This window comes from Amphiura filiformis, chromosome 20, assembly GCF_039555335.1.
Source record: "Amphiura filiformis chromosome 20, Afil_fr2py, whole genome shotgun sequence".
Lineage (NCBI taxonomy): Eukaryota > Metazoa > Echinodermata > Ophiuroidea > Amphilepidida > Amphiuridae > Amphiura > Amphiura filiformis.
The window spans coordinates 54392917-54465005 of NC_092647.1; the positions used below are offsets into that span (position 1 = coordinate 54392917).

The window sequence follows — 72089 nt, forward strand, 5'->3', positions numbered from 1 at the left end:
TTTTGCAAGTTAAAATGCATTTTTATAACTGGTTATCTTGATGTTTGGGTACACATTTGATGTTGTTTCAGTTATAATCTGTTAGCATTGCTCATAACACTTGCATATCAAGCTAATTATCTCGTAGGAGGGATACACACATATTTTCATGTAAATGTTGCACAATTTTGATTGTTTCCGGTGATCTAATCTTGTTTTAGTTCGAGGTCATCTACAAAAATCTGGAAAAGATACACATATTTTGCATTGAAAATCAGGTTGAGAACCTCTGGTCATGCTACTCCCAACCAAGCAACATCATCATAGCCCTTGGGGTTCTTAAGATAAGTTTTTCACAAGCTTTTAGCACAAGCATTCAGACGAACAAGCAGATCCCAAATAGTGACCACTAAGTCTCCCTCTGAACTTCAGTTCAGACGAGACAATAAAATGTGACACGATCAAGGGAAATGAGTCGGATGTCGCTAATATTGACTTTGAGATATTGGCAAAGAAAGTGTTCAGATTCTTTTGTTTTATATTGTTTTTAGCAATTGATAAATTGATGTAACTTCACAAAGAAAAGTCACATCAACTTGGGGTTTTCAGTTTCTGAAAGCTCTAAATGTCCTCTTTAGAAACATATGTAAAACTCATTTTCGACCAGGCTCAACATGTGACTCCTTCCCCTTGATCATGTCACAAATGACAATATAAATATTTTATGTTTATTGTAAAATTGGCTTACCATTTGGTCTTAAAATCTTTTAGATTTGTTTTAGAAACAAAGGTTTCTGTTGAAACGGCCAGCCTCAGGTTCCTGCACACTTGCTCGACTATACTTCCAAATGAAGCTCAATGCATGCCACAACTGCTAAATAGAGCGAAGGAAAAATTGTGTTACTACACTACTTGATGATGTTGCAAACAAATTATTCCTAGGTTTGCAAAGGTTAGTTACTCTACCTATATATCCTGTTCATTAGTATCAATCTGTATTTAGCAACATAAGATAAAATCTCTGACCTTAAGTGTAGATCAGCTTTTTGTGTTAATTGTATGACGTACAGATCAGATGTTTACACTGCTAGAGTTCATTACCAGCTATTATATTCTGTGTTTGCACAGCAGGGAGTGTCACGTTAGATATACAGAAGATAACAATGTCAACCTTTGAAACTATTGTATATAATTGAAGACCTAATTAAAAAGACTAGTTTGCGTATGACGTTCTGTCAACCAGACCAAAAATGCCGTACTGTGCAGGTCAGCAACCAATCACGCCACGCCTTTGCCCTGACGTCAGGCGCAAACTAGTCTTTTTAATTTGGTCTTCAATTATAGCAGCATATTTTTGCATTTTTATTTTCCTGCTTTTTATGGATAAGTTTTATACTGCAAATTTAAAAGCCTGTCAAAATATTTTGACCCATGGTCTTTAATGTGTAACTATTTGAAACCCTAAGAAATCCCAAACTATTCAGATAAAATCATTAAAGATGAATGCCGCTAAGGTGATATATATCACTTTGTATTTCAGGTAAATAACAATTTCATGGAAGAAGTTGATTTTTACATTAATTATTATTATTATTATTATATTATTTATTCATAATATTTCTTTATTGAGGGTTATACTGCTTCAGTGACAAGCACTGCTTTTCAAGCAGGCCCTCATTGATACATGTTATATAGCAACAAAATATATTATTATTATACACAATATTTACAAAGTATCATACAGTATTTACAATGTATTTACAATATATTATATATTGATAATTATAAATGTGAACTTCATATTACTTACCTCATTTTGATCGTGTAAAAGTTTAATCCAAACGTATATTATCGTACATAGTATGCTCAAATGCAACCAAAACTGTAATGTTCATGCACCTTTCGTCCAGCTTGTGTTTTCCAATTGGTAGTTTGACAGTGTTGCTCAAATTTGTTATCATGGTCCAAAGTTTGTTATGAGAGGGAACTCATGTTCAAGGCAATTCAGCTAGGCATGACATACTGAAGAATGTGTCCAATATTATGAATCTGAAAGGGCACCAAGGTCAATTGGGGTTCCAGATAAGATTGGTATCAATAAGATAACATTCTCCCAATTTTGAAATGTAGCCCAATAATTGGGCTACATTGGGGTCTTATCTATGGCATTGGCAAGACTGATTTCATAGCAGGGAAATTCCAATTGATGTCACAGTTCCAGATAAGATTGGTGTCAAGAAGATAACATTCTCCTAATTTTAAAATGTAGCCCAAAATCAACATGACTTCTTTGGGCTAATTGATTAACAGGGACAGATTTAAGTGGTCGCCCGGTGGCCCGGGGCCAGTGGATTTTGCGTCGGGCCAGTAAACTTCCAACAATGCTGGCCCGCCGGGCCACTAGATTTTTGAGCCTGATATAACACATTTGAGACAAATACATGTAGATATAATCAGTGAGGCTCTATCTTATGATGATAGCGATACCGCAAAAAAACCACATATTTGAACCTTTGTGAACTTTTGGAACTAAAAAAGGCAGGACTACTGACTGAATTTGTGTTAGTGACTACACTCTCTACATTGAGTACATTCAATACAAAACAAATTAAAATGTTTTAAAGGTTTGCTTGACTTTAAAGAGCTTGGATAGCAAAGTTTCCACATATTTTTTGTGGGAGAGCACATCAGACATATCGAATTGCATTTTGAAAACGAGGATGTCCTTCTGATATCATAAAAAAAATTTAAATTCGCGATATACACATTTCATGACAAATGATTAAAAATTCATATAGATTTTTTCCCAAAAACACCAAAAAAAAGGTATTTTTTTTTGCAGTAGAACATATTGAAAAAGCTGGGCCAGTAAATTTATTGCAGGGCCACTAGATTTGCTTTTTCATTGGCCCGGAGGGCGAGTTGAAAACCGAAACCTAAGTCTGTCCCTGTTGATTAATATGTGAAGCAGATAATTATATGTAAAAATGCTTATACTGAAGTTGTAGGCATGCAACTGTATGCCATGTCAAAACAAAACAAATATAACCATAGTACCTATAATATATATACCATAGCACTGAGACTAGTAAACAAACATTTTGGGTTACTAGTCTCAGCCATACAAATATTGCCTTTTACTTCATAAAAGAGATTTTAAAGCACCTTAACATATCTCAAAGTGCTGTACAGTCAACACCAAAACATTTCTATAGTACAGTTGATATTCAATGTATCTACTAAATATAGTGATTATGTGTACTATAAGTTAACACACTACTAGCAATCTACTGAAGATCAGGGTTGCCAAAACTTTTTAGCCCAAGTCGCGGGTATTAGCCGTGAAATGTTGCCCAAATAGCCAAAAAATCGCCCAAAATTTTAAAGTCGATTTAGGGGGGTTCTACACCCCCGTTTTATTTTGAAATTTTTGGAAAATGCTGAAATAAATTCTAAAAAAAAAAAAAAAAACTGAAAAAAAAAAAAAAAATAAAAAAAAAAAAGCGGAAGAAAAATTTAAAGTCGATTTGAGGGGGTTCTATACCCCCCTTTATTTTGGAATTTTTGGGAAAAGCTGAAATAAATTTAAAAAAAACTATAAAAAAATGAAAAAAGTTTTTAATAAATAACAGGGGGTTCAGGGGGTTCTACACCCCTTTCTTTCTATTTTTTTTAATGCTGAAATAAATTATCAAAAACTAACAAACACTGATTTTTTTGTTATAGGCCTAGGCCTACTGTAAGGAAAATTTATTTGTGAATTTTTGTGGAAATATTGAAATAAATTACAAACTAACAAAATTGAAAAAAAATGTTTAAACTGCAAATTGAAATAATGAAAAACTAACAAACATTTTCAAAAATTTAAGAAAAAACTTAAACTGCAAGGAAAATAAAATGTTGACTTTTGACGGGGTTCTGCACTATCTTTTTAATTTTTTGGAAATGCTGAAACAAATTAAAAATTATATAAAAAAAATGCCAGGAAAACAATCACATGTATTAATAGACATCACATGCCATTCATTGCAATATAGGGGGGGGGGGGTAGGCCTACAAAAATTTGCTTTCAGCTGAGTGATAACAACATGTGCATGTAATATTTTTAATCAAATTCAAAACGGCCAGTACTTTTGATCATCATGCCGTTTCAAAAGAATATGTGCGGTAGGTGTTTACACAGTTTTATTTCAAAAGAACCGCCAACGGGAAAAAACTTAATGTTGAAGTAGAAACTTAAACTTGGCACCCCGATGACACTAAGAAGCTACTTAAGTCGTCTTAAACCACTTGTGAGTATTTAGATCGGAATATTCTAAGGATAATCCTCCAGCTCAAGTGGTCTTTAGCAACAACATGTGATGCGATTAACCAGCCCCCTCCCTGTGCGTGCCATTGTCATGGGAAGCACACTGACCACAGAGTGTTTTGTAACTTTTGCTTATTGAATTAGTTGTTTGGTGCTTTTGTTGAATGACCATTGAAAGAATTGGCAATCATGATCAAAAAATAAGTTTTGAAGTCGGCTTTGTCACAAATCGCCCAACATTTAATACATTTCGCGGGTGAGATTTTTAAAGTAGCCCAAATGTCGCGAAATCGCGGGAGCACTTTCTTTGTCGCGGGACGGAAGTTGAAAATCGCCTAATTGGGCGACCAAATCGCGGGTTTGGCAACCCTGCTGAAGATATCAATGTAATATTCATTGATTTAAACACAATTTGCTGTCGAAGTGATGTAATAATCGGATTAAAAAGGATTAACTACCATAGCAATAAGTTCAAACAATTTTTGATTATATTGCGCTGCACTGGTTACGTTCACGTCGTACCTCTGCATTGAACCATAGATGTCGAAGAGCAGGGATAAAGACCTTGATTGTAATTCTATAGAATATTCATATCATGCTGACCACTTGCACCTGTAAGATTAGTACCATTCAAAAGAGCGGTATTGAATTCAATCTACACCAGGCACAAAAAAGAAACTCGTCAGTTATATTCATCCTTGCTGTTCAATAACTTGATAATTTTGGATTATTCTGAAATATACATTTTGTTAATTGGACTTTTTTTTTTCTCATTTGACACCCTGTTCGTGAACATTGAGCATGAATTGACCAAGATATGTGCCTCCAAACTCTCAAACCCCAAAATGAAAAGTTGCAATTTTAACGATTCAATTGTGCCTGTTACACTGTGTGCTTTATTGATTGGCCCGTGGTGCTTGTGTGCAATACAACGATGCGTTCCCATTGAAAATCGTTGAAAATGCAACTTTTGATTTTGGGGTTTGAGGCTTTGGATGCGCATATGTTAGTCAAATCTTGTTCGGTTTCCACGAACAGGATGTCAAATGAGAAAGCAAAGTCCAATTAACAAAATGTATATTTCAGAATAATCCAAAATTATCAAGTTATTGAACAGCACGTTTCTTTTTGTGCCTGGTGTATGATTGCAGACATGCACAGGTGATGAGTGCAACTTGGTTACTTGTAGTGCCATGCGATATAATCAAAAATAGTTTGAACCTATTGTGGTAGTTAATCTGATTATTACATCACTTCTGCAGCGAATATACACACCACTAGCAATCTGGTATGCTATCTACTGAAGATAGCAATGTGTTATGTATTGATTTGAACACAATATACGATATACACACTATTAGTAATCTGGTATGCTATCTACTGAAGACAGCAATGTATTGATTTGAACACAATATTAGAGATATGCATGAAGAAGTTCACACAACAATTAATTATAGAATAATTTCAGAGTACTTTTATTTTTGTCCACACATTGTGAGAAATATAAATAAGAATCTAATTACTTGCATGCAAAATCTATCAGCTAATAAAATGCAATAAAGACACTGCAATCATAGATCTTAATAAATACTTAAATGTACTGTTTTTATAAATTGTAAATTCTATGAAAATATTACTATAATTTAGCACCTCGAACTGTTAGTTATCAAATCATACCATTATTGCAGATAATTATAGGTGAGCTCTATCAGCATTATCCTAATGAATAATGGGTTTAAAAAATAAATTAAACCTCAAAAAAGCTTTAAAAAGTAGCTATTTACCTAAAATATTGTATTTTTTCAAATGTTAAATCTCATTTATAGCTAAGGTGCAAACTACAGGCAAAATATCTAATTCTCGATCATGAGAGGATGTACCTGCTGCATACTGTTGCATCAACGTACTTTTCGTAGAACAACACAATCAATTCTCAAAAGGTGCCATTAAGTGTGTGGCCATTGCCTAGTATGCTCAACGCACATATCTGTGTGTACCAAAGTTGGCCCCCATGATCGAGAATTAGATATTTAGCCTCGAGTATACAAAGGACATATTATTATTGCAAGTTATTCAAGGTTCCATGTGAAGATTCCTTATTCTGAAGGCACAATACTCTGAAAACATTAACTGCCATACAAGAATATAGTAGTGCCCCGGCCCCCAACTCAACACAAAAGTTGACAACCATGAGAGTTACCAAATCTTTCAAAGGCCCCCTTTGCAATGATTTTTCATCAAATTTACCCCCCTTTTTCATGCAAAACCGAGGACAAAATTTAGCCAAAAACAACCCCTTTTTTGTGGTTTTCAATGACCAGAATTTCAAACACCCCTTTTCAATGATTACAATTTCAAACACCCCTCATCATAAATATTGACATAAAACATCAGGATTTTCTGAAGTACCCCTATTATCCAAATTTCCCGGACAGTGCAAATTAAATACCCCTATTTTGCTGATTTCACTGTCAAATTTCACAGACAGTACAAATTAAATACCCCCTATTTTGCGAATTTCGCGGTCCTTGCTACTAATAAAAAAATAACCCCTTTTCCGCGCAATTTGGTAACTCTCGTGGTTGTCAACTTTTGTCTTCAATTGGGGGGGCAGGAGTAGTGCAACTTTTGGGATATCCTGTACTTGGTGCACAATTATTTTACTTCATACATACATATGTATATGAGTTGAAATTTGTGAAAAATATATTTGAATGAATTGAATAAAGTACTTACTAGGACTATTGCAACTAAGTTTCATAACTTATAGACTTGGTAATGAATAAGTTACCAATGTTTAAACTATTAATAATACTAATTTGTTCACTTTATAAATGGCAAAAATTATTCACTTTTGGTTACAGTGTGTTTCAATAAAGTCCAAACTTGCACTTGCATGCGTAAATTCACATAAGCGTGCACCAGTTACACATTACCCAACACACATCTAGTGTAGGTGCTGACCGTGCTGCGCCCAACTGTGTGAAAACCATTCAATATCCATCCACGATGTTATGATTCTTGCCATTAATAAATCAAACAAGGTATAGGGGTGCATTTCACTCAGCTTTTTATCCATCATCATTTTTAAATCATCATTCTTAAAAGTATCATTTTTGAATTACATGATAGCTGTGACCAACACATTAAAAAAATAAGTGACTGATAAAAAAAGAGTTGTTTTGTTCCATGATATTTTTACTACTTACAAAATATATCTAAAATCATGATAAATGCTATAGGTGTCCAAATTCAATATCACTAATGCTACAGTCAATGAGTGTCAGTGAATTAAAAGATGGTATTTTCATTTCCAAAATTATCAGCAAATAATAGTACTGCCACCAAATGATTTACTATCATTAGTCATGCATGTACTGATTGATTCATATTATAGTTTCACCTTTGCATAAGCGCCGTGATAGGCCCCTAATATTAACATCAGAAGGGACCAGTGGCATAGACCCCCTCACTCTTCAAAATCCACTCATAGTCTGTCGTAACAGGCCCCGGTATTTCATAATCAAAATGATCAGCAAATAGTAATACTGATCAGCAAATAATAACACTGCCAGCAAATTAATTACTATTATTATTATTCATCCGTGTATTGATCCATCCCCATTACCCATTATAGTTTCACCTTTATATGGATTCTGTGATAGGCCCCTGCCCTGATATTAACACTGTAAGGGACCAGTGGCGTAGCCCCTTCACTCTTCATCCTTCAAATGTAGTCTGCCGTAATAGGCCCCTAATATTAACATTGGAAGGGACCAGTGGTGTAGCCCCCTCACTCTTCAACCTCCACTCATAGCCTGCCATAATAGGCCCTTAATATTAACATCGGAAGTGAACCAGTGGTGTAGATCTTCTCACTCCTCAACCTCCACTCGTAGTCCTTCTTCATCCAATGTGACTGTGTGAATTGTTATATCTTCTGTTCCCTGTTTGTGTGAAAAAATGCAACAAACACTTAATATTTGATGTGGGTGTGGTTAAGATGTCAGCGGTTACCCTTACTTTCTGCTTGATTATGTCAACTCCCTGCTCATATCACTGGTACTAAATTAATCCAATTTTTGGCCATTCAAAATTGCAGCTGTTTAAATACCTTGAAATAGTCTGTATAGGAGTTTCCAAGTTTATTCATCCACTATAAACATGTAGCTCAAAATGCTATATTAGGTCCTTTTTTTGTGTGCCAAGCCAGGATATGTGTGGATTCTCACTAAGGTTATCAAATTCGACTGTAAAGGGGTAAAGGGTTGTTTTCAGAAGAAAATTATAGCTGGTGGTGGTCTTTGACAGATCATTCACCTGCAAGTGTACATTATTAACACTTTGTACAGCCCTTCAAAATTATGGGCTATTCCAGTTGAAACCCATACACCTTATATGGAAGACATGACCTTAATCTTCCACACAGGGAGTGTGAATTTCAAATGGGGCTACCTGAATGGATGACTCCATAAGGACATGTCTTCCATAGTGTATGTATGGATTTCAACTGGAATAGTCCAATGTCAATTTATATTCACCTCAACTCCTGCTAGTATCTCCTTGACGGTTTCCATGGCATTAGGTTCTTTTGTCAAAACATACATAAACCCACCACCTCCGGCACCTGCCAAAGCCTGGCCATACGCATGGGGACCGAGGACGCTCATCATGCGTTGGACGACAAGGGGCTCGCACCCGGGTGCCATGACTTTCTTTTGCCTCCAGTAAGTGTCCATACAAACTCCAACCTCCTCAAAATCACCTGAAGAAAATATCAAGAATAGAAGAAATAAAACCATAATGAATAGGCATGAGAAAAATACACTGTAGGCCTATCACCTTGAGTTTGGTGAGGGGTCCAATTGTAACATGTGATGTTTGCAATACTAAAATGCAGTAAACCTTTGACGAGCGCGTATTGTAAGGATACATCGCGTATTTACTGCGTTGCACGCACTTGTCTCTGATTGGCTGCTGAGGCGATCTGTTGTTGCCGAGTGGAAATTTATGAATGAACTGTGCGCCGTACGCGTTGTTAGCGCTGAATTTGCAACCTCACGGTAGTCGCGCTCGTCAAAGGTTTGCTGCATTTTAGTATACCTCACATTGAAGCCTATCAGCAAAACATTCAAGATTAAAACTCCAACAGTTTGGATTCTAGAAGCAAAAATATATCTTAAACACCTAGGAAAGTTCCTGCAGTCTTATTGGTCTATATTATTAGTCTATAACACACTTTAGCATGAGTGTGTCGACATGATACTCGTGCACGCACTATTTGAACAAATCGGAGGTACATAGCTACAATGGGGCTGATCGATTCTAAGCCCTAGGTAATTCCTTGTAAAATGTATGATTTCATTTGATTAAAATTTGGTATACTTATGATAAATACATTGATTTGAATTGAAGTGTTCAAGAATGAGAATAAAGTTATTGTTATAACATGCGACATCATTATTTTTGTACATGAAACAATGACATCCTCCATGTTATATGAGATGACAGTTGCACGACAGCGGTTAAAAACAATACCTTTATTCTCTATGCATCACAGTGGGTAACATAACAGTACACGCCTGTATCACCAAACTACACAATTTTTTACTCATACCACCTTTAAATAAAACATATTTCAGGCTTAAATTGAGCTATGAGAACAATATGAGCTTTCACCTGACATCAAAATCTCTTCATTTTTATTGGGTAAAGTTGGGGAGCCCCCCTTTAATTTGGCTAAACCTGAAGTTGAAGGAATTTCTTTACAGTAAAAAAGGTGCTTACCTGCTTTGAATGCATCTACACACCTCCATGCATTCTCAACAAGCTGGTTACAATTCTCTACAATATATGGAGCCTTGGCATGCCAGTTACGCAACACATCTTGCAGTAAGTTTCTGAAAATAATGAGAATGTAAAAAGTGACAACTGAATGGGGAGCATACAGCAATTTTTTTGTGATGCCAGTTGACCAATTATTTGTTTTGTCACAGTAAGTGAATTTGTTTCAAATGGAGATTTGACATCACAAGAAAATTGCAACTTCTGAAACAGTGAAATAATTTTTACAAGACCCTTTGAGGTGCAAGCACTTCCCATACAATATGAGCATGTGCAACATATGCACCACAAGTTGGGCAACGGTGACCTTCACAGACCATGTGTTGACATCAGCCTAATATGCTAATTGCCCAAGTCATTTATTGTAATTTTGAGAACAAAGTACAAAATATGGTTCAAGCATGCATTTAAACATATCTATTCACCAATCTTTGCACAGGAACAAATGAAACATATTAAAGGGAATAGTCCAAAATAATCAGGGTGATTATGTAACTGATGCATGCTTGAACCACATTTTGCACTTTGTTCTCAAAATTACAATAAATGACTCGGGAAATTGTTGTAGTAGGGTGACCATATATGACCTGTTCTCACAAAATGAGCGGAAAGTCATCAAGGAAGAAAATGAGGTATGCTTCATTGAACATGCCAAAAACAATAGAAAACAAAAGAATTATTCTTTGAAATTTTGACTTTTGAGCACTAAGTTTTCTTATAATTGGCCCCTTTTAGCCATTGATGGCATTTTGGCTTGGCTAACTCCAATCAGGCCAGAATTAGCGAAGTGGAAAACTGACGATTGTGTGGCCTGGCTTAAATTCCGGTCTGATAGGAGTTAGCCGAGTCAAACACCACCAATGGCTGGATGACGTCAATTATAAGAAAACTCTACATATCATTTTAAAGCTTATGATCCAGAGACAATGAATCTTACCATAGCTAAAAAAATAAAAATTTGCAAGTTTCCTGTCATTTTGTGGATACAGGTCACATATGGTTTCTACCTACCTTGCTAATCTTGTCTTCCCTGTATACACAAGCAGTAAATGGTCATTGAATTTCTTGACAGTGTCTTCACTGATCTCAACAGGATCCATGTCAACTTTGAGAGGCAGTCCTGCCTTGCAGTGACCAATGTTGATTTTAGCTGTCAACCCTGCAGGCAAAAATAAATCTAAGGCTTTATTTCTTATATTTTATGACATCTTTATATAAATCCAAGGCTTTATTTCTTATATTTTATGACATCTTTATAGAGGGCAGCCATTGATCAGTGTCAATTCATATGGGCTCATTTTGGATGTAATCCGGAGAAATTGGGACAGCCAAGGGTTTCACCAGCACCCTATTCTATTTTCAAAACTAACTGTGATATTTATGTATAGATGTATAGGTATGTCTCTTTATACACTGGACCGACAGCTTAAGGTGGTACTACACCCCCTGATAAATTTTGTGACTAATTTTGCATTTTTCTCAAAAAATAACTACACACTGGTAATAAAAGTTATGTATATTATTGGGGCAAGGAATCCAATTACTTCACTGAAATTTCAATAATTCAAGACAAGTGGTTCATTATATATGTTAAGAAATGAGGTACATTCTAGCGGTACCTCTTTTCTTATCATACATAATGTACCGCTTGTCTTGAGTCACTGAAATTCCAGTGTAGTAACTGGATTCCTTGCCCCTATAATAAACATAACTTCTGTGACCAGTGTGTTATTATTTTTTGAGTAAAATGCAAAAATAGTCACAAATTTATCAAGGGGTGTAGTACCACCTTAACAGCCCCTCCAAAGGACAAAAACCTCTTATGGTTCATTTACCCAATTCTATATGAACCACAGGGAAAGATGAAGTCTGAATTTAATCTACAAAAGTCAGACTTTTTCCCCATAAAGCCATAATGTAAGATCTTTTAAGATGAGCTGTCTGAGTATCTGGACGTTATAATAAGCAAATTGATGACTGGAATTTGAACTTGGGACATCTAGATCTGTAGACCAGCACTCTAATTTAGCTATCAAGAATTATAATTATCTTGAAGACAAGAAAAGAAGGAAAAGAAACCCAAATAACAGTGAGCATACAAACCTCCCACTTGATCCTGCCAGCCACCACCTGTTGTTAACATTTGCTCCAGATGTAAAACCTAAACACAAGCCATAACACAACATCAGTATTTGGAACAGATTGTGCAAAATTACTCACAATTAGTATATGCTCAAGAAATTTCCCATATGCTGCACACATTTTGCTTCTGGGAGGAATCTTACTGCATTTCAGTTTTTATTTGAGTAATTCTGATAATTTGATATTTTCAAGCAGAAAAATGACTGACAAAATTTGTCAATAAGATTTTGTTCTCATACATTTTGTTTTACAAGCAATTATGAAATAAATAAATTCCAGATAAAAATCAATCTATAATTAGTTTCCTAAAACTTTTAATTTACATATCTAATCTAATCTGCTATGATCTGACATTAAATATTGGTGATTTGAGACATAATGTTACCATAAATCATGACTATAAAAAACACATTTTGCATTTCGGTTCTCAGGCTACTTAAGGGAAACAAACATGTTTTAAAGCCACATCCTGAATTTTCATTTACACTGGCAGATGCCAAATCTAATGGGCTATTCCAGATGTATTCCGCACCCCCCTATGGAAGACACTTCCGAATTCTGGGCTAAATAATTGACAGCGAATTCACATGTCAGGAAAACCCCATGGAAGACCCTGCGGAATTGTGGTAATATGGCCAGCCGAATTCAAGTAAATGTAAATGTCTTCCATAGGGTTCCAGCTGGAATTAGAACATTTTTTTCAGTTTCCAGCCAGAATTCAAGTAAATTGTAAATGTCATTCATAGGTTAATCGAGATGGCGACCATAAGTGAAGATCCTGCCGGAATTGGAGCATTTTTGACCATTTTCCAGTCGGAATATTAAGAAATATGAATGTCTTCCACAGGCACATCATGGCCTTTCACAATCCCCACTCTTGTTTTTTCGTTTATTTTAGCAGCCGGAATTTCACCTAATCCCCATGTCTTCCATACCCTCCAGCCGAATCTGTGTTAAAATGACTGCTGGAATTCTAGACACATCTCAATTCCAGCTGGAATTGTATTTTTTTAAATGTCTTCCATAGGGGGTGCGGGATACATCTGAATAGCCCAATTCCATAAAATGTTACAACAAATTTTCCAAATAAATAATGTTTTCAAAGAACAACCATTTTGGTGTGCAAGTAGTGCACAATATGTGATGCATGCATAGTTCCATGGATTTATTCATTTTATACTACTTACAGCATGAATTAGTGATTGGTGATCATAACACTTGCCAGATGCTTTCCACAAAACAGCCAACACTGCACCGGCAAGAATACTACTTGTGCCCAGACCTACAAAACAAAAATTTTATACAAAAACAGGAGGTCAATCCATTGACTCCTTAACTCTACTTCTTCTAGTGATTGGATATCATACGACTTCCCAGATGAAAACCTTAAGACAGCCAGCCCAACACTAGCAAGTAAATTACTTGCAGCCATCACTACAAGCAGAAAACATGTATCACTGCAGGAGTCTAATAAATCCTTCAAATAACTCTACTATAGCATCAAATGTTATCCTGGTGTATTATAGTCCTACATTTATGTGCACCATTTTCACTTGCAACAAACACCATGTTTTCCATTCTTCAATGTGATTTTGGTGCTCCTGACTGCTTCCCTAGCAAGGTTCATCTGTTTTGCCTTTCTCCCCCAGTTGTAGATGTGGTAAATTGTTGGTGCAGCAGAAAACATTACTGCAAAATTACCACTGTGTTTGTTCAATGCCAAGGGAACAATCAAATCATCAAATGATACACTGGCATTAAGCCTATATGATTTCACTCTATACTTTGATCAGCTCGTAACCGGCGGGAATTGTTAGGTTTTTACCACCAGGCCGAAAAGTAGACCACCATTAAAAGTGATATAGTTGATGGAAAGGTCTATATTTTGCGTGTTTAAGAAAGTAGGTGAAGTATTATGACTTCAATGAATAACTTATGATGCTTCTGGCAAGATACCACAAGACAATCTTCAAAATAAACATATTGATACTTATCCGCCATGTTATAAGGCCCGGCGATTACGAGCTGATCAAAGTATAGCTGTTACAGTTAAGACCACAGTTAAGACTGAACCTGCAAGTATGTCAATTTTTTTAATAATCCATTAGCTTCATTAGGAGTTCCCTTAACCCTAACACTCCCTACAAAATACTACATGATATATCACCGGCCCATGCATGCATGCCATGTGATGTGATGGCGCAATAATTCTAAGTGATATATGCTCAAGGTTTTGTTGCCCATGCCAGCGAAACACCCGTGGCTACCAGTCTTTGGCACACGAGGGGTCTCGGGTTCGAATCCCCACCAAAACAAACAACCTCTTTGTTCATCTTCTCTCTTTATTCCTTCTTTCTTTCCTATCCATCCCCCCATAGCACTTGGGATGTTAGGATTAAAACTTAAAAGAAGAGTCATTGACCACTCATCTAGAAATGGTAGAGTTTTAATCCTCCACCATTATGTTGTCTGCAGTACAAAGTTGATGATAAGCTTACCTGACCCATGGGGCAGGTTGGACCATGTATGGAGTTCAAATCCTCCACCATATTTTTCCTGCAGTTGTTCTTGTAGAGTCTGATTAGATGAGAGATTGATGACTTCTGCACAGCAAAATGCTGCTTTAAGCAAGGCTCCTGGAGAAAACATACCAACAAATTAATTTGTTTACATTCACAGAATGAAATTAAATGGAAAAGACAGAGAACGTAATGATCTGAAAGTCTGCAACAGATCACAAATGATCTCATTGACATGCATTGGTTACCCATTAAGCAACAAGTTGATTTTAAAATCCTGGTCCTCGGTTACAAATCTTCTCACAAACAAACTCTGGATTATATTTCTGATATGCTTCATGAACAAACTGGTCGCAGATGACTTTTTTCTTATTTTTTTAGCAAATTTTTTTTTAATTAAAAAAAAAGAGAAAAAAGTTCCAAAGCCTTAATTATGTACGCGATTTGCAGCTTAAAATGTGTGTGTAAAAAAAATTGCCTACAGGCCTACCTACAGTAATTAATATCTTAATACATGTAGATTCAAATAACTGTCATGATTTGGATTTAATTGTATAGTCATTTAATCATTTATGACTCTTTTCCAGGCACTTCAGAAATCCATTAGAAGAAGATTCAAGGGTATCTTCGTGAACTTGTTGATGGATGACTCAAATGGCACATCTATAGATGCTCACGAGCTTGGAAATGGACACCCATTTGGTGAGGCAGTGTATCTCATTGCAGCAGTGCTTGATCCCATGTTTGAGCTGAAATGGATGGTAAATGTAACACCACTACCATGCTTCAAATCTGGAGAGAAACCTAGCAGCACAAGTAAGGACATCCTAGAAACAATGATCAAAGGTATGTGTTGTGGAAGTTAAGTATAAATGCCACAAACTATTCGTATCCCATTAACATCATGATTATAACATTTAGATTTGACCTTAAATGACCTTAACTTATATGTCAAAATTTGAAACATCTACTGTTTCATATGCTCTCTAAATATCAAGACTACACAACCCCTCCTTAATTTAAACGCAATTTCTTAGATTTCCATAAATTATGCAAATTAGCTACTTAACATGCATGGAAAGCTCTCAACCCTACATGTACATACAACATTTGGTTTACTAAGTGTCTCCTGCAATCCTTGCAGACACAAAAATTGCCTTGATCAAAAAAAAAATACATTAACTTATTAAGAGACCTTGTGTATAAAAATCAAAGATGTGGTGGCAGACTTCAAAAAATCGATTTTCTTTATACATTGCACATGGTTAGACATTGAGTCAACATGTATAAATTTGGTTAAAATTTTACCTCTTCATCTATGGTTACCATGGTAACGGCCAAAATATGAATTGACCCAATTTTCACTATTTTTATCCTTTTCACAACTGGAAAAATGCTTAAATATTAGGTCATATTTCTGTATGAAGAACGTGAATTAAAATAATCTTCTCCCATACAATGAAGTATCCATCCTTGTCCTTTCCAAAAATGAAGTAAACATAACAATTAATTATTTCAATATGGTAGATACCATTTTGTAAAATAGGGGTGTTTTTCATTAATTTAATTATGAAAAAAATGATCTTTTTAAAAATGACGTAACCTCCAAAGTGGTGCTTTTTTTAAATTATTTTTTGCAGGGTAGGTAGATAAGGTATTGGTTTACCTATCTATAGAAAAAAAAGTTCTGGTAATTGTTTTACTGGAGAGCAGTGTTGCCAGAAACTTTGAACTTTTTAGGATTATTGACATTATAAGGTAGTGTGGAAAAATAGAGATTTTGAGCATTTACTTCCACTGAAAATCCTGATTAGGGTTGATAATGTACCAAAAGAAATTGGCATCAATACACCGTAAAGTGAGACACGATTTGATAATATTTTAATGACAGTGTTGCCAGAAAAACGTCTCTCAGTGAAGCTGTTGCTCATCTTGTTATTACTAGCTATCATACAGCTATGCTGAAAACGGCCAAATAGACCAGGTTAAAAATGAGCTAGGTCCCACACATGAAAGGAGAAACTGAGGAACAAATGTATAAGGTAAAAATCCTGTAACCTGAAAACTTTCCTGTGAGGGCGCTTTTTTTCAAAATGGCTGCCAAAATCCAATGAAAAGCAATTATGCTCTTAAAATAGGCGGATAAAAGATAGAATTTGTTAGATTATGGATTTGTATTTATGAAAGTAATGTATAAATAAGTCGGTATATTAATAAGAAGGTACTAGGAGGTCACAGTTGGGGACGCTTTTCAAAATGGCTGCCAAAATTAAAAGAAAAGCATTATAAGGTTACCATAGTCAATTATGAGGTATAATTGACCAGATTTTGGTTTAAGTATTGATGACAGTAATTAAGATTTCAATAGGAAAGTACCAGGAGGTCACAGTTGAGGGCGCTTTTCAAAATGGCTGCCAAATCCAATGAAAAGCTTATATATATATATATATATATATGGTACACCGTCACTTAAGAGGCATAATTGATCTGAATTTGGATTAATATTTATCAAAGTACAGTATAATCAGCCACAAAGCCTCAGATAATGTTATTGAAAAAACATTTGAAACATTGAAATAGTTGTCTTTGATGTAATCGTAGTCTTCAATCATTGTCACCTCTAAGTTATCGTTTTGAGGGTGCAAAAGAACGAGTCACCAAGTCAAGATGACCACTAAAATGTCCACAGGAATTAATTTATTGTCCCTATGTGTTCACGAAGGGCAACATATTAACTAAATATACTGCGCCAATAAAGTATCCTTACCCCGGGGGGCCACTCAACTTTGGAAGCGACGGTATGTGTCTGTCAACCCTCTTTTGAAGTCTACTAATACCCGATGACCTCCTTTTTTTTAAAGTAATACCGGATGACCCACCTTTTTTTAAAGTCATACCCGATGACCACCTTTTTTTTTTAAATCATACCCGATGACCCCCCTTTTTTTAAAGTCATACCCAATGACCCCCTTTTTTTTAGTTGCGGCTACCCAATGACCCCCTTTTTTGGTTGCGGCTACCCGATGCCCCCCCCTTTTTTTTCTAGAAGAACATCATCAAAATGCAACAAGATAATGTCAAAACTTTCAAATTATGCTCCATTTTTTTCAAAATTTTGCGAAACTTTCATAATGTTGCTGCATTTTTTCAAAAATTTCTACCCGATGACCCATTTTTTGAAATCTTATACTCAATGACCCCCTTTTTCAAAATATTATACCCAATGACCCCTTTTTTTTATTTTGTTTGTACCCAATGACCCCTTTTTGTAAAATAACGCTTTGTTGCCGATAGGCCCTACTTCGCGACACCGGTAGGCACATACCGTCACTTCTAAAGTTGAGTGCCCCCGAATCCTTTTACACTTGGAAAAATAAGCACAATTTCAAACCATATTGGGGTAAAATCCTGCACATTATGACACCACATTGAATCCATTCCAATGTGACCTCAATAAGAAAAGTTACAAGCAATTGAATAGACGAAGGTCCAGTTTTAAAAGTGACAAATTGGCCTATACGATGTGCAAAAAGATTCCAACAAGTGCAACAAAGAGACTACACAATAATGACATCCAAAGTTATTGCCAGGTAATCACAGTTGCCTTGTGATTTCAACAGTTTCTTTACCAACATCGAGAACAAAGCAGTCTATTGGTGTCAAAGAAGGAAAAGGTTTTAGCAGACTCAAAGTGCAGCTATCTTCTTTTCAGAGAACGCAACGTTTTCACAAAGTAAGATATATATGACCTATATGCCGCTTTGGTTTCAGATAGGCTAGATAATGAAGAATAATTTTCTTAATGTAGTGATATCGATGTGAGTGATCTCGAAGATAAACATACAATAAAAGAATTCAGTGAAACCAAGAAGAGTAGGAAGTAAATATCCTGCCCTTTGTCAATACATAGGGACAATTCTAAGGTGGTCATTTTGGAGATTTGGTGATCATATTAGCCATCTTGACTCGCTATATAGCACTCTGTAGCTCGCTATAATTATAGCACTCTGAAACACTTGCTTAGAGGTGACAACGATCAAAGACAACTATTGAATGATTCATCAAAGACAACTATTACATTCTCTTATCAAAGACAACTTTCTTTCTTAACACATTTATCTGTGGCTTTGTGGCTGATATCATGCCGCTCTTTTTGGTGGCCATTTTGAAAGGCAACCTCAACTGTGACCCCCGGTATCTTCCTATTATTACATTGACTTAATTTACTGTACTGGGATCAATATTAATTCAAGATCTGGTCAATTATACCTCTTTTTAAGTGACTTTTTTTAAGTTTAACGGTGTACTATGTTGGTCCGACCTTTTGAAAAGTGCCCTCAGCTGTGACCTCCTGGCACCTTCCTATTAATATCTTGACGTATATTTACATTACTGCTATCAATGCTTAACCAAAATCTGGTCAATCATACAGTGGTGTAGCACCAGTTATCATATAGGAGGGGGCACCAACCAAAATGGGTGGCAGTCCGCTTTTTTTTTGGATTTTTAAAATTCAGATCGATTGGGGGCCATGTAACCCGTGCCCCTATGACGTTCACGCCACTGCAATCATACCTCAAAAGTGACTATTTTAACCATATGCTTTTCATTGGATTTTGGGCCATTTTGAAAAGCGTTCCCAACTGTGACCTGTTGGTACCATTCTATTAATACCTTGACATAGTTATACATTACTTTCATCAATACAATTCAAATCTAGTCACTTTTATCTTTTATGCGACCTTTTAAGCGATAGTAGCTTTTCATTAGATTTTGGCAGCCATTTTGAATAAAGCGCCCTCACAGGAAGTTCTCAGGATACACGGTTTTATTTTTACCTCATAAATTCTTGTTGCTCATGAAAAACTGGTACAGAAAAACTATGTGAGAATGTTTCCTTTCATGTGTGGTAACATTTTAACCTGGTCTAACTCTTATTTTATGGAAAAATACCTATCTTTATGGCAACACTGTTTGCCTATATTAAAATTACCAGAAACTTTTTTTTTTTTATTTGGGTACAGTACTATCTAGTCCAGCCACACTGAAAAATATAACATATAAAAAGCACCACTTTGGGGGTTACAGCTCATTGAATATTACTATATTTCAGAAAGTCAAAAATTAAGAAAAACACCCCTATTTGAAACAATGGAATATCCCAAGTAGGATAGACTGTTTGTTAAAACAACTGTAGTTGTAGAAAGCTTAGATGTTGCCAATTATGTCGTGCAACTCTCAAGGTTTACCTCTATTTTTCCTTTATATGGTGAATCCTGAAACTTGTTATTTTTTTAGCCTTGTAAAAGTGCCGAAATAGTCTAAAACCTGTCATTTTGATGTTTTGGCCGTTGCTATGGTAACGAAGGTGCAGTGATGAAATAATTTTGATTTTTGTAGACTTTGTCCAAAGGTGCATCCTGATATAAAGTAAGAAGAAATTCCATTTTTTGAAGTCTGCCAACTATTTTTGATTTTCTTTGACTGGTACGCAATACTACTCTTAACTTATTGTCTTTATGATTTCCCACTTTTCTAAATATTTTACTCTGCAGATCTTGTTGTACTTAAGGCAGAGGCTGTTGGTCCAGGTGATGAACAAGTTAGCGAGGACGAAGAGGTTGAGGCCCCAGAGAAAGTAATACGGCTGTACGACTCATATCGTCAACGTAGAGCATCTGGCAACAAATCTGAATTGTCTGAAGATTCAACATTGGTATTTTGGTCCAAAAATAAGGGACAATTCAGTAAGCTTGTCCCTCTATTCCAGAGAACCCTCAGTGTTATTGCCTCCAGCGCTCCAGTTGAACGAGTGTTCAGCCATGGTGGCATCATCTTGCGCCCACATAGAGCCAGACTGGGAGACTAGCTGTTTTCAACACTGATATTTCTGAAATGCAATATGCTGGCAGAAAAGTATTTAGGTACCAAGTAAAAGTAATAAAATGCACCAAACAACATTGCAACTTAGGTTTTCCTAAATGCAGTTAAAGGACAAGCTAGAAAAAAAAACAGCGTTACCATGATGATAGCTAAGGTTTCCGTCATCCTACCTATGCAGTTCGATAATGATTTTGTTTGGCATTTATGGCTTTTTGTACAAAGTATCAAATGTTCAAATTTGATAACCTCTGCTATCACCCGGGCTATATCACCATGGTAGGCCTAACTGTAGTTTTTGAGGCTCTTCCAAATTTTACAGAATACACTCTGAATTACCACTAGGCATGCTAGGTGTGTCAAAACAGCATGAAGGATTAACTTGTCCTTAATACACTATAATATTATATTGTGCTGTACGCCCATGAAATTTCTGATGTCATGATGTTTGATTGTACAGCATGGTGAAGTTGGCTCTCGAGATAAGAGATTAGACATTCGTTATTACGCTGAATATAATGTTTTTAAATGTTTTTCTGCATTGATCACATCACATGGAGCAATAGTTTGAGACTTTTTTTGGCCATTCAAAATTGTTGTCCAAAAATTCAAAGTTTATTGAACTTAGTAATTTTGACAAATTTTGACATTTAAACCACTTTTTATGTATCAAGCACATGTTCTAGAGTATTTGACACCATTTTTGGACATTTGAACATTTTGACCAAAATATTTCAAAGTTTATTGAACAACCGTTATTTGCGCGAATTACGACCTAAATCCATTTTTATATATCGGTCATGTGTTCTGAAGTATTTTGAAACCTTGTCTGATGTCAAAATTACTCTAGAACACTTGATCGATGCATAAAAGTGATGTTATAGGTCGAAATTTGGCCAACTTAAGGATCTAAAATGAGCATTTATTTGCGTTTCGACAGTATTTTTGTGGGACATGAGAGCACCTCAGACCTGTCGAATTGCATTCTGAATCTGAAGCATGTCTTTCTGATATCAAATAATTTTCATTTTTGAAAATCACAATATAATACAAATTTTATGACAAATTATAAAAATTTGATATTTTTCAAATTTTGATATATAACAGTCCTATCCTCGAAGTAAATTATATAAATCTAATGACATATTCTTAAAGTGTATGTAGCAGGGAGGAAAAGCCGACGGTCAATTGAAAATTTTGACCTTTCATATTGAAGATATGGATTTTTTTCCTAAAAAGACCTAATTTTTTTTGGTGTTTTGGGAAAAAAATCCATATCTTCAATACGAAAGGTCAAAATTTTCAATTGATCGTCAGCTTTTCATCCCACCTACATACACTTTAAGTATAAATCATCAGATTTATAAAGTTTACTTCAAGTACTGTTAAATATCAAAAATATCAATTTTTAATGATTTGCCATAAAATGTGTATTAAATTGCTAATTTCAAAAAATCAAAATTATTTGATATCAGAATGACATTCTTCGTATTCAGAATGCAATTCGATATGTCTGATGTGCTCTAATGTCCCACAATAAATACTGTCCAAACGTTCATACCCCAGCCCTTAACTAACCAAAAATTTTGAAATTTTTGTACCAAAATTTGTGAAAGTCCAAAAACGGTCTCAAATTACTCCAGTACCATTTGCTCGATGTATAAAAATGATTAAAAGTGTAATATTCAACGTATTTTAATGAATGTCTAGAATCTCTAATCTCGAGCCAACTTCACCATGCTGATTGTACAAATTGTACATAGATGTAGTCCTATGTCATAATATTACTAATGTATGGCACTACAGTTTAATGTTTTGCAAATACCGGTACTTCTAATTTATTTGTGTGTTAAATCTATACACAGTTATGCATGCACATGAAATGAGTGTTGTATTGTAGATTGGTTTCAAGTTTGGGTAATAAATTAATGGTATTAATTTTGGGTAGTTAAAATATATTTGGACCTGGAGTCATGGAGTGTAAACATAAACAAAATTCTTAGTCAGTGGGAGTGGTCTAGTTCGTAGACACATTTCTGATTGGACAATCGCATGATTTTGGGTGCCGTCTATCAGGCCGTAGAGCACCCCACGTCATCATGCGTCTTGATAATGCGTAACATGCGTGTAGAGGTGTGCGTATGTATCGCGCTGGATGCGTAGACTAGTGCGGAATACGCAGTGCGCAATACGCGCAACAGAATACGTGAAGTTGTAAACAAGTTTCGTTCATTTTATAATGAGGGGAGTTTTTATGACGGTAACTTAGTTTTTGCTTAAAAAATTTGTTAACAGTTATTAAAATAATATTTAACTGAATACGAATGAGAATAAGCGATAGGAATTTTTATTTTGCCTATCCTCTACCTATGATGAGCGACAGGCAGGTCCAATATTTTATCGTAGTGGATACCCGGCTGCACCGGCATCCACTACTCAAAATATTGGAGCTGCCTGTCGTCTATCACACGGTAGAGGATAGGCAAAATAAAAATTCCTATCGCTTATTCTCTAATTATACCACACTAGCATATGGACCATTGAAATATACAGAACTTGCAAACAAAATGTGATTTGCTAGAAAGTTTGGATGTAAGCTTAACGGTATTATTAGGGAGAACTTTTGATCATGAAAATTATTAAACAAATACCCATTTAAGACTCATTTTACAATGTAGGTGGTGAAAACTAGTTTGTAAATAGTAAGACTTATATTTAAGCATTAGTTTTCATATGCTGTACTAGTATCTTTGGATACTTCCAAGGTACATACCTTTAGATAAGGAGATCTCAAATAAACTGATTACAAAGGGTACAAGTTTACCCTTTTGTGTTATCAAGTGTCTTGTATTGACTATATAGTGTCTTCTATTTATAAAACTAAAAATGAACATTATATGTATGTGTGTACAATGTACATGTATGATTGCCTGTCGATCTGGCTAAAGGATCTAGCCGATCTACCATGGTTACGAATGGTTAAGCCTACATGCTTCAAACTTGGCACAGTGGAAAAGTCTGTTGTCCACCATTGCTAATTTTACCGAGTTCCATATTGAATGCACTGGATGGAGCACATAGATTCATAAATTAATATTATGTAGTATGTACTCTCACTGGGATTTTAATTTCAAAGTACATGTAGTACACATTCATGCAAATTGGGCTATCAAGTTGACCGCTGGTATCATGAGCATATAAATGTGAAGTGACTCGAAAAAAGACTCAACAAAATATATTTGACTCGACTCGACAGAAAGGACTGACTCGACTCGACTCGACTGACAACTTCAAATGACTCGACTCGACCTCGAAGGCTTCATGACTCGACTCGACTCGAGACCTCAATGACTTGACTCGACTCGGACTCGACTTTCAGTGACTCGACTACAAGTCTGCTCCACAACATCATCAACACCACTATTCATTGAACAAAGAACTCAACATTCAACATTCACGGACAGGTCTTTCTCCTGCTATGGACCCCGCATCTGGAACAAACTGCCAAAACACATCAGAAATGCAGAATCCATTGTCACTTTTAAGAAACTTGTTATACATCACCTGTTTGGAATTGCGTATAAGCATTAACTTTCTTTGTAATTGTGTATATTTTGAATTGATATCATGTATGTATTTTTCATTTGTTTGCATATGATTGCTCTGTGTATGTGTCTCCAGCGCCTTTGTGCAAATTTTCTTGGTTTTAGGCGCTATACAAGTTTCAGGGATTTAACAGACCCTACTCTGTACTGGAAAAGTCATCCCTGGTCCTGGAGAATTGATTTGATGGTCATTTATGAGTTCTCTATCAAACTGAAATAAGATTTAGCAGGAAGTTTTTGAAAATTTTGATTTGATAGACAGACAGATCTTTCTTTAAATGTCACTGGTAAAGAGTGAATTTGGTCACCATGAAGTCATCGTTGTGTTATACATTACCTGGTGCCTTGGGATTACAATAATCAGCCAGATCTGATAACTCGTTACACGTCACCTGCACACTATGAGTTTGATCACTGTCGAGTACTAGAATGAGTTGTAGTCTGAAAAATAACAAAAGAAATTACAGAGTGAGAACCCAATGTGTGGTGCTACAAGAAATTAATTGCCTCTCAAGGAAAACAAACGTCAAGTTAATTTGAATTTCTATATACGCATTGGATAAATGAACCATGAAAGCACTCTTTCCTTTGGCTGTGAAATGTAGCCATTGGTTCCATGTACAGAGAGACACAACAGTACAAGTCCCTGTGGCTCACACTCTGTTTCAAGAAAGTAGGGTTAACTTAACTTTAGTGTGTCTGGTCTCAAGTTGGTGCCATGTTGGATTTTTGCGCTAATTTAAACCTGTGAGCGTATGCTTAGAAGGACAATTTGTCTGTACGCTGTCGACGCAACAGTGAAGTTCTATGTGGCATTACTCTGAACTTGAGATGAGACACCCAACATGATCTGTGTGTATGTGAGTTTGGGGGTGGGTGTATGCACAGGGATGCATGGAGCTGAGTAACAATGTATTCATAGTACCTTTCTTGCAGAGTAAAAGCAAGGCATGGTAGCTTGTTTGCAAAAAGGGGAGGAGCTTTTGACTTACTTCCAGTTATGTGACCCAAGAGGGGACAAATCGCAAAACACGGCGAATGATAACATTGGTTTTACAAGGTAAAAAGCAACTTTCCTAGGCATTGATGACATAGGGCCTTCATAAAGAAAGATTCCTATTATTAAAACTTAACTTTGATATGAGACAGTTTGTTTTCATTCATTCATTCATATTTTATTCTGTATGTTTGAAGGTAAAAACAAAAAACCATTGGGCAAGCTGTTTTTTCACCACATTCTGAAATATTAATCATCACAACAAATCATAAAAAAAACCTACTTGAGGGTGATGCCAGGGGCTAGCAAAGCTTATTAAGTATGCAAATTCGAAGTGGCATGCCCAGACTGATGTTGGGGTCAAAAAGGTCAAAGGTCCTTCCCTTTGGAATTTTGAGACTATAAAATACAATAATCTTTTCACTTATTATACAATCAAAATACCCAAAGCGATGTGTCAAATTTGTTTAATTTTTCACCTCTTGGGTGTCTTATGGGTTATACAGAAAAAAACCTTTTACAGGCTTCATAATTTCAGGGACCTTCAACCCTGCTGCTACAAAGCATTACATAATTCATGCATTTCATAAGAGTACTTACTCAGGAATCCTCTTGACCTTTGCCCCAATTGGTCTCTTGCCATCCACTTGAATAGCAGCATCAATGACAGCGCCCCCACGCTCATATGTAATAGAGGGCGTATCAGTCCAACCTCCTGAGATGTCTATCCTGGCAGGACAAGTCCCTGTCACCCATTTATCCATTGCGGTTGGTTCACTTGGAGTTACAGTCACAAACTATTGTGAATGGAAACCATTTATAATTCAATCTTTGAATAAATTCATTTGGATGTTATAATTAAATCTTTGAATAAATTAATTTAATGTTAATTTCAACAGATAATTTTGTTCTTTTTGAACTATTCCACAGAAAAAGGACTCAAAAGTCATTGACCGTGATGCCGCAAAGACTACAAGGTGTATCAAAGAAGCCATTTGGATCCGCAGAAAAGGACATGACACTAAACAAGGACAAGGGGCCTACACACTTAACAACATATTATCAGTAATTGTTCTACATGTCTATAATGTCATAATTACAGCTCTGATATAAGGTGTCCAGGTATAACCAATCAGTTTCTTTGTTTTACCTTCTTTGATAGCATAACAGCTTGACATATCAGGATTTGTTCTACGCCTTCATAATGCCTTACTGTTCTGATTGGGTATCTAGGCTTAACCAATCAGTTTCTTTGTTTTACCTTCTTTGATAGCATAACAGCTTGACATATCAGGATTTGTTCTACGCCTTCATAATGCCTTACTGTTTTGATTGGGTGTTCAGGCTTAACCAATCAGTTTCTTTGTCTTACCTGCTTTGATAGCATAACAGCTTGACATATCAGGATTTGTTCTGCACCTTCATAATGCCTTACTGCTTTGATTGGGTGTTCAGGCTTAACCAATCAGTTTCTTTGTCTTACCTGCTTTGATAGCATAACAGCTTGACATATCAGGATTTGTTCTGCACCTTCATAATGCCTTACTGCTTTGATTGGGTGTTCAGGCTTAACCAATCAGTTTCTTTGTCTTACCTGCTTTGATAGCATAACAGCTTGACATATCAGGATTTGTTCTGCACCTTCATAATGCCTTACTGCTTTGATTGGGTGTCCAGGTTTAACCAATCAGTTTCTTTGTCTTACCTGCTTTGATAGCATAACAGCTTGACATATCAGGATTTGTTCTACGCCTTCATAATGCCTTACTGCTTTGATTGGGTATCTAGGCTTAACCAATCAGTTTATTTGTCTTACCTGCTTTGATAGCATAACAGCTTGACATATCAGGATTTGTTCTGCACCTTCATAATGCCTTACTGCTTTGATTGGGTGTTCAGGCTTAACCAATCAGTTTCTTTGTTTTACCTTCTTTGATAGCATAACAGCTTGACATATCAGGATTTGTTCTACGCCTTCATAATGCCTTACTGCTCTGATTGGGTATCTAGGCTTAACCAATCAGTTTATTTGTCTTACCTGCTTTGATAGCATAACAGCTTGGCATATCAGGATTTGTTCTGCACCTTCATAATGCCTTACTGCTTTGATTGGGTGTTCAGGCTTAACCAATTAGTTTCTTTGTCTTACCTGCTTTGATAGCATAACAGCTTGACATATCAGGATTTGTTCTACACCTTCATAATGCCTTACTGCTTTGATTGGGTGTTCAGGCTTAACCAATCAGTTTCTTTGTCTTACCTGCTTTGATAGCATCACAGCTTGACATATCAGGATTTGTTCTGCACCTTCATAATGCCTTACTGCTTTCATTGGGTGTTCAGGCTTAACCAATCAGTTTCTTTGTCTTACCTGCTTTGATAGCATAACAGCTTGACATATCAGGATTTGTTCTACACCTTCATAATGCCTTACTGCTTTGATTGGGTGTTCAGGCTTAACCAATCAGTTTCTTTGTCTTACCTGCTTTGATAGCATCACAGCTTGACATATCAGGATTTGTTCTGCACCTTCATAATACCTTACTGCTTTCATTGGGTGTCCAGGCTTGACCAATCAGTTTCTTTGTCTTACCTGCTTTGATAGCATCACAGCTTGACATATCAGGATTTGTTCTGCGCCTTCATAATGCCTTACTGCTCTGATTGGGTGTCCAGGCTTAACCAATCAGTTTATTTGTCTTACCTGCTTTGATAGCATAACAGCTTGACATATCAGGATTTGTTCTGCACCTTCATAATACCTTACTGCTTTCATTGGGTGTCCAGGCTTAACCAATCAGTTTCTTTGTCTTACCTGCTTTGATAGCATCACAGCTTGACATATCAGGATTTGTTCTGCGCCTTCATAATGCCTTACTGCTCTGATTGGGTGTCCAGGCTTAACCAATCAGTTTATTTGTCTTACCTGCTTTGATAGCATAACAGCTTGACATATCAGGATTTGTTCTGCACCTTCATAATGCCTTACTGCTTTGATTGGGTGTTCAGGCTTAACCAATCAGTTTCTTTGTCTTACCTGCTTTGATAGCATAACAGCTTGACATATCAGGATTTGTTCTACACCTTCATAATGCCTTACTGCTTTCATTGGGTGTCCAGGCTTGACCAATCAGTTTCTTTGTCTTACCTGCTTTGATAGCATCACAGCTTGACATATCAGGATTTGTTCTGCGCCTTCATAATGCCTTACTGCTCTGATTGGGTGTCCAGGCTTAACCAATCAGTTTCTTTGTCTTACCTGCTTTGATAGCATCACAGCTTGACATATCAGGATTTGTTCTACACCTTCATAATGCCTTACTGCTTTCATTGGGTGTCCAGGCTTGACCAATCAGTTTCTTTGTCTTACCTGCTTTGATAGCATCACAGCTTGACATATCAGGATTTGTTCTATGCCTTTATAATGCCTTACTGCTCTGATTGGGTGTCCAGGCTTAACCAATCAGTTTCTTTGTCTTACCTGCTTTGATAGCATAACAGCTTGACATATCAGGATTTGTTCTATGGCTTTATAATGCCTTACTGCTCTGATTGGGTGTCCAGGCTTAACCAATCAGTTTATTTGTCTTACCTGCTTTGATAGCATAACAGCTTGACATATCAGGATTTGTTCTACACCTTCATAATGCCTTACTGCTTTGATTGGGTGTTCAGGCTTAACCAATCAGTTTCTTTGTCTTACCTGCTTTGATAGCATAACAGCTTGACATATTAGGATTTGTTCTACACCTTCATAATACCTTACTGCTCTGATTGGGTATCTAGGCTTAACCAATCAGTTTATTTGTCTTACCTGCTTTGATAGCATAACAGCTTGACATATCAGGATTTGTTCTGCACCTTCATAATGCCTTACTGCTTTGATTGGGTGTTCAGGCTTAACCAATCAGTTTATTTGTCTTACCTGCTTTGATAGCATAACAGCTTGACATATCAGGATTTGTTCTACACCTTCATAATGCCTTACTGCTTTGATTGGGTGTTCAGGCTTAACCAATCAGTTTCTTTGTCTTACCTGCTTTGATAGCATAACAGCTTGACATATCAGGATTTGTTCTGCACCTTCATAATGCCTTACTGCTTTCATTGGGTGTTCAGGCTTAACCAATCAGTTTCTTTGTCTTACCTGCTTTAATAGCATCACAGCTTGACATATCAGGATTTGTTCTACACCTTCATAATGCCTTACTGCTTTGATTGGGTGTTCAGGCTTAACCAATCAGTTTCTTTGTCTTACCTGCTTTGATAGCATAACAGCTTGACATATCAGGATTTGTTCTGCACCTTCATAATACCTTACTGCTTTCATTGGGTGTCCAGGCTTAACCAATCAGTTTCTTTGTCTTACCTGCTTTGATAGCATAACAGCTTGACATATCAGGATTTGTTCTATGCCTTCATAATGCCTTACTGCTCTGATTGGGTATCTAGGCTTAACCAATCAGTTTATTTGTCTTACCTGCTTTGATAGCATAACAGCTTGACATATCAGGATTTGTTCTGCACCTTCATAATGCCTTACTGCTTTGATTGGGTATCTAGGCTTAACCAATCAGTTTCTTTGTCTTACCTGCTTTGATAGCATAACAGCTTGACATATCAGGATTTGTTCTACGCCTTCATAATGCCTTACTGCTTTGATTGGGTGTTCAGGCTTAACCAATCAGTTTCTTTGTCTTACCTGCTTTGATAGCATCACAGCTTGACATATCAGGATTTGTTCTGCACCTTCATAATGTCTTGCTGCCCTGATTGGGTATCTAGGCTTAACCACTCAGTTTCTTTGTCTTACCTGCTTTGATAACATAACAGCTTGACATATCAGGATTTGTTCTGCACCTTCATAATGCCTTACTGTTTTGATTGGGTGTTCAGGCTTAACCAATCAGTTTATTTGTCTTACCTGCTTTGATAGCATAACAGCTTGACATATCAGGATTTGTTCTGCACCTTCATAATGCCTTACTGCTTTGATTGGGTGTTCAGGCTTAACCAATCAGTTTCTTTGTCTTACCTGCTTTGATAGCATAACAGCTTGACATATCAGGATTTGTTCTGCACCTTCATAATGCCTTACTGCTTTGATTGGGTGTTCAGGCTTAACCAATCAGTTTCTTTGTCTTACCTGCTTTGATAACATAACAGCTTGACATATCAGGATTTGTTCTGCGCCTTTATAATGCCTTACTGCTTTGATTGGGTGTTCAGGCTTAACCAATCAGTTTCTTTGTCTTACCTGCTTTGATAACATAACAGCTTGACATATCAGGATTTGTTCTGCGCCTTCATAATGCCTTACTGCTTTGATTGGGTGTTCAGGCTTAACCAATCAGTTTCTTTGTCTTACCTGCTTTGATAACATAACAGCTTGACATATCAGGATTTGTTCTACGCCTTCATAATGCCTTACTGCTTTGATTGGGTGTTCAGGCTTAACCAATCAGTTTCTTTGTCTTACCTGCTTTGATAGCATCACAGCTTGACATATCAGGATTTGTTCTGCACCTTCATAATGTCTTGCTGCCCTGATTGGGTATCTAGGCTTAACCACTCAGTTTCTTTGTCTTACCTGCTTTGATAACATAACAGCTTGACATATCAGGATTTGTTCTATGCCTTCATAATACCTTACTGCTCTGATTGGGTATCTAGGCTTAACCAATCAGTTTCTTTGTCTTACCTGCTTTGATAACATAACAGCTTGACATATCAGGATTTGTTCTGCGCCTTCATAATGCCTTACTGCTTTGATTGGGTGTTCAGGCTTAACCAATCAGTTTCTTTGTCTTACCTGCTTTGATAACATAACAGCTTGACATATCAGGATTTGTTCTATGCCTTCATAATACCTTACTGCTCTGATTGGGTATCTAGGCTCAACCAATCAGTTTCTTTGTCTTACCTGCTTTGATAGCATAACAGCTTGACATATCAGGATTTGTTCTGCGCCTTCATAATACCTTACTGCTCTGATTGGGTGTTCAGGCTTAACCAATCAGTTTCTTTGTCTTACCTGCTTTGATAACATAACAGCTTGACATATCAGGATTTGTTCTGCGCCTTCATAATGCCTTACTGCTTTGATTGGGTGTTCAGGCTTAACCAATCAGTTTCTTTGTCTTACCTGCTTTGATAACATAACAGCTTGACATATCAGGATTTGTTCTATGCCTTCAGAATGTCTTACTGCTCTGATTGTGTGTCCAGGCTTAACCAATCAGTTTCTTTGTCTTACCTGCTTTGATAGCATAACGGCTTGACATATCAGGATTTGTTCTGCGCCTTCATAATGTCTTGCTGCCCTCATCAATAGTTCAGGTCTATCCAACCAATTACTCCTCTCCTTTGCAAGAGCTTGAATTCCATTTGAGATTTGTCCATTCTGAAAAGAAATTGATATGAAGACAAAACAGAAATACCTAACAGATGCTGCCATGATTTGGGTTTACGTTGAAAGTACAGAAAGGACAGAGGAAGTATCAGCCTAATACTGTCCATGTACATAGCATAATTAGATAAAATCAACAGTGAACCAAATAAAATAATTCCTCCGTCAAACTTCATACACTAGTCATGTACTTACAAAGGGTCACCTTGACACTGTGAGTTTGACCTGTGGTGTTTATCCAGTCAATTTTTGTCATTAATGCCACTTTGTCAATAATAGACCATATTTTAAATACCTTGTTTAAAGCATGACTGGACAGATTCATCAGGATCGGTATAGTAAACTGGTTAACAAAGTTCTTTGTACATGGATCAGATACAAAAAGAACTTTGTTAACTTGTTTAAAGCATGTTTCTAAAAGGTCATCATCATCCTTAGCAATCGTCCACCCACTGCAGGGTGAAGGCCTCTTTAAGGTGATGCTACTCTGATTTATCCCACATTTTTTTCATCCAGGTCACATCAAGAAATTTTCATCCCTCCATCTAACTTTCTGTCGTCCTGGGTGCCTAAAAGGTAATAAATGATTTTGTGTGTTACCATGATGCAAAGGCATTCAAACTTGTGTGAGAAGATGGGAGTATGTAGTACACAGGAGTGCATAAATGGATATTGGGAAAAAGGTATATTAATACTGAATGCTTTAATACCTGCATGGTCAAGATAAAGTGTGTCTCTCTCAAGTTGAGTCACGCCATGTTAGATTTTGCAGTGGCAGATTTGAATCACACCCAATAACCAAATGCCGCAGGGTGTATATGTAAGTATACACACATAGACAGACGATTTGTCCGTAGGCTAGTTCTGCCAGTTTTTTCTGTCCCCTTTTTAGTGACGCAACCAGGCACATACTAGTTAAAATCTCCCACTGCGAAATCCAACATGGCATTACTCTCAACTTGAGACAAGACACATTAAAGTAAAATGTGGACTTACTCTGAGAAGCTGAAATGCATCTTGAAATGCTTGGTTGGCTGCAGGTCCACTTCTTAGACCACCTTTGTCACCTGCCATAGCTCCTAGGACATCAGCAATACAGGCAAGACATCTGGCTGCTACACCAGGAGAATCTGTTGTCATGGCAACTATTAAAATATATAAACATATGAATAAATAAATAAATATAAAGAAGCAAATAAATCAAAACAAACAATATCAATCAATCATTCAATCAAATCGATTAATCAATCAATAAAAAAGGAAATTGGACCCAAGAAAATGTGTCAATTTCAAATGTTGTTCCCAGAAATGCCTTAAAAACAAACAAACAAACAAACATGATAAAGAACCTGCATGAGCTTCTGACATCATATTACAACAGACATGTCTATCTTACAACTGTGGAATATCTTTAACCAGACATTTATAGATTCTACACACTATCTCTGATTTGAACGACTGCCCAACTTTTTATCATCAGTCAACATTTGAATTTTCATGGATTTTGCTCAACTTCTATTGGATATCTTTGTAAATAAAATATATGATATTGATATCCATAAAGCACAATTGGAAAGAATATCAAAAACAGGGTTCATACACATCAAACCCCACACATTATGGAGGAAACCACTGGAACTGTAGAAGGCCACAAAGGTAGACTTACCTTGATATAATGTATATAATAAACATATTTGTGGCAATCTAATCTGGAATCTCTTGTAAATTTTTCTCTTGAAGACAACTTGCAAAGCAACTTTGAACAGTGGTAAACACCCCAACCATAATCCTACCCTGACTCTAATCCTTTAATCCTAACCCTAACCCTAACCATAATCTTAGCCCTAACAGCTTACCTGATCATAAGGCCAAAAACAATTGTTTGCTTGTCCTCCACCGACTGACCGTAATCGGTTACTGTACAAATGAATACCGACCCTAATTTTAGAAATTCCAGAAGTTTTTTCTTCTTTCAACATTTTTGACATCCTGAAAAGTTTTTTTTACAGTTTTTACACACTTCTAAACTGTTTTAAAAACATAAATGAAGTGGTATAAAGTAGAGAAATATCCAAATTCACAACCATTTGTGCTATTTATTAAGCTAAGTAAAGGTATGCAGTCATGTTTTGGCTATGACCTTTTAAAAAAATATTTTTAAAAAAAATCCCGACTGACTGACCCAATTCTGAAAAAAGACAAGGAGGACAAGCGAACAATCTTTTTTTTTGCCTAACCTACAGCCAACCCCTATTGTAAAGACTTACCCAAATTGCTTGAGAGTACATTACCTTGGTCAAGTTTGCTTAGTGTCTGCTCTGCATACCCTTCTACCGCTGCCGTCTTGAAGAATGGTAGCAGACTTACATTCTTGTTGTTCTTTAGTACATTCTCCACTTTACACAAACCAACTGTAGAAAAGAGAGCCCTATGGATAAAATAGAAATGAATAATACAGCATATGATTACGAGAATGACCAAGACTAAAATGCTGGAATTGATGATCAAAATATCCATATTTCTCAATCATTTTTTACATAAGTACTTATTACAGCTTACTTTACAAGTTGACCACAAACAAACTTTGCACTCTGTATATGACTTACAAGACCACCAATACATGAAGGTTCCCATAGTGCAGCTATGACCTAAGTTTGGTTGCAATAGGATTTGAACTATTGAGGAGACAAATTTTAACTAAGAGACTTACTTAATTGTTGACTGGCTAACACATGGACTGACTGATACAAAGACACACAACTCAAGATGCCATACAGTTTTTTCATTCAGAAAACCGAAAAAGGCCTACCTTCTGTAACTCAATTCACCAGGTACATCAATACAGGACAGGATTTCTTGAAGTGATAATCTCCATGATGTCCTCCATCTCTGCAACATGACTTCATCCTGTTCCCCTCCTTCTAACCACAGTATCTCCTTGATACCAACTGTCTCGGAGGCATTCCATATGGGAAAGAGTTTAGCATTGAATAAGGTACGGTCATAATCAGTCTGAAAGACAAAATATAAAAATGAATGAATCTCTCTTTGTTTTCACTGTCTGTCTTTCTGTCTGTTTGTCCTTCGCTCTCAAAATCTTGTTTCAATTTCTCATTCAATCACTCTCTTTCAGTCTGTCTGTCTGTCTGTCTGTCTTCACATATCCCTTTTGGTCTACACTCACCTGGTGGACAGGCCATAAATCTTCCTTGTCGATACCAGTCCTTGTTAAGAACACAACCCATGGTGAATTGCAGAATGTACTGGTACCTTTTACATATGCTGTCTGCAATTTAAACAAAAAAGGTTTACCGTCTCTTATTTTTTCTTGTTTCTTGGTTATTTTGGAATTCACACGGCATTAAAAGTTCTTCATAGAGGTTCAAATAAATCAATTTCTGTTTTACTGCAAGTTAAATTTTCTGTTTCATAAACAAGTGTTGCTTTTGTACAATTTCAAATACAGACAAATCAGATTTGTACATGATGGCATAAATCTTGTTGTGACATTAATTCATAACCATGTCGATGTCTCAAAATGATTCCATAAATCAATCAAATTAAATGCAATACCTTGAGCCAACTTGAGCATGTGCTTGATTCAACATAAGCTGCAGACATTTATGTACCCTGTAAAAATTTAGTGGACAAGCTGTAATCATGAATGAATGCCCTGAGTGGCTACCGGTCGCCAACCTAGTGCTTGGCATGTGAGGGGTCTCAGGTTTGTATCTCTAAAAAAGCTAACAACTTCTTTGTTTGTTTCCTCTCTTTTTTCCTTCATTTTTTCCTTTCTACTCACCAAGAAGCCCTTGGACGTTACGGGTAGAAAACCCAAATCAGTCGAATATGATTGAATACAAGAATATCAAGCCAATTGCACAGCAAATATCTGTGCACCATATTTCAGCTTGACTCAATTCAGACTTGACTTCAGTTGATGGGTCAACAACATTTAACTTGAGACTTATCTCCACTTATGAATCATACTGAATACCATTTCATCATACAGTGGAAACTCATTAACACAAAGTTGTGCGGAATTCAAATTTTACTTCTTGTTAAGTTATCAGGAGTTTGTGTTATCCAGTTCTAATAACATGTGAAATGTATGCTTGGGAATGTAAAACATACTTCTTGTTATCAGGAACTTCATGTTAAAAGGGTTCATGTTAACGAGTTGCCACTGTACTTTATATTAATGTCTTATAACTATAAAATGACCTACCTGAAGTGAATCAAACTTGCCCATGACTGTGTATGCTTTACATAGATGCTTTGTATTGCCTCCAAGTTGCAGCTGAAACCCTTGAAGTAAAATACCTGATGAAAGCTTATGTTGGTCAAGATCCTGCAACAAAGAATGAAACACTAAAACTTTTTATCAAGGCAACATGGGTTTTATTTAGATGCTAAAGAGATACCAGTGCATACCAGTGCGAACACTACTGTGCCCAGTATAGCGCTCCACCAGGAGATTTCATTCACAATCATTAATTAAACTTCAACCAACAAAAGATTGCTACAAGTATTCATTTATTCCAAGAACGGTCATAGACTGGAACAATCTACCGCAAGAAATAATCAATATCCAAGAACCCAAAGCATTAAAAAACCAGCGCAAAGATCATTTCATCATTTAAAGAAGAACTAGCACACACCATACCCGATTTGTCTTTCCCCACCAGGGGTGTCGAGTCGTAACCAACTAGAACTAGAACAAGATATAGACTAATCACCAACAGGCAAAGTCCAGCATCACCTGTTAATAATTGCCAATCATTCCATGAAGTGCAAGAGACAAAACTGCTTCACACATTCCAAATATTTTACGGTCTTTCACATAAATCTGAAGACACAAAATGCGCTATCACATAAAGCGAATGCACACAGTGCTGGGGTGATTTGTCAAACATGCATGATCGACCCTCATGAATATGCATGAATTCACAGCATACAAAGCACATGGACTTCGTCTGTTGGTGAATGTTCTGTATATTTTTCGTTTATGTGCTATCTAATATAACCTGCCAAAGGTGACAAATGTGATATTGAGATACAGTCAAACATAAGGAAATTAGTAATATGAAATAAATGTAGGCATTTATATTGTGCTCCAGATCCATATCAGAGAACTTTACATTTAATTTATTCTGTTGCCACTAGGAATTCTTGTGTATTTTTACCTGTACAATGTATATAATTCAACATTTGGCTGCGAAATGCATTTTTCTAATAAACCTTGAATACACACACCATTTGGCAGCCAACAATAACGGTGTCGGTATAACTTACAACTGGGTAGAGTGTCACAAGCGAGATTAAGTGTCTTGCCCAAGAATATAAAACATTGTTTGTGATCCCCAATATAATGCATTATGTTATTTCCTTTCTCTTTGCACTATGCACATAATTTTGTAAACACCCATTCTGCAAGTTGCAAAATATCAATCAATTTCAATTTGCCAAAAATGCATCCAGAATAATGCTGTTTCGGTCCCTACGAGTGACTATCAAACATGGCAGGTTCCAATAGCCTTACACACAGGGATCTCAAAATTACAAAACTGTTCATCTTTGGAGCATAATACTTTCCAATGACAGTAAACTTACCTGTGATGCGTCTATATCAATGTTGGATATAAGCGAGTCTTTGCCTATCTGAATTGCACCCTGCAAATGGAAAAGAAAGTGGAGTCAAATATAACAGGGACTAATGCAAATATAAAATAGCAATTCATTATCTTTTACTTTTCCTTGCTTTTTATACACCTGGATTTGTGCCATCGAATTGATTTTTAAAACATTTCAATGTTATAACAAATTTTAAAATTAAAAATACCACTGTCACTTGTGTTAGGGAGTGAGTACTAGTATCGATATCGGTTCCAAACAATGGTATGAACCCTTCTTTGTAAATAGGGTCTGCAACTTTTTACATGCTACTGATGAACTTGTTTGATATATCAAGATATAAGCACATTCAACACAAGATTAACCTACAAATTAATTAGAAAATGTTCAGAAGTTTAAAACCTCATCCACAATGTATCACCTGGACATTTCGCAGATCAGTCCTTTAAAAAATATTGATCAAGTGGTTTTTTTTGGGGGGGCTATTGACAGCCAAGACCATCAATGCAGACATAAATGATCCAGTTACACAGTTTGTTGTTATGTACCACCAGCAAACATGATGAAAAAGATTACACTAAACGAATAGTTTCCAAATGGCATCAACATGTTTATTTTGATACTTTATCACTTTGTCATTCATCGAAAAAGCTTCAAATTATATAATGATAATGGATGGCTTATTTTTATGTGATACAAGATTATACTGCATTCATAATGAAAATACCGAACTTGTCTTCGGCTCGGTTTGTATTTTCATGACTTATGTGGTATATTCTCATATCGCACTCATAGCCATCCAATATTATATAAATTATGCACAACTTGTGCAATTTCAATGTCCATATCAACTAAAAAAATTGTGGATATCTATTGAACCAGAAAAAAATGCAGGTTTGCACATATTTCTGATCTTCAACTTATGTGCTATTCCAGTTGAAATCTATACATCCTGTATGGAAGACATGACCTTAATCTTTCGCATAGGGAGTGTGAATTTCAAATGGGGCAACCTGAATGGGCGACTCCATTTGACAACTTCACCCCCTGTATGGGAGATTACGGTCATATTTTCCATAGAGGGAGTGTGGGTTTTAAATGGAATAGTTCAATACAGTTTTACAGAGTCAAGTTTACCTTGAGATGACAGTGTGAGATGACTGTCTTTGGTCCTACTTGAATAGCACCCTCTAGAGCCGAGTTGATTACAATGCTAGTGTCTTCTACGCTACAACCATCCTGTTTAGAGAAAATATGAAATTTGGATATGATCAGTCACCTTTTAAGTACACCCACATACATACCACACACACCTACATATAAACACCTGCAACTGAGGAAGTTAAAATAAGAAATAAATAAATGTTGGCATTTATACAGTGCCTTTCACATTTATCAAAGCGCTTAACATTTATTCCGCTGTAGTAAGAATATGTCAGCTGCCATACAATGCCCAAGGCATGTTCATACTTTTGGGCAGCGCTCAATGGACAATATTCCTAACAGCTCCCCATTTCACCCCTGGGTAGAGAGAGGCAAGTGTGTAAAGCACCTTGTCTAAGGGCACAACATGATGGCACCACAAGGGCTCAAACTCGCAACCAGAGCCTGTACCAGTGTGACACTAGCCTGTTGACCTTCTCTATTGAGTGTTTACTCTCCAACTGCTGATCAACACACATATTAGTGGATTTCTGTTTTTGCCTTACCATGGACATGGTTAAGTTTTCACCATCCAAATGTCAAGTTGCTTACACCAGTAAATGGGGTCATATGGATATAATACATCCATAGGGGTTTGTATGCCGTTTTGGATCTAGAAGCACCGTCCAGGAACTATGAACAACTACAGCGCATCTACAATTACACAATAGATTTCTCATGTGTATCCTTGTTTACTGTTGTTTACAAACACACCCCAACTCTTATGTCACAAATCAATTCATATGTGAGTTTTGAAGAAGTAAAATTTCAAGAATATCTCCCACATCAGAGTGATAGCTAGCCACCCATCCACATGTCATTTTGAACGGGCAGTTTGCTCCTAAGATAGGCAAAAATGATGCCTGTGACATATGCTAAATTAAAAAAATAATGCTTGAAAAAATTCCAGACAAGTAAATCAAGGTTATAGCAATAACTATTTGAACTGACTGAACCCTCAGAAGGTGCAGAGGTCTGGTTTATGATTTTTGGGTCCAAATTAGACAAGCAGTTTTGGTAAAACTGATGGGCATTTGTCAAATCCTAGCTAAGACCCTGACCCACATACCTCTACATAAGCATGATTAAACTGGGACCATAGTAAATGCTCATCAGTTTTCACTTCTAACGGACACTTGATCAAGTTTTTCATGTGATCTGCTCCTGATGTGGTCATGTAGCTATAGCTGCTATCTTTCATAATGACTGTAAAGAAAACAAAATAATGAGCACTGTCAGAATAATTTTGGCAGTATTTGAACATTGATACTAGTTGTTTCATATGACGCATGAGTTGTTAAATCATTCTAATACATAAAAGTTTTGCTAATTAATGCTAATTAGTTATCAAATATGCAATGTTTCTCTAATGCTGGTTTTATACTTTCCTGCCACTTACCGGTCTAAAAACGAATTTGTTTCACTGCGAAATTGCCTCAGAAATGGTAACAATGACCAGCGGTAAGCCAATACACCGATCACTCCACCACTTTGTCCAAAGTGGCAAATTGCTATGAGTTGAAATGGGGTCAATTCGGGAATAGTGTCGCTCTGACATATGAGAAATTGAGACAATTTTTGCATGGCCATTGTGCACAGAGTGGAGCTGAGCTGCAACATCTGCTGCTCAGCGGTGTGCCACTCCGCTTGCAGAAAAGTTCAAGCGGCATGAAGAAGTGGCATGCTGCTCAGCGGCAGAAAGTATGAAACCAACATAAGACAAAAAAAGGGCAAAACTTTTATGCATTGTTTTTAGCAACATAATGGCAAAATTACATGTTCCAGACTAATTTCAGACCTTTTAATTCTTACAACTTTGACTACATTGATTATTGGTAAAAACATTAACATACATTAAAACTGAAATGGATATATTACAAGCAGTTTGTCCAATTATACTTGCTTAAAACATCCAAGTATACAGATAAGTACAACCTACAGGCTCAAAGCATTTCAAATTTCAAGACACAACCTGTGGCTTTGATAACCATGTATGCTACATACCAGCCTTCATCCCTATTCCTCTTAGATGTTTCCATAGCAACGACCGTGCACTTTTCATCGCCATGACCTCTGACCCTTCAATCAGCCACTTTCTGTTGATCTTGTCATAATCTCTACTCAGTTCACCAGATACAAATGTTTCCTCTGTCACATCATTTCCCATGCACAGAAGGATATCAAAGAATAATGAGAGCTGAAAACAATGAACAGAAATACATAAATTCTTATAGAGTTGATCAAGGTGATGGTGCACTGAGATAAGTACTAATATATTAACATTAACAGATTAACAGATAAGAAGCACTACTGTAATCTTTTTTCAGCATTGTATCATTATTAGGCATTTTCGAGGGATATCGAGGCATGAACAGCTAAAATCTGGACGATAACATTGACAAAACTTCGGCCAGGCATAAGTGACCTGATGAAGGTGTGTCGCCATAGGTAGCTGGTCGAGGCATTTTTACAGGACAGACAAGTGTAGCCGACAATCGGGCGTATTACACTGAATGGAACCTACTGCAACAAGCTCTTTTATCATACGTCATCTGCCCCGTCTTTTCCAAATGAGCCACAAGAAGAGTGGATTGAATTTTGTTTGGTCCTGCAGAAATTTGAACCTAGGACTCTTGCATCAAAATCAGAGACCTTAACCAGTGTGCCACTGTGACTTCTCTCTAGTCCGAAGGGTCGCTAGTCCGAAGGTTCTCTAGCCTGAAGGGTCGCTAATCCAAAGGTTCTCTAGTCCGAATATAGAATAAGGGTTAGGGTTAGGGTTAGGGTTAGTGTTAGAGTTAGAGTTAGGGTTAGGGTTAGTGTTAGCGAGCATTATTCTATATTAGGACTAGAGAACCATATTTATTATTCGGTCTAGCGAACCTTCGGACTAGAGAACCCGATATTCCGATATTCCGACTAGCAAACCTTTTTCAGAATTCGGACTAGCGAATGGTTTGGACTAGTGAACCTTCGGACTAAGGAGCCTTAGGACTAGGGAACCTTCGGACTAGAGAGTTGTCACCTGTGCCAAGCTGCTCCCTAAAGTGATTACCAAAAGTATTGTACCAAGTGATATACATCAATCTGCACAGGATTGAAAGAACAAAAATGGGTCACCATTCTGCTATTTCAGTTTTGATGCACATGATATTTTTGTGTGTATGACGTATTAATTTTATAAAATGTGAAACAGACCATCACTGTGCAACTTACATGAATAGGTTTAACACCGCTGTCCAATCCTACATAGGTACAAGCATCAAGTACAGGAACAACATGTAAGGATAGTAACCTCTCTGCAGCCCTGTAATAAAATAAACAATGTTTATTAAGAATAGAGGTGTCATAGGAAAATCAACCTGGAAGTCCACGGAATAGGGAGACCCCCCTTATCACTGACATCAATGTGTTGAGGCAGCTGTTTTACAAGTGTATGCATGCAGCATTTTTAAACGCATGCATATGTAGTCCAGCGCTTAGAGCAAACATTTGCACTTTGAAGTTGCGCCCAATGAAATGCGCACTGATGTCACTAATTCACCAAAAGTAAAAATACTAAAACCTTACTGGTCAGGTTCATGCATTAAATGTGCACCTGCTGCCTGACATGTGAGACAAGCCCATGACCATATAACGAGCACAGTTAGCTGAATAGATAAGTTGCTAGACTCTAGTGTGTGACGGTACCAGTTTGAGCCCCCACTCTATCATCATTATCCTGTTATATGAGCTTGAATTTGCTCTGGATAAAACACTTACTGTTGTCCCTGCATATCTACTCTAAGGAAACCTCATTGCAGGAAGCTGATCCTGGTTGCAATTCTATATGTAAGCTGATTAGGGTTCTGCACCTATATAGAGCTGGGTCACTGAATTTTGCTAAATGGTTTATGAATGTGTCTTCGGCCACAGTGGTCAGTGGCTTTCTATAAAGTGCAATGATCTTATGTATAAATTGTGCTATAGATATAGATTGGTGGCTTTATATTCTTCAGCCTTGTGCAGCAGTTTCAGTTCCTTTCCACTGACCAGCCAATTTTCACGAAAGATAGGTGCCATAAAACCAGCCTTTGAAATAATAGTTTTACCTTGGGCTGCACTTTTGCACCCCCTTTTGAAAGTTGTGGTACAATTTCATCTGATGCAGAGCAACTTGAAGTGCAGTCTCCGACAATCAACACACAAAGTCAGTATAATGTGGTATCGCAATTTTGCACCAACTTCTAAAGTTGCATCGCAACAGGCAAATTTTGGGGTGCAAATTGCACTGTGATAGGGCTTATTTTGAATGCTGCATAAAACATCTCTTACTGTGACTCCTTTACTTTTTGTTTTCTATCCAAAGTTTAGTTTTGTAAACATTTATCTATGACAAATTGATTTCCAAGTCATACCTTGCAGAGAAGAACACAAGTCCTGATACAAGTGGCACAGCTTTGGCTAGAGGGTCTTGTGGATCAGGTATAGAACACATCTTCATTGCAGTAGCACCACCATGATACATTAAATCTTGAACTACATTGCTCTATAGAAAGGAAAGAATAAAGGTATTGAACAATGTTGGGAGAAAGAGCAAAGAAGATGGGGATAGAGAATGGTTAACCTAATATTTGTGCAAGAAAGGCCCAACTCCATCGAGTTGGACCTTGAAGTTGGGCCTTTCTTGCATGAAAACCATAATTAAATGAACTTGGAAGACAATTTAGAGAGTGGATTTGGGCTCTTTTTTCACACACAAGGAAGAACAGTATACTGGCAATAAAATGCTGGGTCTAACTCATTTGTAAAAAGAGTTGGGCCCTTCTTCCACTCAGGTATTCAATTTCATAATACTATAACTTACGAACTCAATATCTTCGCTTAGGAATGTCCGGTTTCATTGTGGAAAACGGTACTGTGGAGCAAAATGTCTCTATATTTAAGATATTTAAAAACCTCAAAATTGATAACCTGCCCAAAAGTGTCTGATTTTGACATGGGACGTCACATATATTGGTTAATGTTTGTACGCTAAGGAACAAAACGATGTGAATCAAATTGGTGACACACCCATGTGGGCTGCTAGCAGGGTGCTGCCAGCAAGGGTCACCAGCACCCCATATACATGGTCAGCATATAGCATACTACACAATCAGCTTTGCATACAGTAAGCTTTTCAATGACTGTGCAATCTTCCGCTACTGATACATCAAATACACTAAATCCTAATTAATAATCTAATCTTTCTGTGCCCTGTTGTGCTTGATACATGGCATAGTCTACAACTGTTACATCACACTGCCAGTCAGTATACATACCTCTTTCTGTAGCCTATACATGCCATGATTCTTGGCATAGTCTTCGGCAGCTGGTACAGCAAACACACACACTCCTGATTGGTGTTCTTGCCAATCTATTTCCATTGGTGTAGATACACATAGAAGCATATCAGTACTACACACCCATACACCTGCTGGGGAACCAATACTGATCTATAAAATAGAAACAGAAGCACCTGCTAAGAGTAATACAGTTTAAGCTATTAGCTGCAATAATTATTTATCACCCATATACAAGAACCTCCTTTGAGTATCATTTATTCATTAGGCATTACAAAAAATATACAGCAAAATTAGACCAGCAAGCAAAGGCTGCCAGGGCCCAGCAAAAGTGGCAAATTAAGCACTGACATCTAAGAGATGAGTGGACCCACCCTTGCAAGCTGGTCATGAAAATAAACAAAAGTATTGCACTCTAAATACACATAAAAATTACAAAGATTATTAACACATTAAAAGTACAAACAGTTTTAAAAACAGTACTATATTGAAAGCAAGAAGCCCCAAGATACAAGAGACACAATATATTGCACTTAGTCAACCAGGATGGAAATGCCTCAATAGGTTAAGGTCTGGTGTAGGAAGATGTAAAGTTAACCTCAGCAAATGGGGATATCAAAAGAATACAGATGTAACCTGCGATTCTGGAACAGAACCACAAATAATGGATCACTTACTGTGTTGCCCTCAACTGGAGCAAACATGCACAACTGCTGACTTAGCAGTTTACAATGAGAATGCTGAAAAATGTGTGCAGCACTGGCTGAAACACATTTAATCTTGTGCCGTGAACACGCTAAGAAGAAGAACCAGGATAAAACACACCAGGATAAAAACACCACAACATATTGAAATAATGCCCCTCCTTTCCTATCTCCATGACAAAACACAGATGGCACCAAGGATTACATTTCTTGAATGGACTGAAAGTAGTCTCTCAAGTGGGTTTTGAAGCAGTTAAAACTATTGCGCAAATAAATATATGTGATGTGACGGGGGAGGTCAGACCATTTTTTAGGGAGGCGTTGGATGGAGTGGTAAAGAAAAGCATCAGGTTTGGGTGAAGTGGTGGGTATGCAAAATATGTACCTACCTACGTCAATCACGCATTCTAATTTCTTTTCATTCTATGCTTGTCACTTTCTTTTGCTGTCTTTCTCATTTAATCTCTTGCAGTGCTAGCTACTAGTGCTACTTGTTTTAACCTTGCAAAAGGGATGTTTTTATGCTCCCGAAACATCGGTTGTTTTGTCTTTTTAACCCTAAATTTTGGATGTTGTTGTACATATTAAACAGTTTTTAACATTTATTTTCCTTGGTTATGTACACTACTTGAATCTTTTTAAGATCCATTCAAAGTTTCCCTGCTGGTCAGTTGGTACTGTTTTAGTTTGCTTTTTTGCTCTACCTTAAATAGTATCGCCACTCGCCAAATCAATCTTTCACCTCGTGATTATATTTCGACCATCACACTCATAGACAGTTAATATTTGTATACTATTATATAATACCTTGTAAGTGATGGTATGTAGGAGGCAATCAAGGTTGGTAATGAGACTATCATATCCTACAGCAGCACTCTCCGCTGGCTGGACTGGTAGGGTAGTCCATGCACGGCCACAAGAATCATATGGAAACTCACGACTCTGAAGCAAAAACAATGATACATCTTGCAAGTTATTCATGCAATGCAATAATTATACTGTTATATAGCCTTAATTTATACTCAATCACTTTGGCTGAAAAGCAAATTGCACTCATGCTCTGTGTTTACTTCCATTTTCTGAGCATCAAGCCAATTGATTGAATCCCAGTGCAACGCTTTTACTGTCCGAAAATTGAAATAGCAGATTCTGAACTCTGCTCTTCTAACCTTTTTTTTGGTACAAATTTATATAAATTATATATTGTTAGTTAGGAACCAATATAATTCCATGTGGATAGATAGACTATTTTTTTCATCATAAATATATTTAACAGATCTCCCTCTTTATAAACTGCACTTACCACATGCAATATTAGAATCCTTGCATCAAAAAGAACATCAGATGTCACCACCTGTCATATAGAATTAATAAAGTTGGATCAATGTTGAACAAAACACTTGCTTACTTCATTCATACCATATTGTGCTTCAATCAGTGTTGCCAGATTGAAATGTTTAACCACTTGACAAAAGGGGGAAATAGATTCCATTCACAAACAGTTCTGCCGACTGATTTTCTAATAGTGCATGGAACACCATCCAGCTTAAATGACAATGACACATCGGTCCTAAAAATCAAGAGTTACTGACCTCCAGTGTTCCCCGCTAAGATCTTACTAGCAGTTGTATCGTGCAATTTAAAAATCGCTAGTGACACGGCCAGCGATATAAAGTTGCCTTCAAGTCAACTGCTTGCGACTTGATGCTAGGTCATGTTAGCGACTTATCGATAAAATATCGGCAATCCCTTTTGATAAACGACATAAAAACTGCTATGCTCCTTGCGATTGTCTGTTATGATTTGCCCTTAAATCAAGCATGGTATTGCTAAATTGGTCCAAGCTTGAAATTCTCAGCAGGAACACTACTGACATCCCAGTTTTCTGTTTGCCTGTGTTACTGATGACTGCTGTATGCAATTTTATCCCTAGAGACACATTTTATCACAACTTAGACGCTTCAGTGCAGAGTCCAGTTGAATGCACGCACTTAATGAACTGTAATACTACATTATAGATAAAGAAGGTTTGTCATACATACTGTGTGGCCCTTCCTTTGACTCAAATATTCAGCAACAACCAGCAGTGCATTGAGTGTTGCACCTCCACTTCCAGTTCTTGCCTGAGGGTCTTCCACAGTAAGCAGAAGAGCATCTTTGTGTATCTGTCCTTTCCTTTGTCTATATTCAAGCTCTGAAAACAAAAAAGCCACAGATTTATAATAAATAGTGTAGTGACGACCTAATCTGTATCCTAAATCCTTCAGGGTTGACATATACGGTCCACAACTGATGAATGAATGAATGAATGAATGAATGAATAAGTTCCCCCCTAATACTTTTTATAATAAGTCAAAAAATATATTACGAAATGTAAAAATGTAAAAAGATATGTATAGCCCTATTTGTTTTACACATGTGGACCAATTTATAGCGTCACATGTCATTGCGTTCAGTCACAATGGTTAATTGTGTAAGAAAAAAGGCTGTTTTAAAAGTTGCACCTGAGTCCATAGCAATCAGGTTTTCTTTAACAAAGACATGAATAGACCTGGCCTACTGTATTGTTTGAGAGCTGATTCTTATGGACTCAGATGCATATATTATTTAAAAAAGTATTTAGGGGGAACTTATAAGTTGTGGACCCTATATTATGTATGGGTGAATTTTAGAGAGGTTTGGCATTTTTTAGGTTAGCAATCAGGCGACAAAATTTACACCGCACAATGAGAATTTTCAGCACCAAGCTTGTAAAAACCTGGCTCAGATTTCAGATTTAAAAGCACAGCAACATCGCATCACGCTGCGTTGTGGAGTCTGAATTGGACTTAAAGTGTGGAGATGAATCTGACAATTGGGCCACACACCTTCAATGTTTGCACACCATACCATACCTTTTTGCACTGCCTGTGCAGTTTGTATATCCTGGCAAGTCAGAGCTATAGCTGTCCATTTTGTTGCACCTGCATCTCCCATCACTAATCCAATACTTGCCACAATAGGAAACTAATAATGTTACCAAATCTACCTGAAGAATTATCTGTAAATGATGAAAAATATGATAATTGAAAAACTTTTGTGAAACATGTTTATTTTTTTTATTTGGCCTCAAAGTACATACAAATTTAAAAAGCTTAATTCCTCAAAAGAAACAATGTCTAGAATGTCAATTTGACTGTTTAGGCGTAACGTTATTTAAAATATGCCGCATAAAAATTGCCCCCCCCATGTTGACCTGCAACAAATTGCTTGCTTCCCCCTCCCCTTTTTGGCTTACCATCAATCCCCCCACCCATCGAATGTGTATCATCGAATGTGTGTAGGAACTATGGATTCGATTCATGTACCTCCCCCCATTTAACCAGAGCTCATAATTATTGCACAGCCCCATAAATCTACATGTACCCAGACATGTACCCATCACTCACTATACTATTCAGCAAATTACTTCAGTGGTGTCCGTCTGATTACCGCGTAAAAAGAAGTAGGTCACACGATACTAGCCTACGCAGCTTGGCCAGTAGTCCGAGGTGCTCTGACGATAACACTCCGATCGCCATGCAATCTACAGACGATGTGTAGTAGGCCAGTGGGACAACGGAATCGCTACGTGAACAAGCTACTTGACCAGTGAATGAGGACCCCCCCCCCAATTATAGAATGAAATCGTTCAAATTGGGCGCTTTCGTTGATGACGTCAGCACAGGGTTCACATTACTTCCGGGTTTGATTGTAAACACAATGTCCATGCATCACTGTGGCATGCATCGGGCCAAGAATGCACAAACTCACTCATTAGGCTCGTCACAATTGATTCTTAGTTTCCTGTTTCATGGTTGAAAACAAGGGATGAGGTGACTTTTAATTATTAATTATTAAAGGAGTATTTTGTGATCCTAGCATCCTCTTTTTATGACATTTTTCAGTAGATATCCACAAAAAAAGCTTATTCCCAATATTTCAGTTGATTCGATTTTTGCGTTTGCGAGTTATGCATGATTATGTGTATTACACTGCTCCATAGACAATGTGTTGTAATTTCGTTCTGGTATACCAGAACGAAATTCAAATTTCACGATATCTTTGCAAAACGAATTAATCTGCAAGAAATATTTTGTACATGAACATTATGTAGCCAGAGGTTTCCAGTGATATAAAAATCTCAACTTTTTTTGAGAAAAGTGGGGGGATGATACCAGGGTCTTAGCTAGAAATTGAGGGTTGCCCGTCATTTGAATAAATTTGCCTATCCCAATTTGACCTTTAAAATATTTACCAGACATCTATAGCCCATTGGGGTTTAAAGAGTTCAAATATGTGCTGATATGGCCTTGTTCTACAAATTGGGTCTACTAAAAAGGGCAATTTAGCTTTTCAAAACATACAATTTATGATATAGCATCTGTCAAAGGCATTAATTTGGGTCTACTAAAAAGGGCAATTAGCTTTTCAAAACATACAATTTATGATATAGCATCTGTCAAAGGCATTAATTTTGCCCGTCCCAGGAGCAAACTGGCCGTCTAAAATGACGGCCAGACGGGTGGCTAGCTAAGCCCCTGGATGATGCTGTGGATCACGAAATGCCCTTTTTTTAAATTATTAATTAAAATTATCTATTATTTTTTTATTTTTAAAAAAGTGGTTGCAACCTACATCAACCCGTTTTGACAAGGAACATGCATTTAACTATTTTACAACTAAAGTTTAACACAGTGCAACAAGTTAAACTCAATTTACCCTTGCTGAGAAATGGACCAATCCATGTTATTGTTTACCGGGTCAGATGTCAATCATTGTCATGCAGATAAATTTGTATTGTTTGGCTCGACCGGGAACCAATGGGATTTGCCATTCATGGGTTTCCCTGGGCGTGATTAGGTGGTTTTATTCACTGTTGGTTTTGTATTGGACACGACAAAAAAAAAAATCTTCCCACCCACCGCGCCCTGTGTGGACATGTGAGAAGGAAGTAAAATATAATTATGTGTGACAGTAATGAGATAATGACCTGTATAAATACAGATATATTTTATCTACTACATGGTAGTGTGTTAAATAATAGCTAATTAAAGCATTTAACTGTCTGTAAGTTTAAAAGAAAAATCAAGATTTATGCTCCCTGTAGATAAGGAGGGAGGAATAAAGAGTTGACGCCGATCATTAAAATTACATGTGACTTGCAATTAATTTCCCTTTCTCAGATCTTCATATTTACAATGTACACTGTTTAATTAGATCATGTGTTCAATATGTTGCTACATAAAATTTATATAATTGTTCTGTATCAAACTTGTTAGAATGATAGTTCAAGAGGGAAAGTAAGTCGTCAAAACTATATATATGTACAGGAATTGACAATCGTATTGTTACATGCAGGCACAGGTCCGGTGTCATCAAAAACAGTAAAGTAGTCTTTTATAAGGTCAAAGACTTCACACAGTAAGCAAAAGAAAATAATGCTGGGTTTTGAATTATCTTTTCTGTATTTATTTATTATGATATATGTATATGTCATAGAATGCTAACATTAAGACTTGATCCCTTGTAACTTCAGGTAGACCACCTGTTGAAGAGTCTCAGGAATTCCACTTGGGAGCGTGGGATCTGTATGCACCAGTACCATAATTTATTGTTGAGTTTCCAGCCATGATATTTGATGAATAATCCACGGGTTCGGGGTCAAACGCTCAGAATTTAGCCTCGGGTGGCGGCCACCAGAGTGCAAGTTTGGATCACATTTGGTTTTTCTAAAACGAGATTTTCTGCGCCTTTGGTCGTTGTTTCGCTAGAGTCATGGGTTGGGTAATTCGCTCGATTAGAGAATCTCCTATTATATATTTGGCAATTATACGGCTGAGATTTTCTGCGCCTTTGGTCGTTGTTTCGCTAGAGTCTTGGGTTGGGTAATTCGCTTCGATTAGAGAATCTCCTATTATATATTTGGCAATTATACGGCTGAGAATTTGTTTGTTTGTTTGTTTGTTTATTTGTTGTAGGTACTGGTGCGGGTCTTAAACAAAAGTCAATAAATGGTTGTCGTGTCTGATTGCCAACATGCATGCAAATTTTGCGTCCGAGTGTTTTCAATTTCTCTGTCTTGGGGTAATATGTTTGATTTTATACATAAGTAATGGTACAGTTTATTTTCTTTGTTTATTCATCATTATAGTTGATATGATCAAAGTCAGAAAGTAGCAAATGGGAGTCATTAAAAGTTATTTTAAAAGAGAAAATCCAAAATATAAATTAAATAATTCAATATTTTGCAATTCTCTAGTTTGGACGCGGGCGGGAAACAGGAAACTAAGAATCAATTGTAAAGGGCCTTATCATCTTACTTAAACATGAAAAATATCTTTAATAAAATAAGAATAACATGAAGGAAACATTATGATCAAATCAAGAATGAAGTTCCTGAATAAAGTGTATGGATTTAAAAATGGGAAACCTAAATGCTGGGGTGATTTGTGATGCATTGCGATAGCATAGAAATCGCGGAGCCCGTAAATGTAGGCTATTTCAGATCGTCACACCAAGTTGAGATGAGCTTATCACAATAAGAAAATGAAGAAATAGAATAAGGTACATGTACAGAATTTTTCTTGACATTACAGCTGGTCGGTGAACCGGTGTATAGCTGACCATCATGCATGCATGATACCTGCGTGATGATCTCGGTAGTCGTGTGTTGACACTTGCTGAATCAGCGACTTGTACCGTACTTGCAGACAAATTATGATATATATTAGATATTCCTATTCTGATATTTCCAACTTATTGCTACTTCATCAGCAAAATTTATTCCTGTAAATGTTCCAAATATCAAGGAACGATTGATCAAATCAGCTGAAATACCATGTATGTACGTCATCCACCAGTGGAGCTCCTGCGCCCCTCCGCAGAACTTCCGGTAGTGGATGTTCTGCGCTCGGGCGCAGAGAATCCACTGTCGGAGTTGCTGCGCTCGGAAGCAAAATAATAGATTTTCTTATTATAATAACGGTGGATCATTGCTGCGCCGGGCGCATAACATCCACTGTCGGAGTTGATGCGCTCGGGCGCAGTCCCTTTTATGTAACGGTGGATCATTGCTGCGCTCGGGCGCAGAACATCCACTATTGGAGTAACTGCGCTCGGAAGTAAAATAATACGCCAGTATTATAATAACGGTGGATCATTTCTGCGCCGGGCGCAGAACATCCACTGTCGGAGTTGATGCGCCCGGGGGCGCAGTGCCTTATATGGAACGGTGGATCATTGCTGCGCGCCGGGCGCAGAACATCCACTGTTGGAGTAACTGCGCTCGGAACCAATAATACATTTTCTTATTATAATACTGGTGGATCATTTCTGCGCTCGGGCGCAGAACATCCACTGTCGGAGTTGATGCGCCCGGGCGCAGTCCCTTATATGTAATTAGGGGTTCATTCATATATTTTCATGACTAAGCGGTTGTTTATGCCCGAGGGCCGCTTATGCCCGAGGGCATAAACAACCGCTTAGTCGTATGAAAATATATATGAACCCTGTTCATATATACCAGAACATTTTGTGCTTCTTATTTCATCAAAATAATAACAAAAATGCCAACTAACATAATTAAAACCGTAAATTTCCTTCGCTTTTCCCTACCCCGTGATCGCACATCCGGCTCTCGACCAATCACGCGCGCCGTTACATAGCATGTATGTATGAACGGTGGATCATTGCTGCGCTCGGGCGCAGAACATCCACTGTTGGAGTAACTGCGCTCGGAAGCAATATAATACATTTTCTTATCAATATGCATGCGTATAATAACTAATATTTTCTTATTATATTAATAAAAAATAATATGCATGCGTATAATAACTAAACTCCGAGAAGTTTATTGCTATTAGTATAACCGAATTGACAGCAAAATAATATATTTTCTTATTATAATAACGGTGGATCATTTCTGCGCTCGGGCGCAGAACATCCACTATCGGAGTTGATGCACCCGGGCGCAGTCCCTTATATGTAACGGTGGATCATTTCTGCGCTCGAGGCGCAGAACATCCACTGTCGGAGTAACTGCGCTCGGAAGTAAAATAATAGATTTTCTTATTAGGCCTATATTAATAAATATACATGCGTATATAATAACTAGTATTGGGCCTATTATAATAATAAATTACAGCGGATCACTGCTACGCTTGAGCGCAGACAATCCACTGTCGGAGCTTGTGGATCATTGCTGCGCTCGGACGCAGGACATCCACTGTCGGAGTTGATGCGCCCGGGCGCAGTCCCTTATATGTAACGGTGGATCATTGCTGCGCTCGGGCGCAGAAAATCCACTGTCGGAGTTGCTGCGCTCGGAAGTAAAAAAAACATTTATTTTCTGTTTTCTTTCATCTTCATTCTTTTCTTCTTTTTCTTTCCTTTTTTTTCCGTTCACGTTTCCTTGTCGGTACTTTTCATGTAACCGCAAATACTATTTCAGATAATTCCTATTCAAATATAATTCTGATTGACACATGACCACTTGCAATTCGGCCTTTGTTAGTCAACAGATAAGTAGGTGTAATCCATTGGATTCCCAAACAAGCGGAGGGGGTCCAAAAATTAGCATAGCGAAGATCAATGTCAATTTTAAATCCACGGCAGAGGATAATTATCTGCCGTCATTTTGTGGTTAGAGATTAAAGGAACCGATAAACGTGGTTTCATGTCGCCGCATCTAGGCTACACCAAGGCCTACGATATATAGGCGAATAAGGAAATCACAAACGCTATTTTCTTATCATGTTAATAAAATATAATATGCATGCGTATAATAACTTAACTACGAGAAGTTTATTGCTATTAGTATATTTATTTTATTTATTTATTGGAACATACACTTTTGTATCAGTGGCACACGCCTAACCAGTGGTGCGTTCAAAAACAACAAATATACATTATATATAAACAAGAAACAAAATATAACACAATTGAATATAGTCCTACATGCAAAATTATGGCCTTAGTTCAAAAATTAAAGGAAAAGAAATTGCCTGTCTGAACCCAAGTTGACTTGAAATGGGTCCTTAGCAGGAAGAAACTGGTGGATCATTTCTGCGCTCGGGCGCAGAACATCCACTGTTGGAGTAACTGCGCTCGGAAGTAAAAACAAAAGAGTCTAGAGTCTAATATAATATAATATGTTTTGTTTTGGGTTTTTTTTCTCTCATGTTACATTTATTTTCTGTTTTCTTTCATTTTCATTCTTTTCTTCTTTTGTCTTTTTTTTTTTTTCCTTTTTTTTTTCCGTTCACGTTTCCTTGTCGGTACTTTTCATGTAATCGCAATTGCTGTCTCAGATAATTCCTATTCAAATATAATTCTGATTGACACATGACCACTTGCAATTCGGCCTTTGTTAGTCAACAGATAAGTAGGTGTAATCCATTGGATTCCCAAACAAGCGGGGGGTCCAAAAATTAGCACAAGCGAAGATCAATGTCAATTTTAAATCCATGGCAGAGGATAATTATGCGCCGTCATTTTGTGGTTAGAGATTAAAGGAACCGGTACATTATATATAAACAAGAAACAAAATTATAACACAATTGAATATTAGTCCTACATGCAAAATTATGGCATTAGTACAAAAATTAAAGGTAAAGAAATTGCCTGTCTGAACCCAAGTTGACTTGAAATGGGTCCTTAGCAGGAAGAAACTGGTGGATCATTTCTGCGCTTGGGCGCAGAACATCCACTGTCGGAGTTGATGCGCCCGGGCGCAGTCCCTTATATGTAACGGTGGATCATTGCTGCGCTAGGGCGCAGAAAATCCACTGTCGGAGCTTCTGCGCTCGGAAGTCAAATAAATTATTTTATTATTTTATTAATAAAATAGAATTATGCATGCGTATAATAACTGACAGCAAAATAATAGATTTTCTTATTATAATAACGGTGGATCATTGCTGCGCTCGGGCGCAGAACATCCACTGTTGGAGTAACTGCGCTCGGAAGTTATACTAATAGCAATAAACTTCTCGGAGTTTAGTTATTATACGCATGCATATTATTTTTTATTAATATAATAAGAAAATATTAGTTATTATACGCATGCATATTGTATTTTATTAATAAAATAAGAAAATAATTTATTTGACTTCCGAGCGCAGAAACTCCGACAGTGGATTTTCTGCGCCCGAGCGCAACAATGATCCGCCGTAATTTCAATAAGAAAATGCATTATTTTGCTGTCAATTTGGAGTTATACCGGTAGTTATTATACGCATGCCTATTATAAAAGGCCTAATACTAGTTATTATACGCATGCATATTTATTAATATAGGCCTAATAAGAAAATGTATTATTTTGCTTCCGAGCGCATCAACTCCGACAGTGGATTCTCTGCGCCCCCGAGCGTAGCAATGATCCACCGTTATTATAATAAGAAAATCTATTATTTTGCTGTCAATTTGGTTATACTAATAGCAATAAACTTCTCGGAGTTAAGTTATTATACACATGCATAATTATATTTTATTAATAAAATAAGAAAATAATTTATTTGACTTCCGAGCGCAGAAGCTCCGACAGTGGATTTTCTGCGCCAGAGCGCAGCAATGATCCGGCGTAATTTCAATAAGAAAATGTATTATTTTGCTGTCAATTTGGAGTTATACGCATGTATATTTATTAATATAGGCCTAATAAGAAAATGTATTATTTTGCTTCCGAGCGCATCAACTCCGATAGTGGATGTTCTGCGCCCCCCCCCCCCCGAGCGCAGAAATGATCCACCAGTATTATAATAAGAAAATGTATTATATTGCTTCCGGCGCAGTTACTCCAACAGTGGATGTTCTGCGCCCGATCGCAGCAATGATCCACCGTTACATATAAGGGACTGCGCCGGGCGCATCAACTCCGATAGTGGATGTTCTGCGCCCGAGGGCAGAAATGATCCACCGTTATTATAATACGAAAATCTATTATTTTACTTCCGAGCGCAGTTACTCCAACAGTGGATGTTTTGCGCCCGAGCGCAGCAATGATCCACCGTTACATAAGGGATCAACTCCGATAGCGCAGAAATGATCCACCAGTATTATAATAAGAAAATCTATTATTTTGCTTCCGGCGCCTTAACTCCGACAGTGGATTCTCTGCGCCCGGCGCAGCAATGATCCACCGTTACATAAGGGACTGCGCCCGGGCGCATCAACTCCGATAGTGGATGTTCTGCGCCCGAGCGCAGAAATTATCCACCGTTATTATAATAAGAAAATCTATTATTTTGCTTCCGGGCGCAGCAACTCCGACAGTGGATTCTCTGCGCCCGAGCGCAGCAATGATCCACCGTTACATATAAGGGACTGCGCCCGGGCGCATCAACTCCGATAGTGGATGTTCTGCGCCCAAGCGCAGAAATGATCCACCGTTATTATAATAAGAAAATCTATTATTTTGCTTCCGGGCGCAGCAACTCCGACAGTGGATTCTCTGCACCCCCGAGCGCAGAACATCCACTACCGGAAGTTCTGCGGAGGGGCGCAGGAGCTCCACTGGTGGATGACGTACATAACTCGAAATACGCAGCGGAAGTGCTCCCGGAAGACGAAGCGAAGCGCTCTTTGCGGGGCTGTTTGTGCATATCCGCCTCACGGACAGCTCCCTGCAATTTCTTCAGTATTTCCTTACTACCATCATGCATACAACAATTATTACATGCATGTTTTTCTTTTTCAGTAGGCCTACACCAATTGTACTATCATCAAGAACTGTGACAGAAATGACAACATTATAATTTAGATTTCAGTATTCCATCAAATAATGGTCTACCAAGCCTAAATCGTATTTATAAAGTATTTGTTTCTGTCAATCGCGGAGAATGCATGGTAGAAAGAATATATACCGCGGCGCAATGAATGATATCCGGGGAATGATCATGGCGCTATATATGAAAACCTCTTACATTGTATGAGCTGCATTTTATGAAATCAGCGTTTTTTTATTAATTTGTTGATTACTGCAAGACGATATTTTTTTAGTGTTGACAGTAATTCTATTATTTGCAACTTGAATATTACTCTAATTTCAAGCTTTATTGCGAAAATGTATACAATTTACAAAAGCAGACTTGCCGGGCAGCTTGCAAAAAAGTACAGGAAGCAAGGCTTGTTACATGTTTCCGAGTGGGATCACGTGACTGCGAACCCCGAGCTTACGTCACGAGCATTTCCAAGTTCATAGACGATTGATTTGGGTGCTTTGGGGGCGCCTTAAAAAAGACCAAAAAATGTATTGATTTTTTTAATTTGTCAGCTTTACTTGCCATCAAAAAAATCGGAAAAAATGTTTTTAGTATCCTGACATCATAAGCTTTCCATTGATATATAACTTTATTTTCAATGAGGTTCACCTTTAAAGCTACAGTCATCACAATTAACATGATGCACACAGTAGTATTGCTTCAAAATTCTGCACATGTATGCATGCATGATCATGTATTATGATTATCATCACAATGTCATGACTAGCTAGGCTGGGGACATGGTCATTGCACTGCTGGCGTCATGCATGTTAGCAGAATAACCATGCGGATATCTCTGTAAAACAGAGAAACTTGTATAATGTTTATGTTATAATACAGATGCAAAATTTTATTAAGCTTACCTTCTCAGTTCGGTGCTAAAAGTTCATGCTCACCTTGTTGTTGTTGACATTTTAGTGTTGCCAGTTGATTTGTCAAAAGTTTTTGAAATCCCCAAATGCTACAGTCGATAATAGTTGGAATCAGGCCTGTAAGGGATGACATTTCAAACTCTTCAGTTTTTAGGGTGAATATTTCCAACCTTTCTTTTTCAGGAGTTATCTACTGATGATATTGAAATTGATGAAGTAGTTATCTACTGATATATTGAAATTAATGAAGTAGTTATCAACTGCTGATCCCGGCTGCTGATATTGAAACTGATGAAATAACTATCTACTGTTGATAGTGAAATTGATAAAGTAGTTATCTACTTCTGATATTTCACTGATATAGTTATCTACTTTTGATATTGAAATGGATGAAATAAATATCTACTGTTGATAGTGAATTTGATGAAATGGTTATCTACTGCTGATATTAAAATTGGTGAAATAGTTATCTACTGCTGATAGTAAAATTAATGAATTAGTTATCTATACTGCTGATATTGAAATTGGCAAAGTAGTTATCTAGGTAGGCCTACTGTTGATATTCCCAGCAAACACAAAAACGTTTTAAAAACGTTTTAAATAAGTTAACGTTTTGTATGAAAACAAACTACAACAATGTTTTCAAAAATGTTATTTTTGCAAACATTTTGCCAAATATTTTGTCAATACTTAAAAACATTATGTTAAAATATTTGAACCCAGCAAACACAGAAATGTTCTTAAAATGTTTTTTTTTTTCAAAACATTTTAATAACATTTAAATGTCGGGTTATATAAAGGTCATGAAAACGTTTTTAAAACGTTATTGCAAATATTTTGGGCAAATGTTTATTTTTTCAACCCCAAAATAACATTCTGTTAAGAATGTTTTGTATCAAGTTTTCAAGAATGTTTTTGGAATGTTATCAAAACGTTTTTATATCCTTTATATAACCCGACATTTAAACGTTTTCTGTAAAACATTTTTGTTTGCTGAGCAGTAGATTATCAAAAAATGTTTTTAAGGTTATGAAACCGTTTTATACTCTTAATAGGGCCTATGCCCTTTTATATAACCCGACATTTAAACGTTTTCTGACAACCTTTTATAGGCCTAACCTTTTGCGAATGATGTCGAAAACATTTTGTGTTTGCTGGGTTGGCATTGATTAAGAAGTTATCTACTGCTGATATTGAAATTGATGAAATAGTTATCTACTGCTGATATGGAAATTGATGAAGTAGTTCTCTTATCATCATCAGTCGGCTGCAGAGCAGAAATTGGAGTAAAAAACATTATTAACAATATTTAAAACGGGCGCAAATCCTCCAATTTTGGAGTTTTTGCGGCGTCCGCAGAAACTCAGATTTTGGAGTTTTTGCGTAACATTCACAAAAACTCCGAAATTGTAGTAGAAAACATTATTAATATTTAAAACGGGCGCAAATCCTCCGATTTTGGAGTTTTTGCGTAGCATCCGCAAAAAACTCCGAAATTGGAGGTTTTGCGGCGGGCGCAGAACCTCCAAAATCGGAGTAACTTCATATACCTTTCCACTATGAACCTTGGGGCGCCACAACCCAGCCTAGCTACGCCACTGATTACCCATACATTGTACCTCTCCCCCACATGGCACCAATATCCTCAAAACTAATATTAACTGAATTCAGCAACGGGACGGGAGAGCATGGCTTTGAATGAGTCTAAAATCACCAAAAAAGGATTTGTGCTTGCTGAATCCCCGGCTAGACTCCGACCATGCTCCGACTCACTCCGACTGATCCTCTGTAGAACCAGGGAAGTGGTAGAACGAATGGAATTCAATGAATGAATGAATGAATGAATGAATGACTGACTGAATGAATGATGAATGAATGAATGAATGAATGAATGAATGAATGAATGAATGAATGAATGAATGAATGGATGAATGGATGAATGAATGAGTGAATGAATGAATGAATGAATGAATGAGTGAATGAATGAATGAATGAATGAATGAATGAATGAATGAATGAATGAATGAATGAATTGTTGAATGAATGAATGAATGAATGAATTGATGAATGAAGGAAGGAAGGAAGGAAGGAAGGAAGGAAGGGGAGCTCCATTAAGAAGCTCAAGGAGAAGACTGAAGAAAAATGAAGAACTTCCACATTTACTATAGGGAGTAGGCCTAATTTAAGTGAATGTAGGCCTAATGGAAAAGGAAAGAATGAGCACTTACTTCGTCAACAAAATAGGAATTGTCATAAATAATTGTCACAATTCCGGAATTTTGACACTGTTCCTGAAATTTGATGCACCATTTATATAGGTTGAAATAAATTTCATAGTTTCAATCGTTGGGCCTATAGGCCAATTTAAAAAAAGGGACCCGTTTGCAGGTAGGCGTATAAATTGGGGGTAAATGGAACGCTTAAGCAATAACTCACTTTCTGTGTTTGCCGGTCGGGAGGGTATCCATTACAGGGAGGTAAATAACATGTTAACTGGCTGGGCATTTGCCCACCCAGTAAATTATTTTGCTCACCCAGTAAATTCAGCTAATGTCCATTGCCCAAATGTGCCCACCCAGTAAATTATTTTGCCCACAAAAAAATGGGCACCATACAATAATTATACCATCTACTTTTACTACTTTTTTTCCTACCTAGGAGTAATGGTGAGTGATAAGTAGTATAAGATTTCTAAATACCGGAAAGTGAAATATACAGCCTGTCTCAAAAAAAGTTGTGCCAGTGAAAAGCGCCCTCTTTGGCAATTAGAAAATACCCTTGTGACATAATACTTACCGTACATCAACATCAAAGGCGTAGTCTTAGCTCTCAAATGCCGTTTGTTCTGTTCAATTTGCTTGTTTTAATCTAGAGATATGTTTAGTTAACAAAGAAAGGGTAAAATCACAATTGTGCCACTTCTACTAGGGAAGAGGGCTGTACATCAATGATAGCATCAAGTTTATCAAGAGTTCCTTCGTGAAATCAATACAAAATTGTTTTTGATGTTTTTACTAATTTTACTGTTTTATCATGATACAGGTATATACCGGTAATGATTTTCTCTTTTTCCACTTACAACAGCTTAAAGGGGCATTTCGTGATCCACAGCCTCATCCCCCACTTTTCCCAAAAAAAAGTTGAGATTTTTACACCACTGGATACCTCTGGCTACATAATGTTTATGTACAAAAATTTCTTGCAGATTAATTCGTTTAGCAAAAATATCGCCAAATTTGAATTTCATTCTGGTCCACCAGAACGAAATTACCACACATTGTCTATGGAGCAGTGTAGGCCTAATACACATAATCATGCATAACTCGCAAACGGGTCAGTCCATGTCAAAACAGACTGAGTGTACACCCACCCTCTTGGATTATGCTCTCCTTTGGCTCAGGGGTACCTTTCATGGACCCCTAGGTGAGGTCACAAGAAAAAATTCAAATTCAATTTCGTTTCCGAATGGCGGGCCATCTAAGTTTGGCGACCTTGACCAAAATTGGGAATTTAAGGTGTCCAAATGACAAAGCGCTCTCTTTGAGAGGCATTTTCTTCTTAATTAAATCAGTTGTGACCCTCTTTTTGAATGTGGTCACTCACTGGCTGTGTCTGAATGCCTAATGCCAAAAAAGATTGATTTCGGAATTTCGTTGGGATTTCAGAGGGGGTCAAAATCAGCACTTCATACTGTTCAATCAAATTATCTTTGATTTTGAAGGACCCATGATAATGCCACAGTGCACTTATAGGTCCTAATTATGTTCAGAATGGATTAACCATGTGCCAATGTCTATGAGCAATTCAAAAAAGAGACATTTCTAGACCCCTACAGAATTTTAGGCCCCCTAAAGTGGTTCAGCCACAAATGGCGCTTAAAATCGGCAAATTTTGACACCTAATAACTTTAGGTGTACACCAAATATGAATTTCTAGTCTTTTGCATCTGAAAGAATGTAGTCTAATGTTACTAGGAACATAAGATTTGTTTTGTATTTTTGTGTTTTGATACTTTCAAAAGGTCGTTGACCTATGAACATTTTTCGTCATAGCGCCCTCCTGAAAGGTCTGACACATAACAAACTATACATTTTGGAATCCTCATGACCATACGAGTAATTTGATATATTACTTGACATAATTGGGAGCATTCTGAAAATTTGACCCCATAACCTGTACTTTGCATGTGCATTGTTGCCAGGAAGTGCATTTTTGACCCCTTAAAAATCCATACAGAGGATTAGAAAGTAGTTTTTCTTATTACTTGACTCAAGAGCAACTTGAAATATCAGGATAAATAATACAAATGGCTATAAAGTGATCAAAAATATAAAAAATATCATACTAAAATTGGCATTTTGTACCGTATCCTGTATGCATGGTATGTTAGGCAAAATGACTATTTTTGAAAGCGTCAACTTAATACTAAAACACAAAAAATACAAAACAAATCTTATGTTCCTAGTAACATTAAACTACATTCTTTCAGATGCAAAAGACTAGAAATTCATATCTGGTGTACACCTAAAGTTATTAGGGGTCAAAATTTGCTGACTTTAAGTGCCATTTGTGGCTGAACCACTTTAGGGGTGGCCTAAAATTCTGTAGGGGTCTAGACATTTCTCTTTTTTTGAATTGCTCATAGACATTGGCATATGGTTAATCCATTCTGAACATAATTAGGACCTATAAGTGCACTGTGACATAATCATGGGTCCTTCAAAATCAAGATAATTTGATTGAACAGTACGAAGTGCTGATTTTGACCCCTCTGAAATCCCAACGAAATTCCGAAATCTATCTTTTTGGCATTAGGTATTTCAGACACAGCCAGTGAGTGACCACATTCAAAAAGAGGATCACAACTGATTCAATTAAGAAGAAAGTGCCCTCAAAGAGAGCACTTTGTCATTTGGACCCCTTAAATTCACAATTTTGGTTGAGGTCGCCAAACTTTGATTGCCCGCCATTCGCAAACGAAATGGAATTTGAATTTTTTTCTTGTGACCTCACCTAGGGATCCATATAGGTACCCCTGAGCCAAAGGAGAGCAAAATCCAAGAGGGTGGGTGTACACTCAATCTGTTTCGACATGGACTGACCCAAACGCAAAATCGGAATCAACTGAAATTTTGGAAATGAGCTTTTTTCGTGGATATCTACTGAAAAATTTCATAAAAAGAGGATGCTAGGATCACGAAATCCTCCTTTAAAAGACAAATAATTTCACATTCTGCTGTAAAATTAACTACATGTGCATGTCAATGATTTTATCATGGTAAATACTGTTCTTTTTGTCACTCAAGATATGTTAAAAGACAAACAAAATTAATATTGCACACTATAGGTTTATATGAACGCATTGGAAAAATTGAGCAACATTCCATTTCTTTTTGTCTTGATTAGCCAAATTTAAAATACAACTTACCAAAAAAACAAAACAAAACAAAAAGCCAAAGAGAAAGGTAAACAAGTTAAAAAAAAAGAAGAAAAAAAAAAGAAAGGGACAGCATAACCTATTAGGCCTATAATAGGCCGTATATACAATTAATATAAATAGTTCTCATCTAGAGGATTTTCTTGAATTTCTTGAATTGGGAGGGGGGAGTTTTTTTCCAAATGTAAAATTAGCATAATTTGTTAGTAGTGTTCGGTCTTTTCCAACAGTGGTCGAAGAAAGGAGCAAAAAAAAAAAAGAAGATCATTAGGCCATATAAAATTAATATTTTGGTTCTCGTCCAGAGGATTTTCATGAATTGATGAGGAGGGAGGTGTTTTTTTTTTTTTTTTTCAATGTAAAATCAGCATTGTCAGTAGTTTTCGGTCTTTTCCAACAGTGCTTGTGGAAACGATGAGGCACTTTTTTTTCTTTCAAATGTGAGATTCTGAGGGATAAACCCCCTAGAGTACCACACAAAAAGACTTGGAAGTGGTCCTTGTTCTCTAATAAACTTATTTAGGGCCTATATGTATGACAAATTCATAAATCATTCCAAAGTCTAAAATAATTGAAAAATCTAAATAAAAATAAAAAATCTGACAAATCCCAGAAAATGAGGAGGGAGGGGACGAGAACCAAAACATTAATTTTATACGGCCTTAGCATGATTTGTATAGGCCTATACTGATATATGGGAAGCAACCAAGTCCCGGGAATCAAGTGCAAGTCTTGGAGGAGTGAAAGCATTGAAGAAAAAGAGCATGAAGGAAAGAAGACCATGCAAGGAATGGGCGCATAAAGAGAAAGAACCGTGAGCATGTTGCGACTGAAATAAAAGGGAAAAAGATGTCGACTGGAAAAGAAAGATCATGAGTAAAACCCGGGAGTAAAATCATAAAAGGAGCCTGCGCCTGATGAGGAAGAGGAAGGGAAACAGTCCAGAGGGAAGCTAGGAGCCCGGGCTAGGAGCAGACTGAAGACAAATGATTAACTTACAAATTAACCAAAATTGATCATTTTTCTTTTGCCCAACTGAGCAAGTCGAGAAAAGCCCAGAAAAAGCTAAAAATGAACGGTGAAACTCACTTGACAGCTAGACCACCTGATGTGACCTGGATGTGACAGGCCAGGGAATCGCAATACTGCCCTCCCAAATGTTGGTAAACTTTCGCTGGCTCTCGTTGTCTAATAGTTCCTTTCATTACGCACAATGTATACCTGGGAAATTAAAATTTCTCGAACACCAGCGAATTAATTGCACATGTTTTTTTTCTGACATAAACAATCCAAATCGATCAGCACGGGACCGTACACACTAGATTACCGTACATCTACCCTTTCCCAAATTGCTGATTTTACCCTGCTAGTTACCCTAAGTGGACCTTCCTATAATCTCTGTAGGATATTTGAAAGACCTGGACACCTTTGTAACAATTGTATAGGATTTGGAGCCAATTTTGGAGCAGTTTTATCGAGGAGGATTTTGGTAAGTTTGCTCTTCGACTTCATCTTCACTCACTCACCTGTGCATGTGTAATTATAACAGACCTTGTATGTAAATACATGTTGGAGCAGGTGGATTCTGCATCGTAGGTGTACAATGTACGTGTTTCATTGCATTGACATTTACAGCATGTCTGCAAAGAGATTATTTATGAAGTCAGTAAATAAGATTGTTAAATGTGAAAAGTAGAAAAAAGTGAACTGAAGATTGAGCTGGGGGAGGGTGCGGGGGTCGTGGTCATGGATGAGTTCAGTTCTGCAGTGCAACTTGCAAGCAAGACTTATTAACAGTTACATTATAACATTAGAAGGAGCGATTGCTGAATAGGGTGCAAATCTACTAGTTTTATTACAAGACTGCCCTAATACCCTAACCCTAAACTCGGTAAATGAGGACTGGGCTCAATTCTAGCAAGTTGCACTCTATTGATATAAAATTGGATCGATTGAGCGGAGCCCATATTTATTGGTCGAGCTGTGAGTTTTTAAATATTGGACGAGACGGAGTCGAGTCCAATATTTTAAAACTCGTAGCGAGACCAATAAATATTGGGCAAAAAGTATCCAATTTTATCATTATTATGTTTTGGATCCAATATTTTCACACACTTGGACTCATCAAAACATAATAATAGGTAATATTGTACCTGCAATGTATTACTACATGCCATCACCAGACATAATATTGTACCCATTAGCGGAGCCAATGTAATATTGTACCCATTAGCAGAGCCAATAAAAGGTCATAATGATAAATAAAGATACTGCTGGAGATACAGTTCTGGAACTAGGTCATGGTCACGAATCAGGATCATGGTGGTGTAATTCTTTCTCCAGATTTTCCTGTTTTGTTTTTTGAATTATTAAAGATGTGTGACCAGATAAACAGCTTCATCCTCCCACTTTTTCCTATCAAAATTGATATCATCAGAACCTGGTCCCCGCACTCCGTTCATCAGCGGGTATTCATGCTCGTCGAAAATTTCGCGAAATAAGGGGTGTTTTCAGGTGAAAAAACGCGATTTCAAACCACGTGTTCGCAAAATTGACAAAAGGCTATTTCATGAGCAGCCTACGCGTTTCTGCCAGAAAAGGGTATTAAAAATATTGTTCGCGTTTTAGGGAAAATAGGGGTATTGTCGAAGGACAAATTATTTGTGAAATCGCTAAAAAAAAGGGGTATGTTTCCCCTAAAAACTTTGCGAAATGAGATGCAAAAGCGGGTGTTTTTAAAGTTCACCGACAAGCATGAATACCTGCGGATGCACAGAGTGCGGGACGGGCATCAGAAGCAGTGGCGTACTGTGGCGCTCCTACCCGGGGGGGGCTGAAGGAAATTCAATTTTGCCGCCCCTTCTTCAACAGCCCGAAAAGGTTGACCCAATTTTTTTTTCGGTCGTTTGAAAAGTGAAGAGCAAAAAAAACAAACAAAACAAAACAAAACAAAAAAAGGATTATAAGTGCTAGCGCCCTAAAAGCAACACATTTTGATGTATAAAAGTACAATTTTTCAAAATTTTTATACTTTCTTTGTTACTAATCCTCGGCTTCCGGCACTGTATCCATGGTACTCATGCTTGTCGGAAATGTTGAAATTAGGGGGCATTTTCAGATAAAGAAACACGATTTGCGAAAAACAAAAGGGGTCATTTTTCACACCACTTGTTCGCGAAATTGAAAAAAAGGTGGTTTTCATTTACGAATCACATATTAAGCCATATGTATAAATACATATTATCGTATTCTTCATTTACAAATTTCATGCACCAATCATCTCTGTTTCATCATGTTCATTATTGATTTATACCGTTCGGTGCGCATTACATCACATCGCATCAATTATACGACGCATCCGCTGGTGCCACGCTTTACACATATCCTTTGCTTTGCTGCCAGAAAGGGCCTCATCCCTGGTTGTGGTCGGGGGGCAGCTGGAACTCTGAAAAACTACCTGACTATACTAAAAAAAAATTTGGAAATTGTGACTGAGCAGTCAGTCCTATTGATGTGTAATATGATGACCATCCCATAAAGCTAGGCCTGCTAAGAATACGCGATTTTGGAGGCCAAAAACGCACCCGATTTTCCAAAAATGCAAAAATCCGCGATTTCCGCCAAAAAGCATAAAATCTTTTTTTTTTTTTCAAGTGCTACCATCATTGAAAAAAATTTGAAAAAAATAAAAAAATAAAAAATAAAGAAAATAAAAAATAAAAAAAAAAAAATTGCGTTTAAAAAAAAAAAATATTTTATGGATTTAGAGAGTCCCTTGACCTAGAGTGAGGTACTGCAATCATTTGTGGTTGATTAAAAAAATTGGAAAAAAAAGATACAAAAAATTACAAGTTTGTATCAAATGGGACCGATTTGTAACTTTTGTTCACTGCATAGTCTATTGAAGATATAAAAATGCATTGGTCTTGTACACAAGTCTATATCTTAGATAGATTTTGAAGTGAACACAAGTTACAAATTGGTCCCATTTGATACAAACTTGTAATTTTTTTGTATCTTTTTTCCAATTTTTTTTTTTTTTTATAATTTTCTTTTTTAATGATGGTAGCACTTGATGTTAGGTCCAGGGACTCTCCAAATCCGCGAAAAAAAATTATAAATCGCAAAAACAAAAAAAAATGTTTTTTTAAAGATTTTTTCAAAAAATGTCAAAAAACGCAATTGGAGCCAAAATACGCAAATTGCGGCGCAAATAACGCAATTGCGTATTCTTAGCAGCCCTACATAAAGCCATGCACGTACATGTACACAGTGTTATGAACATTCAAAATCTATTTGACTATTAATATTTTGATTTAATGCATCTAAAGCCTTGATTTTTTGCAATACATCGCAATCATTTACAAATCGGAATTTTGTTAAATATTGAGGGTGACGTCCTCAACAAATGTTACAATAATATGGCTTTAACTTCACTCTTCTACACAAATGTAAATGCTAACTTTATATAAGGCGGAAATTATTCGGCTTTTGTTACTGCGCGCGTCAATAAAGTCCCAACTCACGCTTGCATCAAATCCTAAAGAGTGCGCCACTCAGCGCCAGTCACGCATTGCACAACACACAACTAGCGCGAGCTGCGCCCAACAGCCATACTACACAGTGTTATGAGTCTTAATTTTTCCGCCTTATATAAACTGAAGTTACCAAACAAACTTTAGCTAAGGCTGTAATAATGATGACGTCCTGAACTTCCTTAGAGGTCCGTAACCCAATCGGCAGCATTATCCCCTTGATTTTTCTCATTGTTGATGAGTTTTTGATAGCATATACATGTATAGTGGATCATATTTTTAGGTGCGAACAGCACCTCATGCATTTACCCTGTCCTTCAATTTGTTCGTTCGTAACAAATGTTGCTTCATACTTTCACGCTGAGCAGTTACTGAGCAGCGTGGCACATGTATAGTACAATGTACGTACATGTATACATGTACAAACGGATACAATGAGCAAGGCTTGTCATTGGCTGATACGCCATGCTGAAGCGCCCAACCGATGATAAAATTATACGTATCGTAGACAGGCAACGCATCGGCCCATTGTACCTACATGTACAACACGTCGTCGTCATTACGTTGGTCGGTGTACACGCAACGTGACACAGCGTGCTTTGTTGGGAGTTGGTATAAGGGCGCACACTACCTAACTAGTGGCTGGGCAGCGATTAGGAAAAAAGGAAAAGAGGATTAAAAGGGGGGGATTCATGAAAGCTCAATGTTCTCATGTTGTGAAGGATTAGTTCGACAAAGATCAATTGAGAATTTGCAAAATGCAATCCTAGTCCCTGCCCTCTAACCCTGGGGCAACCGTCGGAAAGATCACAAAACGTGCATGAATTCTGAGACTCAAATCATAATATCAAAGAACATGGATTCCCCTGGTAAATGGATAGAACAGATCAGTGTTTCCCCCGCTTACGACCCATGCACAGTTGAGAGTACTCTCTTATGACGTCCTGGGTAGATCCCCGGCCCTTTCGAGATGCATTACATCCCTGTGTAAGTCCTGGCTATGTCCCGGCTGTGCGGGGACCCAATGAGCTTTCACATCCCAGGCTAAGTCTCGGCTAAGTCCCCGCTATTGCCCGGGTCCCGGGGGCGGGGGTTGCAACTGACAGGTGCGTCAGGTTAGAACTCCTGTGTCCAAGCATTCGTTTAGCGTCTGGTAGCCTTGAAAATGAGTGCCCTTGTGAAGTTCAAAAGATTTATCAAACTCATTTTAAGACGCATAATTGTATATTAATCTTCAATTTGGGTATTATGTTCGGGAATACTAATTTTGGGGAATACTAATTTTGGGGAATACTAAATTTTTGGGAATACTAAATTTTGGGGAATACTAATTTTGGGGAATCCTAATTTTGGGGAATACTAATTTTTGGGAAAAACTCATTTTTGGGAATACTAATTTTGGGGTACTAAATTTTGTGGAATACTAATTTTGTGGAATACTAATTTTGGGGAATACTAATTTTGGGGAATACTTATTTTGGGAAATACTTATTTTGGGGAATACTTATTTTGGGGAATATTTATTTTGAGGAATACTTATTTTGGGGAATACTAATGTTTGGGAATACTAATTTTGGGGAATACTAATTTTGGGGAATACTAATTTTGGGGAATACATATTTTTGGGAATGTTATTTTTGGGAAAAACTTATTTTGAGGAATACTAATTTTGGGGAGCATGGCTCGAAAAAGTGGGGAAATTGGGAAGCTCATTCACAGGAAATGTTGGTGTTTGGAGGGAAATTCTGGTATTTGGAGGGAAATTGTGTCTTTTTTGTACCATATAAAAACATGCTATAAATTGTGCAAAATTTAGCTGCGCCCTAGGAAATAAACATTTTTTTCAAACCCTGATACTAATTTTGAGAAACACTAACTTGGGGGAATACTAATTTTGAGGAATGCTAATTTTGGGGAATACTACCTTTACTTTGGGAATTTTGGGTAATACTGATTTTGGGGAATACTGTTACTAATCAAGCTCATCCTGAGACATTTTAATCTTCTATCTGAGGAATACCGGTACTAATATTGGGGAGTACTTATCCTGGGGAATACTAATTTTGGGAATACTAAAAATTTTTGGGAATATTAATTTAGGGGAATATTAATTTAGGGGAATACTAATTTTGGGGAATACTTATTTTGGGGAATATTAATTTTGGGGAATATTAATATAGGGGAATACTAATTTTGGGGAATATTAATTTTGGGGAATATTAATTTTGGGGAATATTAATATAGGGGAATACTAATTTTGGGGAATTGATACTAATTTTGGAGAATACTTATTTTGGGAAGTAGGGTAGATTGGGGTTAGTTGGAACGCGGGGTAAGTTGAAACATTGTATTTTTTTCTGACACAAAAAATTAATTTGGTAAAATACTGGCACCTAGTAATAGGTATTAGTAAGGGTCATCCACCAAATTAGCAACAGCACTGATGCCCCACCAGTGTTGGCTTGGGAAAGCAATATCTGTTTTTTGACTTACTTTTTTTATACCCCTCGGAAAAGATGCGTTATCTCCATGTTATTTGAAGATTCAGGGGATTATTTTTTGAGTATCATAAGCACTAGTAGTAAGTCCCAGAATAATGTTAAATAAAAGTTTTATTGTATTTCTTCTTTTGTATAATGAACTTTGAAATGTAAAAATAGGCATCGGGGTTAGTTGAAACTTTTGAGGTGGGGTTAGTTGACACATGAAAATCACATAGAAAAATATGGTTAAAAATTTGACTTTTTAAAAATTTGTAACATGTTTACCATTTCTTCAATATTGCTTTAATATGGTTAAAAAGCAATAATGCAAGCAAAAAGTACACACAGAAAGTACATTTTATAATATTTTAAGCTTCTCATATTTTGGTCCATGGTGACACTGGTCACCTTACTGTGTCCAAAGTATTGACCCGCACTCCCACATATTTATTTATTCATTTTTTCACACTGATTGTATGTTAAAGGGTGCCTTCAAGGGAAGTATAACCCTAACAACACAATAATAATTATTTTGAAATTTTTACAAGCCGTGTTTCAACTAACCCCACCCTATGTTTCAACTTACCCCAGGGGTGGGGTTAGTTGAAACACCCCTCAAATTTTCAAATTGGATTATATGAATAATCATAAGCAGGTCCAATAAAGTTTAAGGCTGTATTTGTAGCATGTATGTATATGTTTATACTGATATGGTTAGTGTTTCTTGAAAGTAATCGGTTTGCGTTAAAAAGACGATTTTGTGAAAAATGTTTCAACTAACCCCAATCTCCCCTACTCATTTTAGGGAATACTAAGTTTGGGAATTTTGGGGAATACTGATTTTGGGGAATACTGTTACTAATCAAGCTCATCCTGAGACATTTTAATCTTCTATTTGAGGAATACTAATTTTGGGGAGTACTTATCCTGGGGAATACTAATTTTGGGAATACTAAAAATTTTTGGGAATATTAATTTAGGGGAATATTAATTTAGGGGAATACTAATTTTGGGGAATACTTATTTTTGGGAATATTAATTTTGGGGAATATTAATATAGGGGAATACTAATTTTGGGGAATATTAATTTTGGGGAATATTAATATAGGGGAATACTAATTTTGGGGAATTCATACTAATTTTGGAGAATACTTATTTTGGGAAGTACTCATTTTAGGGAATACTAAGTTTGGGGAAAACTAATTTTGGGGAATACTAACTTGGGGAATGCTAATTTAGTGGAATACTGATCAAGCTCATTTTGAGACATATTAATCTTCAGTTTGGGGAATACTTGGGGAATACTAGTTTTGTGGAATACTAATTTTGGGGAATACTTATTTTGGGAAAAGCTAAGTTTTGGGAATACTAATTTTCAGGAATACTAATTTTGTGGAATACTAATCCAGCTCATTTTATTATCCAAACAGGTAAAAATTGTCTTCCTGGAGGTGCAATATCTAATGCATTTTTTATCACCATGGATATTGTTTTGGACATAAGGGGCTTGAAATAAAGTCTGCACAAAAAGTAACGCAGCTGTTATAAATACGCCTATAGATTCAGAACTAATAATTGTTTTCACAATATTTCAACCTAGAGAAGGATGATTTATTTACACGCATTTTGATACCCCATATTAACAACACAGTAGTGATTTTACAGAAAAATACCAGAATTTAAAAGTTGCAGTTTACAGCGGTGGTTATAATGCCAGCATTGTAAACACGTAAAGCCCGCCATTATATTCGCGCTTACTTCAATCAATACAAATAACTGCAACTTTTAAATTGGGGTATTTTTCTCTCAAAACACTGCTGTATTGTCAATATTGAACAAAATTGGACAAATGGGGTATCAAAATACGCGTAAATAAATCATCCTTCTTTTTATGTTGAAATATTGTGAAAACAATTATTAGTTCTGAATCTATAGGCGTGTATATATAACAGCTGAGTTACTTTTTGTGCAGACTTTAGATGGATGTGCTATATATTTTCATGACAATTTCAATTTAATGTACACTTCATATTATATTATTTTGCAGAATTTGATTCTAAAATGTGGTGAAAGTGTTTCCTCAATCTAAAACTAAAGCCCCACCATGCCAATAGTTCACATACTGCATAAGAAATGAAGTGTGTGTAGGTGAAGGTAAATTTGACTAAATTAGCATTTGTTTAAGGGAACTGGAATGAGCGTTTTGAGCGACAGCATTTTTGTGGGACATGAGAGCACATCAGACCTATCAAATTGCATTATGAATACGAAGAATGTCTTTCTGATATCAAATAATTTTCATTTTATGAAATTCACGATATAATACAAATTTTATGACAAATTATTAAAATTTGATATTTTTCACATTTTGGAGATATACATTGTAACAGTCCTCGAAGTAAATTGTATAAATTTAATGATATAGTCTTAAAGTGT

The 72089-nt window shown here is 36.8% G+C and overlaps 2 protein-coding genes across 3 annotated transcripts; one reads left to right on the forward strand and one right to left on the reverse strand.

Annotated features, from left to right (window-relative positions):
• Positions 1-5756: 5756 nt before the first annotated feature.
• On the reverse strand, positions 5757-57300 carry LOC140142023 (L-fucose kinase-like). 2 transcript variants are annotated; one of them, XM_072163927.1, is made up of 28 exons: positions 57190-57300; positions 47441-47586; positions 46589-46740; positions 45850-45900; positions 45354-45488; positions 43822-43995; positions 42919-43049; positions 41738-41828; positions 40526-40718; positions 39591-39727; positions 38456-38557; positions 37298-37357; positions 35913-36035; positions 34869-34970; positions 34494-34696; positions 33976-34112; positions 32681-32829; positions 31532-31678; positions 25876-26072; positions 24616-24719; positions 14773-14910; positions 13462-13556; positions 12236-12293; positions 11144-11291; positions 10076-10188; positions 8830-9053; positions 8176-8235; positions 5757-8093 (listed from the first exon to the last, which is right to left on the reverse strand). In XM_072163927.1, the coding sequence occupies exons 2-28, from the start codon at positions 47520-47522 to the stop codon at positions 8082-8084; spliced, it is 3318 nt and encodes a 1105-aa protein (XP_072020028.1). In that variant the 5' UTR covers positions 47523-47586; positions 57190-57300; the 3' UTR covers positions 5757-8081. The 2 variants fall into 2 exon arrangements, with proteins under 2 accessions (XP_072020028.1, XP_072020027.1); XM_072163926.1 differs by lacking the exon at positions 5757-8093 and having other exon boundaries at positions 8100-8235.
• Positions 15385-21586, forward strand: LOC140142024 (uncharacterized). Its single transcript, XM_072163928.1, has 2 exons — positions 15385-15639; positions 20349-21586. Exons 1-2 carry the CDS (start codon positions 15435-15437, stop codon positions 20660-20662), a joined length of 519 nt encoding a protein of 172 aa, XP_072020029.1. The 5' UTR covers positions 15385-15434; the 3' UTR covers positions 20663-21586.
• Positions 57301-72089: the final 14789 nt, after the last annotated feature.

Coding starts and splice junctions, on each gene's coding strand:
- LOC140142023 (XM_072163927.1), bottom strand. CDS start 47,522: ATGGGAGATGCAGGTGCAACAAAATGGACAGCTATAGCTCTGACTTGC. Junction 31,679..32,680: donor ATGCATTTCAGCTTCTCAGA/GTAAGTCCACAT, acceptor ATTTCTTTTCAG/AATGGACAAATCTCAAATGG. Junction 9,054..10,075: donor TGTAGATGCATTCAAAGCAG/GTAAGCACCTTT, acceptor TATTTTCTTCAG/GTGATTTTGAGGAGGTTGGA.
- LOC140142024 (XM_072163928.1), top strand. CDS start 15,435: ATGGATGACTCAAATGGCACATCTATAGATGCTCACGAGCTTGGAAAT. Junction 15,640..20,348: donor CCTAGAAACAATGATCAAAG/GTATGTGTTGTG, acceptor TTTACTCTGCAG/ATCTTGTTGTACTTAAGGCA.